This window comes from Fundulus heteroclitus, chromosome 16 (genome assembly GCF_011125445.2).
Source record: "Fundulus heteroclitus isolate FHET01 chromosome 16, MU-UCD_Fhet_4.1, whole genome shotgun sequence".
Classification (NCBI taxonomy): domain Eukaryota; kingdom Metazoa; phylum Chordata; class Actinopteri; order Cyprinodontiformes; family Fundulidae; genus Fundulus; species Fundulus heteroclitus.
In genome coordinates, this window is record NC_046376.1 from 14,899,665 (window position 1) to 14,971,753 (window position 72,089).

At 38.9% G+C, this 72,089-nt stretch overlaps 2 protein-coding genes across 3 annotated transcripts; one reads left to right on the top strand and one right to left on the bottom strand.

Annotated features, from left to right (window-relative positions):
- The first annotated feature begins 363 nt into the window (after positions 1-363).
- On the top strand, positions 364-15,452 carry LOC105922182 (UNC93-like protein MFSD11). The gene is made up of 13 exons (XM_021313808.2): positions 364-853; positions 1,251-1,306; positions 1,469-1,576; positions 1,659-1,738; positions 4,306-4,402; positions 7,746-7,804; positions 8,005-8,149; positions 9,005-9,054; positions 11,840-11,905; positions 11,988-12,113; positions 12,196-12,370; positions 12,481-12,616; positions 14,835-15,452. Exons 1-13 carry the CDS (start codon positions 764-766, stop codon positions 14,985-14,987), a joined length of 1,341 nt encoding a protein of 446 aa, XP_021169483.2. The 5' UTR covers positions 364-763; the 3' UTR covers positions 14,988-15,452.
- Positions 15,453-19,283: 3,831 nt separating this feature from the next.
- On the bottom strand, positions 19,284-29,787 carry kdm8 (lysine (K)-specific demethylase 8). Of its 2 annotated transcripts, none has more exons than XM_012858080.3 (8): positions 29,690-29,787; positions 26,232-26,716; positions 23,674-23,846; positions 22,900-23,032; positions 22,747-22,812; positions 19,760-19,909; positions 19,586-19,678; positions 19,284-19,483 (listed from the first exon to the last, which is right to left on the bottom strand). In XM_012858080.3, the coding sequence occupies exons 1-8, from the start codon at positions 29,694-29,696 to the stop codon at positions 19,319-19,321; spliced, it is 1,272 nt and encodes a 423-aa protein (XP_012713534.2). In that variant the 5' UTR covers positions 29,697-29,787; the 3' UTR covers positions 19,284-19,318. The 2 variants fall into 2 exon arrangements, with proteins under 2 accessions (XP_012713534.2, XP_021169491.2); XM_021313816.2 differs by having other exon boundaries at positions 22,900-23,027; positions 23,621-23,846.
- Positions 29,788-72,089: the final 42,302 nt, after the last annotated feature.

Sequence of the window (72,089 nt, forward strand, 5' to 3'; positions counted from 1 at the left end):
AGCAATGATTGTACTTGTTTTGCTTATTTGAAAATATATGACCTTGGAAATAAAAGCAGATATTTTTGCTAACCGTAATAAAATATTATAAATCAAATACCTATAACAAAAATAAGCCCTGCGTGGTAGATCATGATTGGGCAATTTAAGATCATATAACCCCACGTTTTATCGTTTGCAGACAACATATCTCAATTTCACGTCTTTGTACAATTTTTATTCAATTGGAACTCTTTGCCTGTTTTGTATTATTTAAGTTTCAATTCATATTTTGAAAATATACACATTAGACATTAGTTTTCATGAAGGAGCGTTCCTCTTGGCCACCTGCGGACGGCAGCAAAGACAAACGAGTGTGAATTGCCGCAAATTACGCGGACAGAAGAAGGAGCAGAACCCAGAAAGACTGATCACGACCGTCCTCATGACGATGAAGGGAAAAGTCTGAGTGAAAAAGGAAAAAACTGCTTCTAATTAAAGTCACAAGTTGTCATGTGTGCTCTGTGTAATAGGAGGGAAGTGTCCTTGTGTACAGTGCTCCACTGTTGCTTTCTGTTTGCGTCTCATCAGCGCTCCTCTGGCTTCTCTGTCTGCGCATTAGACTGTAACTAAACAAGTTAGTAAACTTTGTTTAAATGGAAGCATTCTTAGTCTTCCAGGAATTCTTATGAGTTGTAGGTGGATTTCATCGACAGAGGAGCCTTAAAATCCCCAATATATATATATATATTTGACATGTGTTAGGAGGATAAAGAAGACAAGCATGGCAGACAGAAGGACTTACAACGTTTTGATTTTGGGTGTTGGATTTCTTTTCATTTTCACCGCCTTCACCACCTGTGGGAACATTGAAGTAAGTTCAAAAACTATAATCTGGGGGCTTTTATGATTACAGCCTGGTTTCCTCAAATGCTCATGTTGAAGTGGACTTAATACCCAAACAACAATAATAACAAATGTTGACAGGTCGACGCCATCGGGGTTGCAACCCGTAGCAACCTGCCATTTATTTTGTTACTGTAGCTAGACTTTTTTTTTTTTTTTTGTAAATCAAGATACTAATCAGTCTGCTGATGTACCGTGAGCAGGAGGAAACGGGAGTCAGAAGAGTAGGTCAGGCGCATCTCGTGTTTCTGATTTTCTTACATGGTCAGTGAAACCATCAAGCAGGATGAATGACCCAAGGCTGCTCTGTACTCATTTGACAACCTTAATCCTATATTTCCTCATATATTTTCTTTTTATTTCAGCAAACTGTTGTGAAAAGTCTGAAAAACTCAACTTTCAGTGGGAGTGGTTACCACAGGTAAAAAAATAATATTTTTTTCTTTATTGTTTATTGAACGTAGTATAGTAAAAGAAAACACATTCATAAATAAAGACAAGACAAAAAAAATAAACGTTTTCAAATATTTTGAAAACCCTATATAATAAAAGGTGTTACCTGTGTTTCTTACTTCTTTTCCAGCCTCGGGATCATCTATGGAGTTTTTTCGTTCTCCAATCTGCTTGCACCGACTGTTGTTACAGTAATTGGAGCAAAACTGACCATGTTTTTGAGTGGCCTACTTTACAGGTAAACGGTGCTGCCTGCAGAATGAGCAGCGAGAAGGGCAACGATGCTTAAACATGTGGCTAATGGCTGTGCTTCTGTTTAGTGGCTACATTGCAGTGTTCATCATGCCTTCTACTTGGTCCTTTTACCTGACTTCTATTCTCATCGGTGTTGGAGCAGCCTGTAAGTTCTCATTCCACAAATTGTCACCTTATATTTCTTGACTTGATTTTTAATTGTATTTTTAGATATATTGTCATTAATAATTAAGCTGTTATCTTTTATACACGTTTATACTGCGTCAATGATTTTATAGGAAATCAGCCTCAGAAAAAAGCCAAATACATAGGATTTTTCTGTCAATCTTTATTACAAAATAAAAGTCTATAAGTCTATGTTTTGGATACACTCAAAATGGGCATGACTATCTTTTTAAATTACATAATTTAGTAACGCATTTGAACCATTCATTTTCAAAGGTGAAATGATTATGCAGCATATACATTCAAAGAAGTCTAAGACCATGAATTGGGCGCAAAAGTTGGAATTGTTTTATTTTCTCTAATCCACGTAAGCTCAAAATAACACAATAAACTGTACTTGAACATAAATCCGTCCACAGTCACTTGCCTGCTGCTGGATTTTTAATTCTAGTCAGTCCGATCCAAATTCCTTTATCCGTTTTTTCCCCCCTCCAGCAAAAGCCTTTTGAAATGATTATTTTGTAAATAAATACCCTAATTTTCTATTCGATGTGCTGCACTGTTTTCGCCTGTCTTTTTGTTGTTGCAGTCTGACACTTTCGTTTACATCGTGTGTAAGTGGCATTCACGCCTGCACGTCTAAGCTGCCCGGGGTGCGACTTTGATTGACACGTATCATGAATTAGTCTGATTGGGTAGAGATTGACACAAAAACCACAGAAAGTGCTGAGAGCTGGAGAATCATGTAGCAAACAAAGACAAGCATGAAGTCACGTTGAAGCCAAAAGGCTACAGAGAAACATACACACTCATTTGTGTATAATAATATACACAATAATAAATAATAATAATCTTTATTTGTCATTGCAACATACATTCCAATGAAATTTGTCCATTGCATTTAACCAATCCCTTAGGGAGCAGTGGGCTGCCACTGTGCAGCGTCCGGGGAGCAGTCTAAGGCTAAGGGTGTTGTTCACAATTTGGCCTACACACACACACACACACACACACACGCACACACACACACACACACACACACACACACACACACACACACACACACACACACACACACACACACAGAATACAACATCATAGACCATAGAAGTAACAATTCAGTGCAGTTTCACACCATTGAGGAACCTCATTCAGTATTGAGTACCTGTCAGTATTACTTATTGCTCCTTTAATTTCTATTGGTACAATTCTTTTTTTCTTTCCTGGACTGGTATATGACTGGGTTAGCTTTCCAGGACCAACCTACTTTATAAGCATTGTACATACATTTTCAGGTTAGGTTAGGGCCATTCCAGAAACCTAATATTAGCCTGCTTTATTAATTCTAAAACAAATGTTTATGTATATCATGGGATGAGTGCCCTATTAAAACATATGTACCAAAGTTTCAAATATCTATGTGGTTATGTGTTGGTTTTTGAGTTGCCGCTTCTTTCTTGACTGGCATTGTTTAAATCCACAGGGATAAAAAAACTCACTTCACCATGACAGGAACAGCAGTACAGTTTATAATAGCATATGATAGTCTTGGTTTCCCAGTTCTTGAATATCTTAACATATCTCCATTTTTGAGACGGACAGTTTTTGGGGACATTTTTGAAATTGGGATGCCTTTGCTGTGTGCCACACACAAACCTGGTTTTGAAATGGACAAATTGGGCTTTTGGAATGCCAAAATCCTGACCTAAAATCTGATGGAAAATTTGTAAACTGTGCTCCAAAGCAAGATCTGTCACAATAAACCGGAAAGTTCAGTAGAAATATAAAAATCATCCACAGAAGAGTAGTCGAATATCCAGCCAGAACCATGTCAGAAGCTTATTGGTCACAAAAAGTCAGTGGTCAAAATGTAACTCTTTTCATTAAAAACCTTACATTACTGCCAGGGATAAGTGTATGTAAACTTCTAACTAGCCCTGTATTTATCAGAAATAATAAAGAGCTGAGACAGCTGTAATTTTGTACTTTCTATTTAAGCCTTATTACACACACCGAAGGAGCATACAGTATATTAAGAATAGCCAAAGATATTGCAGCTTGTAAATAGTTCAGTGTGCTCGCCGCAGGCTTTTTGCGCCCCATGGAAGCTCTGTTTGTCTGGTTAAAAAAAAATAATAATATCCAGGTTGTGGTTAATCATGCGTACAGGGATTATTGCGCCTGGAATACGACAATGCTATTAACAGTATATCCTGAATTAGACCATAAATGGGTTAGGAACTGTCTCCAAGTAACACGGAGCATCTTTAGCTTGCTCATAAACATTAGTGAAAATAAGGAGAAAGCCCTCTACTGAGCATTTAAAGGGAAAACATTAAAAAAACTAAATATTCAGGGCGGTTTTTTGTTCTTTCTTTTAAAAATGGTGCCTGAAATCACTGCAGTGAGCTGCATTTTTATCACGTCTTTGGGCTATTGTATATTTAGATGGATTACTTACATACACAGCAACATAATTTTTCCCTTCCTTTCGGCAACTAACTGAGTGGTAAATATTTTTTCCCTCTCCCCCTCACCGTCCCACAGTGCTCTGGACGGCTCAGGGGCAGTTTCTGGTGGAAAACTCAGAAGCCTCCACCATCAACAGGAACACCGGCATGTTCTGGGCTCTGCTACAGTGCAGGTAGGAACGTTATTCTCCAGGCTCTGCCAAAGATGCATTCATGCACTGATCCTGGTGCATTTTCTTTTATGTTTGCTCAAAACACACATTATTTCAGTATTTGGATTACTCCACATGGATATTTGGATTACTCCACATGGAAAAATGTATTTAGTAGCGACTTTTTGGCAATTAAACATTGATGTAATATTAAATAATTTAAGTTTCCTTGTCTGCCTGCTTTATAATCAAGCCAAAAAGCATAATTTAAGTAGTAGTAGTACATATTGTATATCGTGTTTCCAGTATTAGAATAACCATAGGCTCTTTATTTTTCAATGTTTTTTAGCGTTTTTCTTAATAGATAATTCTAAATTCTGACCAGGATTTAACTTTAATTGTACTCAAGCTGCCAAATTCCTGTCCAGAGTGCATTACATTTAGACATGATATGTCTCTCTTTTTTTTCTTCATTTACCATAATCAGATTTTAATAAATCATATCTCCACCATTAGTCCCTCTCTGCTAAATCTAAATACATCAAAGCTCCTTTAAACCCCAACAAGCAAGTTTTGGCCCCCTCGTTTCTTGGATTTGGCCCATTTCTCAGGCACGCTGGCTTGGACAGCTAATTTGTGTTTGCTCCAATTTGCAAATTGAATTAGTATTATAATTACATTGGCTGTCACCTGTGCCAAAGCTCCCAGTGGGGCAATGCTAATCTGACTCTGCAGGGATGATCACGGCCGTAATAAACTTATGATTCAGTTGCTCACAGGCAGCAAACACAAACACAGAATGCCGCTGTTAGCATTAATGAATAACCTCTGCTTCCCCTCACTGGGACTGTTGGGTGGAGAGCATATTTATATGGATATTTAATTAAAGACAGAAATAGCTCTAGATTTTTATTGGAACATTTTATTTTACAGAACCTGACAGGTCTTTTCTCTGTAAAAATAAATAAAAAATCATCATGGGGAAAAATTAAGATTTTCTAGAAATAAAATGAATGCAGGCAACATCTTGTACCGCCCAAACATAATTTTTCAAATTGTTCGCTTATCCCCCTGCTCATATATATATATATATATATATATATATTTTTTTTTTTTTTTATGCTAATCCTCCAGTCCGCCAACACGTCAATTAAAGGTCACAGATTTTGAGCTCTAAAAAGCCTAACCAGACTCGACACGTGCAATTTCTGGAATCCACCAAAAAATTGCAGACGTGGATCATATTGAAAGGGTCAAATGTTCAAAACTTACACAAACCTGCTCTAATTATTCTGAAACGTTGTGAGATTTTTCTTATTCTCATTTTGCCCGCATAACTTTAAGCCATCAGCGAGAACAAGCAGTTGTACTTATTATTCAGTCATAGCCTGCAACCTGAATAGAAAAAAAAATGTAACTTTCCTCCAAGTAGATGAAAAAAATATGAAACTACTTATTTTTGTGGACAAATAACGGAATCACCCTGTAATTTCCCATTTCTACTGACACAAATCAAATTATCCAAGATGGTTTGCAGTGAAAAAGACCCCTGGCTGTTTGACAGGAAACATGACCCTAGCAAGAGAGCCATCCGCTGAAACAAAGGAAAACATTGTCAAATGGCTTTAAAATGACGTGGGTTTTTCCAGGTCTGGTATTTCTAATAAAATTGAGAAAATACAAACAAAATGGGAAGTTTGCAAAAGAGAAATAACTCAGCAGGCCAAGCAAGAGATCAAAACATCATGATAAGAAACTCAAAGCAATACACTTTAAAACAATTCAGAACTCCCTTTGATGAGTTTAAGTCACAGTAAGTTAATCAGTCTTAGGTTTAGCAAAACAGGCCAAAACCAGGATACTACCACTTAAATGTTTAAGAGATGGGACAAAGTTAGATCTGTGTATGCAGCGTCTCACTTCCTCACAACAAATCTTTTTTTTGTTTTAAACCAGAATGTTCAGTTCTCATGGCTTTAAATTGTAAAAAAAAATATATATATATATAACAGCACCTTCAGGCATAACCACATGATAGTAAGTAAACTTGAGACAAGGAAAAACCTTCTTTTCCAGAGAAGTAGTATTTTTCTTCTTGCAGCTCTTGAGTTGAACACTGTTGTTTAGTCCTTCCCTAACGACAAACCTTTGAACCTTAAAGCAAATAATCTGATGGGAAAGAGTCAAGTAATTGTTTAGAAAATGTTGTTGCCTTGGAGGGACTCTTGCCTCCAACCAATTCCGAGGAAGGTAACAGCGGTCTTAAATTCCCCCTATTTGTGCACAGCACCCTCTGATTGCTGATTGGGTGAGGTGCGAGATTAACCTGTTTTATTACGAAACATGCTTCTGCAAACGTGTTTTGCTACAATCCAGTTAGGTTTTGTGTATTTCACATTTTCAAAAGAGTGGTCAGCAGATGGGGTTTCATGCATAATCTTAATCTCAAGGTGGCCCGCACAAGATCGATGCTACAACAGAATCACAACAGCTTCCTGCTACTGCCGTATTGGTACAAAGCATTAAAAAATATGATATGGACAAGTAAAGGTATACATTTTGCAATTTGTTTCTAAAATCCACATTCCTAAAAAATTCCAATAATAATAAAACTGAATAGCACATGTAAGGGGTCAGGTTTAGTTGTGAGCAGTGTAGTGTGAATACAAAGGGTCTGCCACTGTCCAAGCCTACCCCACTCCCCTTAGGCAGTGCCCCTGGTGAATTTTCCGCTCACATCACCATGCAGGAATAATAGATTAATCTGTTGAAAATAAAATAAAGGACTGTAATCTTTTTTTTTTTTTTTAACCACGCTTATCTGAGTTTTCACCTTTCCGCTTTCAGAAAATGTTCGGTTCACACGTGAGCAGACGCAGGAAAACGCTGAAAGAAGAAAGCTCACAGCTGGACCTGTAATCATGCTCAGAATGACATAAACCTACTGCTGCACAGCAGTAGTTTTTGCATCATAGCATTTGATGTGTTACATTATGGGATTTCTAGGGGAGACAACATTTGTGTGGTTCTTTTATGTAATGACAGGCAGAGGCTACATTTTGCATTCCATTGTGGGGATTTCTGCGGGCACTACGCTCCATAAACTTCACACCCAGAACGCTGACACTGCGATAAGATGGCATACGTTGAATATATAGAGCACTATATAGTATATAAACTGCAACTCTGGGCAGTGTGTATTTGTGCAGCAGGTTAAGCTTGGTTAGATTTAAAAGCTCCCTAAAGGAAAAGGGGGCTGCATATTTATACTGGGTGAAAACAAATTGACCAGCCCTGCTAATGATCAGCAACACAACACAAAACAAGCTTTTTTTGTTCATTTATAAATCACTTTCATTTTCAGCATGCTGTTTGGGAATCTTTATATTTACCTGGACTGGAATGGAAAATCCGAAATATCAGGTAAGCTCAGACTTGGTAGGTAACCAGTTTGATTATAAAAGTAAAATGTTGCAGGATGATGCAAGTGAAATATCATCACACCGGATGATATTTCACTTGATATTTCACAGAATTAGTGGCTGCTAATTCTGAATCCGCCTTAGCTGGATGGTCTTTAAATCTCTGGCGCTTTTTAATAAAGCTGTTTGTTTTCATCGCAGACAGCAGCAGGAGGAACATTTTTCTGTTCCTGCTGGTCTCCTCCATCCTTGGCACTCTCAGCTTCCTGGTGTTGAGGACGAGCCATCATGAAGAGGAGATGCTGTCTGAAGAGGAAGGGCAGTCGCTGCTCTCGACGCGCACAATGTAAAGGACCCTCCTTTAGATAATTATACCTTTTTTTTCTCTGCGTTCTGACAAACTCCACCGACCTTATAGTGAAATCAACATTCAGGAATAGCATAACGAGTAAAAGAAGAAATAGTTGTGAATTAACTTTTTTTTTCACCTCTCTGATAAAAACACCTAGAAAAATTATCTTTTCTCCAAATTGCCCACGTTGGATTTTCCAAGTGTTTGTCAAGATGAACTTAATTCTATAGCTTTGCAGGAATTTTGTGCCAGTCTTGTCCTTCAACTTTTTTTTTTAGTCAAGATCATCGCAATTTTGCCAAAGTCAAGCCCAATCACAGCACTCAAGAATAGTAGGGTGCAATCAGGCAGATCCTGGGCAGCTATGATGGAGTGTGGCCAGAAAGGCCCTCAATATTACTTTAGACGAGTTTTAATTTTCATGAACGTGGAGGAGGTATGCATCGAAACTCGGAAAGAAAGACAAGTGAATGTCAGATAAGAAGTATTCAAACACAGAGGCTTAAATGGCACCTAAAGAAACTGAAATCTGTAAATCCCAAAGAAATCCTGCATTCAAGCTTGAATGAAACATCTGTTTCTGTCTTGAAGCAGCACATTATGTTAAAAAGCCTTTTGGGAGCTGCCAGAAACACGTATTCAATCCCTGCTAATTTGTTGATTTGGAGACTAAACACTAACTCTAACAGAATAACAAGGAATCCTGCAGGAAGAAATTCCCTCTCTCATTAAGTTGAAACTCACCAAATGTTTCCTCTCTTGCATGAATTTCTCTATGTCTGTGTGATTTCATTGTGCTGATGACTGAGTATTGTAGATGGTAACGTCAATGTCTGTTGTGCTGTTTAGGTACAAAAACAGGGCAAACAGTGCTTTGCAGGATACCAAGACAGAATTTCGTAAGTTTTTTTTTGGACCTTTTTAAATATCACACACTCAGACCATAAATACAGTTTAAGTACTCTGATACCACAGTTCAAATGAGAAAAGACATTACTTACGGTTTCCTCCTCATATACTTATATCCCAGTCAAAGATCTTTATAAAGCCTTAAAATCTATTTTCATTACACTAAAGAAAATTACTACATTTGTAATTTGTTGTCGCCAAATAAACATCGGTCTTCATCCAATCTTAATTATATCTGGAGGTTGATATGGGTAATTTTATGTAATTTCTGCTTTCTTTCCCATTTTGAGAACTAGCTAAAAGAAATTGACTTTTTAGGAAACCTTTGTGGTGTGTCATATCTATATCCCAGGGAAACAGGAGATCATAAATTACCTACTAATCTGATCAATAAAAAAAGATAACTAAAATAAACGTGCAAAAAAATGCCACGGTTACAGTTATTAAAGTTGGATTTCCAACTTTTGATTTGTGTTTAGGGTCACAATGCTTAGTATTGGCAAAAGAACCTAAACAGAGCAATAAGTGAAATTTCACCACTAGGTGCACTGTTGAGCATTGTCTGTAGACCAAAACAAGATGTGGCAAGCCACGCCTCGCTCTACGTCCAAAATCTAAGCACCAGACCAGTTATCTGTTTCATTTTTACATTTTTTGTCCAAAGAAAGAATGCCCTGAATGTACGTGAGGATCGCGGTGGAGTGCTCAGAAGCCCGCCGGGCTTCATTAAACAATGCTAACTGTGTTAGTTGTTCTACTGTTACTGTCCGCTTATTCTAAGAAACTTTGGGCTTCTTTTTTTCTAACGTCACTTTTAATTTCAGTCGTGGGTTGCAGTTTTTTGGGCTTGTTTCTGAAAGAGAAGTCGCTTATTTGGGCTTTAAATAAGCAACGATAAAGAGTTATAAAGAGACTCGTTTGCGCTGCCGGGCTACAAACATCCTGAGTATAAAGGAGCGTTCACATCTAACACGAATGGCGCCAGAATATCGGCACTTTTGCGTGCTGTCGCTCTCCTGACCTTATCACCAGCTGTTCACACAGCAGGTGACAGCAAGGGCACAACGTGCGACGAGCCAGGAATACAGCAGTACACTGGAGCTATCTAGTGACACTTTCACTTAACTGCCACTCCAGTCTCCTCACATGCTTTTCTCCAGGCTTGGTCCATTTTGGACTTGTCTCGTTAGTAATAATTGGTTGAGTCATACAACTCAGGCTGACCGCAGACACTGGTTAGCCGGCCACTATTACAGTAACGCCTGAGCCATCGCCGGTCAAACTCCAACAATTAACCCACATGCCACATTTGTAAGCTACAATGAATCGAATCAGCATCACAACCCAAGTCTAACAAGATTGTAAGACCGACAAAAACAAACATTTGACTTCAGGCTTTTACTCACCTGTCTGGAGGAGAAATGCAAGCTCTGAGTCAAACTGGAGCTGCTTCGGCTCTTGAAATGCTCTCCACCTTGGAAACAATGTTAATCCTCATTTTGTCTCTTTCCTTATCTGACAACTTTTATGCCGAAGAGCCCTTTTTTTTTTGTGGTAACGGGTCATTATTGTTTGCTGGTGATTGTGGCGCTGGCATTTTATGGGCAGGGAGGCTCTACGCGCGGCCGCCTCAGGCTTTGTAAACAAGAGACGGAAGAACGACGCAGACAGATGGTGCGTAACGTCATACCATAATCCATCTAAGAAGATAGCTTTAGTTCTTCACAAAACAATTTTTTAGTTCTTTCTATCTAAAATAATGAAATTTCGCTTATTGCTCCTTTGATAGAATGGACATAAGTTAATAAGGAATTAAAGAGTCAACTTAGATATAGATCGGAACAATCATTTATTTTCTTATTATAGCAAGTCTGTTCAACCACTAAATGCAGACTTTATGGAATAGAAATTGTACATTTACTTAACTGTGGTGATAATTATACTGTTTGTTTTTAGCTTTGTGTTGCTAATGAAGCCAAAATTACTTATGATGTTACAACGCTGTGCTTCTTTTTCGCCCGCTAGTTTTCCCAGTTCATATTAAACCATTAGAGGTCTCAGAACCCTCAAAAACCTGACATTTTTCTTCTATTTCCTGATGATTTGTATTTGTGTCACATCTGACTGCTTCCACTCTGCGACAAGCAGGCAGTTTTGTTTTTCTTCAAGTAAAAAAAAACTTGCTTTCATGTGGATAAAAATCTCCCTGCTTCGCGACAAAGTACACAGACAGTGCCTTAGTGCGACTTTATCTCAGATTATCTCTCTGTTTGTCAACTGGAAACTCTGCCGCACTTGCTCCCGCTTTCAGTGCTGCCCCGGGTTGTTTGGATCATCTGATTGCTCTTTGTCTCGTGTGTATCTGGTGCGCATGTAGACTTGTGTGCACCTGCCTCGAAAGATATCAGGTTTATCAAAGATGCATGCTGATTCATGTCAGAGAAGGGCATCAAGGCCTACATAAACAAACCTGCTGGGATTTCTGCCCTAAAATCTAAATTTCTCTAACCGCCTGAATGGAAGCCTCTCCTGGGTGCGTTCCTTTCTGCATTTAAATGTGGCTGTTCGGCTTGTTTTTTTTTTCTTTTTCTTTTACTCCCATCGTCTTCCAGCACTGAACCCTTAATTCTAAGAAGAAAATAGGGCTTTAATGTCTGCATTTTAATCCACGTTTAGTGCAGCAGCAAAAGAGGTGTATTTGTTCAAGAAATATGGCTTTTATTAGCAATTCAAATAAGTGTATGAGATTCTTCTTTTCTTTTCTTTTTTTTACAGAAACCATCCTGCAGCTACTCAAGACTAAAACTATAATGCTCCTGAGTCCCTGCATGGTATATAGCGGTAAGGGAAATGTAATAAACCTTTTTGCCTCTGGTTAAACGCTTGAAGTTGGAGGACAAAACACCCTGCCTCTGTTCTCCAGGCCTTGAGCTGTGCTTCTACAGCGGAGTGTATGGAACGTGCATTGGTGCAACTGCCCACTTCGGAGAAGCTGCCAAAGGCTTGATCGGGATCTCTGGGATCGTGGTGGGCATTGGAGAAATAGTAGGTGGGTTCACATACCGCTCGCAGAAGGTTTAAAAACAAATGAGGGGTTCTCGGCATTATGCGAGTGTCCTCTATCCCACCAGGTGGAGGTCTGTTCGGGTTGCTGTGCAAAAACAGTCGCTTCAGACGAACCTCGGTGGTCTTCCTGGGAATGGTTGTCCATTTCATCGCGTCCTACTTGATTTTCCTGAACATACCGGATGATGCGCCGGTCGTCGTCGACTCCACCACCCAGAAGAATCCGTTTCTAACTCCAACGTGGGTATTTTCTCTTGTCATTTTAACAGAACAGAAGGGAAGGCAAGCTTTAGGTAAGGGAGTTGTTATTCATGTCATGTTATTAATAAGCACTGCGTTTTCTCCCTCAGCGCCTCCATTGCCCTGTTGTGCTCCTTCCTGCTTGGACTTGGAGATAGTTGCTTCAACACACAGCTCTACAGCATACTGGGATATGTTTACGCCGAACAAAGCACGCCTGCGTTTGCCATCTTTAAATTCATACAGGTAATCCTCGATTGCCAATTCTCAGACATTGTTAGCAGAGCCAAGCAAAGCTCAGTCAAAACGTTGTCCTGTCAAGTGTGAAATAAATTCAGCCGAAGCCTCATTAATAGGGATGGAAGGTGTCAGAAAGGCAAATCTTCACCTCTCCCTCTTTTCTCTGCTGCAAAGTTGATCTCTAAAAAAATTACCCCTAGGTAATTGTGATATTTTCTAAGCTTGCTTTTGAAATAGTGGAGCAGGTTTTTTTTTTTAAAGGATTTAAATGAACCACACTTTTAACTCTAGGTTGGCTAGGAAAAAAAATGTCCCCGTTATTCTTTTTTTTTTTTTGGCAGTGTTCAAATGATGATTTAATTTCATAATGGAGAGAGCTATCCATACCAACCTTCCCCTCTCGTAAAAATTATTAATTAACTTTGATCAACCACATTTTATTTTAGGTTCAGTCCACTTGCTACACCCAAGCCTCATTACTGCCTAATCTTTTGATGAAAAAAAAAAATCTGACAGGAAGTAGGCTAAAATATCTTTAAAATCATCATGTCCTGACTAAAGACTTTCAAAAACAATTTAGGAAAAAAAAAAGTAATTCATGTTTATCAGTTTAGAAATGGTTTCTAAAGCTTTGGGACTCCCAACGAGCCACATAGAGCCATTGTCCACCATGGAAGAAAACATGAACAGGAGTGAACCCTCCAGAGTGGTCGGCCTACCAAAATTACTCCAAAAGTGTATCCAGGACTCTTCCAGGGAATCACAAAAGAGGCCAGGAAAACATCTAAAGCAATGCAGGCCTCACTTGCTGTACTTAGTGATTATTTATAATTCAACAATAAGAAGGATGGGAGACCTGAAGTGTGCAAAACCAATGTTGATCACAAATAACACAAAGGTATTTCCTACCTTTGCCAAAAAAAAACATCTTGCGGACACAACCGAGTGTTTGATTTAGGGAGCAATTACATTTTCATGTTGGGCTGGGTTGGTGTAAATAAATTTGAAAACCAGGTGTTGTATTTGCTCAGGTTAGCTAATAGTATTTTCTGGATGTTCTAAAACATTTAATTAAGATTAAAAAAAAAACATAATCTGAAGGAAAAAAATAATAAGACAGATCTCATCATGTTCAATGGTAGTTTAAACTAGGAGACAATTATAGTCATATTTGTAAATTTGAATATAATTGAAACATTGACATGTTTCAAGCCGCTATTTCTGTTAATCATGATGATTTTCCGGTTACAGCTATTGAAAACATGAAAATCAAAATTAGAATATTAGAACAGATCAATGAAAAAAACAGTATATTTATTACCAGCTTAAAGGGTAATAATTATTTTTTAAAAGGCACTTTTCATCAGACAATCAAGCATATTCTAATTTATTGAATATGACTGTACTTTCTATAGTCCAGTGGTTCCTAAAACATTTTTGTTAACAAATACAATTTGGTCAGATATTTTAAAGTTGTTGTATAAAGGTAAAAAAATAAAAAAATAAAATCTATTGGCACTGTAGCTATAGTAACGTAATAATAAATTATATTTTTACTTAATAGATGAAATTCTAAAGTTTCATGTTAAAAAAATACATTAAGGTCCTTAAATTGTGTAGTTCAAGTAGGAAAGGTGAAGGTTTCTTGAAACACTGACCTTAAAATTCAATATAGCTGACTTTCTCAGTGATTGCCACTGTAATAAAATCAAAACAAAAAAACTATTCATTTTCTCTCATTATTCAGATCTCAATACATCTTTCACACACACTACTCTGGAAACTGTTTTAGAGAATATTCTAAATTCAAGACATACATTTTTAATAGCTTACATTACTACTAACCTTTTTTTGATTATTTGATCGACTGGTAACTTCCACCGGATTTTGGACATGGAACTTCAACATCGTCACTTTGGGTTTCATGTATTTTCTTGATTGAAGGTCCAACTTCACAGACAATTGGAGAAGAATCAGCATACATCATCTCTAGCACCTAGTTCCTGGCTTGCTGTTGTCCATTTTCTTCATACTTAATTTGTACATATATTCTTTGCAAATAATTAATGCCAAAATTTCTTCTAGATGCCACTAGAGGTAGCTCAACTACCACTAGTGTAACATGTGTTACAGTTTGTGGCTATGCAAAGATGCTGCAAAAATGCTGCAAAGCTTGTGATGCTTTCTTCTCATGACCAACAATAACATTTGTGTTCTTGGTTAGTCTGTTAGTGCTGCAGTGGCGTTCTTCTACAGCGGCTACCTTCTGCTGACGTGGCAGCTCCTGCTTCTGGTCATCATGGGCTTCATTGGAACTCTCTGCTTCTTCGTAGTTGAGAGGATGCAGGACTTCTCTATGGATTTGCAGGAACAATGAAAAGAAGGTGTTTCTGGTCAGCAAAAGTAATCCTGAAACATAGTCCTGCATTGATGTATTCGACAATGTATTATTCTAATAGATGACTCTGTGAAGGATCACAGTGAGCTTAACATCCTATCCCGTGCCATAATGTGTTAGAATGTAATTATAGGCCATGCTTTGCAGTATTTTCCTATCAGTTGACTCTTCGGGTCATGTTTCACTACTCAGTTACCCCTCATGCAGTCTTCTGGTTAAATCTTAATAACCACTCATTTTATTTTATACTTTGCATTAATTCTAGCTCAGGTTTGTCTTAATGAAAATGCTAATATTTTAGGTATCTGAACTGTTTTTATGTAAGAAATGATACTAAGTAATGCCTGACAATCACTACTTTATGACCTGTTTGTACATTTTGCTTTATAATGTAAATGTTTCTTATTTTTGGTAAATTTTGGAGTAATAAAATTTTAATGCTCGCTGTGGTCCAGTGACTGAAGTGAATCAGGCATGATTACATGAAGGGGCTGCCATTGCTGAAAGCTAAACCATCAAATTCACATCTATGTTTTGTGACTTATAACAAAAGGCGTAAATTCATAATAATAAAAGTATATATTTAATACATTTCAAACGTAAAGGTAAAAACAAGATTTGCTTTTGAAAACCTGTATATATTCCAATTGTTAAATATGTTCCCTTAAAAATATATGGGTATTTTGAAATATATATATTTAATGTAATTTATGTTGCTTGTAATGCCCATGCCTTATTTTGCTGCTTGGACGCTGCAGTGTAGTCGGGGAAACGTATCTTGAGGAGAAACTTAGACCGATGTAACTCCAGTCCTGTGGCTGTGCAGAGACTGCATGTCTCTGGTGAATCCCTGAGAAGATATTCATGTTTAAAATTATTGTTAGCTGCAGGAAAAATGTGTTTTCCTTGTATTTGAAACTGACAAAAAAAATCTAAACTCTTCAATGCTAAAAATTAGCTAATGCAGTTTTCCCTAAGAACACAACAGGGGCTGGTATTACATGTGTCCAGCTAAATACATGCTGCCGTCGCAAACACTACACATAACGTAGGGTTTTTGTGTTTTGCAACAGATGATTAGAAATCTGCATAAGCTTAAAATCAACTTCTGAAATTTCAAATTACGGCTATGTTGTGGAAAAATCTCTAATTTTTCATTTATAATCAACAGATGCCTAAAACAGAACAAGGGTGTGATCAGTGACAACGGTTCCTTCTGATAACCCCCAAGGTCAAGAGACCCCACATTTCTCATTGCAGAGGCCCCACTCTCTCTTCAGACTTGAATAACAGGATATAAAAACATTCTTTCACCCGAGACACAGCTGGGCCTTCTTAGAAAACATGAATCACCAGGTTAATCTGTCAAACCTGGTGATTCAAATGGACACATTGACCTTAAAGGCATGCAAACGTAAAATTTATTTTACGGGCTAACATAGCTTTTTTAGATAGCTTGCTTAAATTTAGAACATTATGGGAGGAACCAAAGAAAGGAGTAAGAAGGGGTGACCAATGGCTGACCTACCAAGTGAGAGACATTCTTGAACAAACCGTATCATAAACCAAGTCACACTGTGTTTTTTTGTTTTTGTTTTTTTTTTTGCTATTTCAATTAAGCTCTTCCTTTGATACTTCACATAATGAGCCTGAGAACAAGCACAAGGGGAGGAGCACAACAGTAAAAGTACAGAATGTATTTTACTTGATACCACAAAATGAAATTATTTAATCTGTGTTGTTCACATTTCCTGTGATTGCCTGATATGCAGGGGTCTAATGGGAATAGTGGGCTACACTTAAATTGAGATGAGCACTGGTGAGTCTAAATTACTAATCTTGAGCCAAAACAAACCTCTGCAGCATCTGGATAATTCTTTTCTGATGAAAAAGGAGATTAAAACAATGTGTATATATATATATATATATATATATATATATATATATATACACACACACACACACACACACATTTAACACTTAACATTAATATTTAGTTTTCAACTTACACGTTTAACAGAATGTAACTTCTTTATTGTTTTTTTTATTAGAAGTTTTACAGAAAATTTTAAATTTTGTACATTATTATTAGGATTAGATCATTTAAATGTAAACTGTGATTTAATCAGTTTCTCCTGTGGACAGGAGCTGCTGGCTGAGCTTTTACAGCAACTAACTGTATGTGCTCGCTTTCATCATCTATATCTAAATTAAAACTGACTTAGAGTTGATTTGCTAAGCTGATTCTTTTTCTATAAAAAAGCCAAATATGGAGCTAGTCGTCATTACCCTTTTCTCCAACATAAAAAACATTCTTGGATCAGTGTTTCTGTGCTTTTTCTGCCTGCTCTGTCATCTCTACATCCATCTGATTGTGGCAGATGGCCGTTCACACTGAGCCTGGTTTCTTCCTGTTAAAGAGGAGTTTTCCTCTCCACGGTCGCTACGTGCATGCTTGTTATAAGGGATTGCTGCAAACTGTCTAATGTCGCTACATGCTCATCCAGGAAGAGTACATGCTTCAAGTCAATTTCATGATGCAATTTGCCGGGTTTCTTCAGATAGAAAACTTTTTAATCAATCTGCCTGTAGGATTTACCAAAATTTACTTCATAAGGCACCTTGGGATGCCATGTGATGTGAATTAGCCCTATATAAACAAATTGAATTGAATGAAGTAAACATGGTTACATTGTGACTTAAAAGGTGATTTTTGAGATTTTTGAGCGTGTAACTTTCCAAACAGCAGCCCATACGTTCAAGTACTGTATGCATTAAGTAATATTGTGCATCAAAGCTCAGATGATTTAATTGTCAGACATTGAAAACTGACATGAGATTTAATTGGTTTATCTTTGAATTTGACAAGCATACATTACTTATTTAATATTTTAAATACATATCTTGTAGTCAATGGATTTCAAGAATTCAACTACTACTCCTGTAATTTTTTTGAATAGTGATCTTTGGAGCTTCATGTTTTGGAGGATTTAAAACAAATTTCAGCTTGTAATCAATCTCACCAGTTGAATTTACTTCCAGTTAACTCACATTTGTCAGATTTGTTTAAAAATCGATAACGCTCCTAATCAAAACAGGAGCATGCACGGCTCAGTTTCAGTGAAAAGGTTAGAAGCCCACAGGTCCCCCATTGCTTTATAGGTAATTGAGTATTGATTAGATTATAATGAGAGTAAGCAGGTTTGTGAATTCTTCAGTCAATTGTGTCACTTACTGATATCAACAAGGCACTGAAGGGTTAATGAAAGCATACAGCATTTGGCCTCAGAATCACATTCCAGCATGATCCTTATTATTAGTTTAGCCAAGTAACTTTGTAAGGAGTGTAGCTCAGTTTGGATAAGTCTATTACCTGAATACTGGTAGGTTTCATGCATGGGGAGTTTTAAAAGCCCCAAGCATAGAATTCGGCGCATGTTCAATCTAGTTAGGGACAATATCGACAAATAAAATATGAATGTTGTGTGCCTTTATTGAACGCTTGTTTTAATTGAGTCTCCCCACAGCCCCTCGGCTCCACCTGACGAACACCAGCTTGATTTCCCAAAGCACCACTTCATCCAACCGCACCTTTGGCTGATAACGTGAACAATTGTGCACACCGGAGCCGATCTGCTCTCACTTTGCCACATCTTCACCACCGTAATAGGCAGATCTGATTGAAGCGGATGTGCGGCATGCACCACTGGGGCTTTGAAAAGCGCAGCATGCTCCCCGTGTCATCGGTTATTGTGTTTTTGGGTGTGAGAGAATGAGTTTTACTGTTAGGGCTTTTATCCGGAGAGGCTGTTTTAATTTCGGAGTCTGTGTATGCCCAAGAGATTGGTTCATTTATTTCAATCATTTTCTTCTGTGACCTGCTTGATTGCCTCAGACTGTCGCTTATATTCGGAGTTACAACTCTTCTGTACCTGTAGCTCGCTCGGTTATTAAATTTGAGGACTTGTCTCATTTTCCCAGAATTATGGAAATCACACGTTGTAGGATATTTGTATGAATGAGGTGGCGTAGACGATTAAATAAGCCAATTTCCAAAGAGAATAATATCCAATCAGATGACTAATATCTGTAGTGTTTTGGTTAGTTTATGCGGCATTTAGCTTAGCACACAATAAACGTTGTTCCAGTCATCAGCAGCTGAATTAGACTAATCATTCGGCGGTGTGTGTTCAGCTCTCAAAGGTTTGTGTGATATAACGTTCCAGGAAATTAACCTCCCATTGGGTAAAAAAAAAAAACTCCAAACAGCAGCAAAATGGAGAATGAATAGATTTTATTAGAAAATGAAGTCATGACCACCAGAAGCTGACAGAGAAGCTGACTTCTAAAGATCGGACATAGTGCCAGTGCTTGACGGGGATGAACAGCACGTCTCCGGGCTTTAAGACACATTCGAGATATGCCGCCTTGACAAACTCAGGGAAGCGTTCAGCGTCTGGATTCTCCACCTCCACCTGCGCAGAAGAGTTCAGAAACTTCAAACACTGGGAATTTTTTTTTTTTTAGTTTTCGTGGCAGGTGCGACACATGCTTTCTCTATAGACCGTCAATCGCACCTGACTGGTGTTGTGAAGAAGCTGAGATTCGTGGGGATAAAGCTTCTCCGTGTCCTCTGGGGAATACAGCCGTATGTATTTGCTTCCCACTACCTTTAGATATGCAAAGGAAGTCCCAAGTGGTTATGCTCTGATCAGGCGGCAGATGTTTTGAAAGAGAATAGCTGTAGTCACCTGAGCCAGGAAGTTCTGCTGAGGATCTTGGTGAAGAGGAGATACTGTACCCTTGGGTCCAAACCATGCATTTACAGTAATGTCATCTTCATCGCCTTCCCCGAGACAGCAATAATCTGGGATGCGGATGTCTTCTTTCAGCTCTGGAATCTGAGTGGGGAAATTAAACAAACTTTCTCTAAATACATTAGTTATGTGTTATAGGAGCATTTAACTCTTATTTTTCAGCTACGGAATACAAGCCTGCACAATACAGTGCTTTGTATATTAATGATTGGTGTATTACACTGCATTTTCCCAAAGATCCATGGTTTTAAAGGAGGCATTGTTGAATTTATCAGCTCACCAAGCTAACGACTGCAGCATGGACTGCTAATAAAGCTGCAAAATACAGTGCTTTGAAACTGATTTTTGTTTTGTTTTTGCCACCATTCAAACTTTGAGATCTGCTAATTACTATATCGGACAAAGTAGATAAAAAAAAGAGGTTTTCAGACACTAATGTCATTCAATAAAGGAAAATAAGCTATCCAAAGCAACTCTGTCCTATGTGACTAAATAATTGCTCACCAAACCTGATGCCCAGTTGTTGGCACCCTTGGCAGCAACAACTGTGATCAAATGTTTGCAACAGCTGGCAATGACCCTTTCCAAAATGACTGATGTCGATGGTTTAGTTTCTCATCCGTTCATGGATGTTTTTGGGTCAGGGCTTGATGTGTTGTATCCATGCCCGTGTACGGCTAATGAAATTAACTCACTACGTTTCTAAAAAGATGTGATTAATCACAGTTGATTCATCATGATTTAATGTGATTTAGGTCATTTTCCTTTAATAAATATAAACATTTAATTACGCAGAATTTTTTTTATTGAGATTTAAAGAAAAAAATCCAAGAGGGACCTAGCAATACAGTAGCACCATTGACAGGTATCAACCATCAGATTCATAATCTTAAAAGCCTAAAAATAAAATCAACTAACAAATTGAATCATTATTAAAAAAATGCAATTTGTATTTTGTCACGTGATATTTGTTCAATATTACAATTTGACAATCTAAAACATTCAGACGTGAAAAGATGAAATCTGTAAGACGACAAACACTTTTTCACAGCACTGAATATGGATTGGAGTTGCAATATCAATGTGTGCAATACCACAAATCGACTTCTAGGACTAAATATTTGATATGCTACAATATTTTTGGTGCTGTACAATAAAACTACCGAAATGTGTCTAGGAACATGGATGGACTTTTACTGTCTTGCACATCCACAGCTGCTTTAGATCTTGGTGACTAAAATCAGAGGCTCGAGGAAAGTGGATTGGACAACGCAAAGATTCAAAAGAAAGAGCGTAGTGAGGAAAATGTGGATCATTAAAATGCTTTCCAAATAAAATCCTGTCCGAATTAATTTCTAAATTTTAATACAGATTTTTATAGCCCTGAAAAAACGGATAAATTTGATGATTCATACTTTTGAGTACCGTGATGCCACATTATGGATTTTATATTAAAATATCCCAGACGGGTGAACACAGAGCCACAGACGTGATTGTAGACCTCATCATGTTACTTAATTTGACCTTTTTTTAGTGCTATTTAATCCAAGAGTACCACCATTTCTTTATGCAATATCTTGAAATGGTTTCCAGCAATTTCCCATTTTCCTGCAGCATGAAATGAAATGTTTTAAAAAATAAACCATCCCAGAATGTCTAACCTTTATGCACAACGATGTGTTTATTTTGAGTCTGTCTGGTTACTCAAACGTCCATCTGGGATTGTGTGAACTTCCCAATAGCTATAAAGCAATAGTTGATTGTGAAAGGAAAACATGCAGAGTTTTTGCTTTACAAACAAAAACGTCTCAAGCATGAAAATTATGCTTGGTCCCTTTTGTAAAGCGCAATCTACAGCGGATTACCTTATATCAAAGGTTAGAGCAAAAAAATGTGTTAGAGCATTCATACATTTTAATATTAGTACTTTGTTGTTGTTTTTGGACATTTTTAAACACAAAGAATGTCTTATAGAGTACTTTACTCCTGTGCCTCTTAAACTCTGGGGAAAAAAAATGAATTCTTGCTTTCTCACTTTAGGGTTCTTTTCAACTTTGATCAAACTGCGGATTTATGATAAATATTTCAGAACAGCTAGCTGTCCAATTCTTCTTTTAAGATGTGCCAAACAAACGAAAAGGTACAGCTTATCTAAATCAGTTCAACACGATGATGTGAAGAAAAAAAACAAACGCCTGGACAACAAATCAATCATTTCAAGGCTCCAATTAGTAGAGCTTTCCAAGGGAAACAAACTGACGCCCTGTCATTGATTGGCTTTGGCTTTATGCTGGAAAGTACCTACAGTATCATGTAAAAGTATTCAAAGCCCTTGAACATGGTCACATTACATCATGCTAGAACTTCTAACTTCAATCTCTTTAATTGGGAATATAGTGATCGTGCGCTGCGTGCAGCACAACATTAACAAGCACACCATCCCTACAGTAAAAGATGGCGGTAGCGGCATCGTGCTGCGGGGATGCTTTGCTGCAGCAGGGATGGGGAAACTGATCCGAGCTGAGGGGAAGATGGAGCAGCTTAATACAAAACAATCCTGGAGGAAAACCTGTTAAGGACTGCGAGAGATTCAAGACTGAGGCAGAGGTTAGTCTGCCAGCAGGAAGACATCCAGTCAGAGCTAGACCCAAATGAAGCCCACAGCAGCTCTCTACCCAACCTGAAACTACTTTACAAAGAACAAAAAGTAAAGCGTAAACCACCCTGTTGAGATTTTGATTAACAAAAACGTGCAAAAACCATGTATCCCATAAATCTAAGATCCTTTGTGACGCCGCATTGTAACAAAACATAGTCTGAGGGGGAGGGTTAGCTTTGTAAGGCACTGTATAAAAGAGAAAATACATGAAAGATAACAGAACAACTCTGCCATTAACATATAAGATCAAATGTACCTGTACCTGATCAAAAAGCTGGTGCTGAGCAAGATAACCCACAGCTTTGTGTCCATTCTCAGACACTTGACCCTGGGAAACAAAACACACGGCATGATAACTCATCTTACCCACCACAGGAATTATCATGCGGACTAAAAATAAAAAGGAGGCACTCACTTTATTCAAAATGTATTTGTCGATGAACTCGTTGACTGTAAGCAGCGTTTGTGACCAGTCCTCGTCTGTGTAGCGGGACCCCACCTCAACAGGAACGGTCCGGCAGCCGGCCACAGACCTCAGGTACTCTATGCTTCGCAGAAGGGAGATAATTACTATCCATGAGATGAAAGGCAAAAAAAAAAAATGCACGGCCTTTGTGGTTCGAGGAGTGCACAACAACATGGTAAAACAGCCCTTTTGGATGTGAATCAGACAATCAGGGCTTTGTGTTAAAAGTCGGAGTGGCGGAGGCAGAAAACACAGAGAGGGGGACGCTAATTCCTATAGATACACTGAAATAACTAAAATATGTTGATAAACGAACCGTTCTGTGCTCCATTTCCCACTTATTTCAATAAAATCAAGCTAAAACTTACATTTTAATACCATTCGGACTGTTTAAGTTTGTGTGTTATGTGTCAGTTGTCCTTCTATATGAGAGTCCTCCAGCTTCCCGGGCCGCTCGGCCCAACAAGGGCTCTCAGCTCTTGTTACAAGTGTGGATCAGTCTGATTACTTTGCTGGACTGAACATACCTGGAGGACAGTGTTAATAACAGAAGCTTATTCTAATGGACTAAATGTAAATTCTTCACATTAAAGAACATTTTTTATTTATTTTTTTTTTTACATCAAATCATCTGAAAATAAACCTGCACAGCAACGGTAATGTGGCCTACCATCAAGAAACACAATGTTCATCTGAATCCGCGTAGATCGGGAGAAAACAAACCTCCAGGGACGTTTGTTGAGGGCGGGCCAGTGGTCAATTATCCCCTCTAAAATCACTGGCTTGAGGGGAAGGAGGTGGTTTGCGTTGAAGCTTTCCAGTGAAGGACACTTAATTCTGGGAACTGCCAACTCTTCTCTGATTAGACCGACATGTGAGCTCGCAATCTTCCTTTTCTGTTAATGATGGCAGAGCAAAAAAACAAAAAAAGTAAAACAAGGCAAGTTTTAACGTCAGAGCACGCTAACCCAAAGAATATTCAAGAAGTTTCACTAAACAACTGGCAATCATTTAAGTTAGCTTTGGGTTGCTGGGTTTTCAGTTATCTGGGTGTTTCATTTCTTTTACTATTGTGAAAGCAAAATATAACGTCCCTGACAGCTGAAAGAAGAAATAAAACATTTTTTAGTTTGGATAATATATGGAACCCTCCACATTTATTGTCAATAAAATAAATATATACATTATCTTTCACCGCTAAAGTCTAAGCTGACACTTTTTGAAAGACTTCATGCCATTATAAAAAAAAATCCAACCATTAATTTGGGCACATTTATTCAGATGGAAAAAGAAAAACACAGGATAGGAAGTAATTGTTTATAGAAAAATGATAGGGGCCAAGATTATTGGCACCCCTGCTGTTAATTTATACAACCACCAGTTGTTCCGAAGAAAATGCTGAATCTCAAAATCACCTGACCTGACAAAAAACCCAAATTCAGTAGCTCAGAAAATTAGATTACTTAAGACCAAAACAAATAAAGGATTTGAAGAAATGTTGGTCACCTGAAAAGTATGAAGATGTGACACTGGCGTATCACATCTTCCTCTTCACAATACTCCATTTTTTCCTGGCCAATTAAGAACAAGGACACCATGGTCCTTAAACCAGGTACTGGTAGCTTTGGCTCTGTGTGCAGGTGCCAAGTCCTGTTGGAAAAATTAGATCTGCATCTCCATAAAGTTGGTCAGCAGCAGGGAGCATGAAGCGCTCTAAAACTTCCTGGTAGACGGCTGCGTTGAAAACACAGTGGACCAACACCAGCAGATGCCATGGCACCCCAAACCATCACTGGCTGTGAAAGCTTTACACTGGACCTCAAGCAACAAGGATTCTGTGACTCTTCCTCTCTTCCTCCAGACTCTTGGACCTTCTGTCGCCTACAGAACTAGACTGTAAGACAATTTAAAGGCCTTTGCAGTTGTTTTGAGTTAATTAACTGATTAGCGTGTGGCACCAGGTGTCTACAATATTGGACCTTTTCACAATTTTAGTATTTTCTGAATACTGAATTTGGGGTTTTCATTAGCTGTCTGGTATAAATCAGCAAAATTAAAAGAAATAAACACTTAAAATATATTAGTCTGTGTGTAATGAATTAATATAATATACAAGTTTCACTTTTTTAAATAGATTTACAAAAAAAAAAAAAAAGTACTTTTTCTTGATATTCTAATTATATGACCAGCACCTGTATCGCTGTGATGGCAGTACAGAACAGGCTCTTTGCTGGCATGGATACACAACCAGTTGGCATGAAGATCAAATATTATGGTTGTTACAGAGACTTGATTGATTCCAAGGCTTCACTCGTTGCTGCAGTTCTAACTGTGCGCGTCGGAGACGTTGTTTTACCTCGCATAGACTCGCCCATCCTCTGTGTGGCTGACGGATAAACATGGGTCCCCTGTTCACCTGGTTGTCCCGGTTCCAGTTATTTAAACTTTGAAACAGATATAAGTACGCTTGGAGGAGAAGCACTTTTTTGCCACCATTTCTTGGCTTCCCAGGATCAACATGTACCCGGCATGTTCTCTAGTCTTTCTCCTTTATATAAATAAGCTTATGTATCGCGCCATTTTTATTACTGTTTAACAACAGGATGTACTATAAGAAAAACAGACAGTTTTATCACTAATTAAAAGTTTCCACACCCTAATCAAATATAAATTTAACCTATGCTTCAGTTGCATTTAAAAATGGTTGATACCAAGAAATGTTAAAGTGTTACAAAAAACGACATTCTTTCTTCATGTGGGACTTTCTTCCTCCGCTAAATCATTGGACCTGCATTTAAATAATGAGTTTTATGAGTTTTTACAGCACAAGTATGAAAGTGCAATAAAAAGGTGAATTTAGCTAAAAAGTTTCTTACATATCTTTGTCAGGTTGTGTGACAAAGATATGTAGTGTGGATTATACACAGAAGACAGATACTCCAATAAATACATGTGACACTGTTTTTTCACACCTCTTAAATACAAGAAAACGAGGAGAAGTGTTTCAGTCTTACTCTGTTGGTGGTTTTGAATGTTTTTCAAGTCAAATGTAAAAAAAATAAAAAATAAATCAAGAAAGTAAACATCAGCCCGGCCTGGTCCCAACACCTTGATCTGGACTTTTGAGTGTGTTTTGAATTTCCTTGTGTTCTCAACCAAGAGGAAATTCAAATATACAGAAAAAGTTTCATAAATGAGCAAAAATATCTTGCCTGCAGCACAAAAAAACTGCTCCTTCATGCAGGGACACAAGGAACGTGTCTAAAAGAAAGACGACATACCTTAGCCTCCACGTGATCCTGATCATCTTCTTCTTTTGCCAATTTCCTTATTTCGCTTTGCAGAATACAAACTATGACCTGAAGTATATTCCCCATGATGGCTGCACCCATCAGCAGACCCATGTCGCACGTCCTGATGGCCTGCACGATCCCCTCCTCTGACGGGGCTTCTCGACAGAGCGCGGCCGCTTTGAACAGGCAGCCGTACGAGTAAACTCGCCTCCACTCTTTGTCCACGTGGCGCCAGGTTCCCGTGTTCAGCCTCTCCCATGAGTAGTCCAGAATGACCTGAGCGTTAAGAACCCGGCCGGCGCCCGTCGTGCCGCCGCCGTACAGCTCCTGCCGGGCCCGTTTCAGCATCTCCACCACGCTCAACGGCACCTTATCACTGAACTGCAGCGGAAACTGCCCTTCATCGGGAGGCAGAGAGGCGGAGATTTTTGACCACAGAGACGCCGCGGGTGAGCCGAAGGCCGTCCTGCGCTCTGCAAAGGTGGAGAACAGAATTTGGTAAAAGTGAGAGTCCGCAGGAAATCCTAATCTGAAGCGTGCACAGGCTAACTTGGAACACGCTGATGCAATGTTTTTTTTTTTTTTTTTTTCGAGACAAAGGCTGGAACGTAATCGCCGGTGTGCCTGGCAGGTTGTGAGCCCATCAGTGTAACAATCTGCAAAAACCTGCCTGCTCTCGTTGCACACATACAGCCTCCCTGCTGCAGGGAAACAGACGTGTGCACCTAATTTTCTAACTGGCAAACACAAAACACAGGTGAGGACACCCCCCGAGCCAGGACTGCACAACGACGACAGTTTGCAGCACGGAAAAGCCAAAAACTGGCCCCGTGTTACTCCATCCATGCTTGGATGGTCTGTGTTGCGGGAGATGCTGCCAATACACCAGCACCTGATTTATTTCTATACGGGAACACAGCCTCATGAACCCAAAAGTGGGCTAAACTCGTCAAAATGAACGGCTGTCTTTATTAAACCACATGTCTAAGGAAACCCAGTGAACTCAGATTGTGATATAGTCACATAAAAAGAGGCACTTCTGCCAAAGAAGAAACAGGCTAAATTATATATATATATATATATATATATATATATATATATATATATATATATATATATATATATATATACACACACAATAGGAAACAAAAAAAAAAAAAAAAAAAAGCGGGGAAGAGCCCTGAAACATTTGACCCACCTCTGGCAGAATGAGAAAGCAAGCTGGGAGAATTATTGCCCACAGTTCTCATCCTCTTTCACGTCATTAAATCTGCTAAACAGCAGGCAGTTTACTCTAAACTGGCTATAATAACAATAATAATAATAATAATAATAATAATAATAATTATTATTATTATTATTATAGCCAGTTTACTCTAAACTGGCTATACGTATTATTATTATTATTAATAATAATAATAATAATAATTATTATTATTATTATTATTATTATTATTTGTATTATTAATTATAAATATAACAAGTATAATTATAATTATAATAATAATTATTATTATTACTAAATGCGATCACACATTCTCCGTTCACCAAAATGACAAGCCCATTGTAACAAAATGAGCTGGTTTTATTAAATCTTTTTTATTATTATTATTATTATTATTTTCGTTGATTTTTAGCCAGCTTGTTTTTTATTACAGCTTTATTGTGTTTTTGGTTATTGTTTGATGTTGTAAAACCGTTCTTGTATTTGGATAAGCCAAACGCAACTTTTCACTCTGCAGGAGAAAAAGATTTATCCTATCCTGTTCTATTAAACAATCATAGTCAAACAACATCAAAAGTTACAGTTCTCAAGCATTTCCTCAGTGAATACACGTGAACCCCGGGAATAGACGTATCAAGGATCAAAATAGGTTAGGTTTCCCTTCACTGGGGATCAAATTAAACGTGGGTTTAAAAAAAAAAAGGCTTTGATAAATTATGGTTTCAAAACAACTAAAATTGCCTGTCACACTTTTCCTAGGGTTTATGGGAAGGAGCACAATTTTGTCTGTTTGCAGGCAGTTTATAGCGATCATACCTGTCGCTTTGCTGGATGAAAGTAGGCTGCAACACCTTTCCCTTGCTTAACAAAAGACAAATATGGCTGCTGGAAACAACTCTAATCAGAAATAAAATGTAGTCTTGCAACGAAAATTAAGGGAGATCTGCTCATTATGGAGCTGTTTTGCAACTGTGTTATTAAAACTGCAACAATCCCTATATTAGTTTATTTTGGAGCAACAAGAACACTGATATACATTTTGATTTGAAATGTTTGAGTTCAAACCGAGATATCTTAAAACCATGGCATTTATACTCAAGGTTAACGAGTTATGAGAATCATATACTGACCTGCTGTATGCCTACATTGTCTAGATCAAAAACTGACAACTCTTATTTTTATCAGTCTGTAAATGCATTCACCCTGTTTTGAGTTTGTGTTTAAAGTTATGGACATGTACCTTGATGCATGATCAGAATCACAATCAGAATAAGTATGGTCAAAACTTATATCACCATATTTTTCTTAATTTCCGTCAATACCATATAATTACAATATAGACATAAACAAAATAAAAGCCTCAGAAAAACTGCAAAGAATGCCCACAACAGATGGCTATACAAACTTTTAGAATTGTTTCTTTAAAAAATAAAACACATAAAATTACAGAATTGAAATATTGGAAATGTCATATCACCTTTATTGAACACATTTATATTGATATATACATATTAATATTTAATTATTGTCCACCCCTATAGCCAAGTAATATTTGTCAAAAATGCTCATTCTGATTCCGTTTTAATCTCTTAATGTTCTTGTTAGGTTCATAAATACTAAATTTATCAGATGTCCTGCTGCATTTTTTTGTCCCGTAGATGGTTAACGTTTGTTACACTTAGTTGTTGCATTAAAACAAAGATAACAAAAAACAAAATATTAATCTTAAAAGTCTGGTGAACCTCTTAAATCTACGCCCTGAATAACGTTTTGCTTCGGTATTTTGTACATAATGCTTCAGACAACTTGAAACACTTGAATAATAAATTAATTCATGGAAAAATAAGTTAGATTTTAACACAGAAAAGCATAGTATATACAAAAAAATAACAATATAGTAACCGAGAACGTTTTCAAAACACATGGTGTAAAGATTTAACTGTTTGGCTTAAAATAAAATAAAATAAAAAAACGAAAAAATGAAATAACATTTAATTGTTGCGTAATCAAGCAACATTACCTTATATGACATAAATAATAATAATAAATTGAGCCTGTTTAATATAAGCTAGCGCTTGAAAAAGTTTAAACGTTTAGCTTGAATTAATAATAGTCACGACCAAAAGCGATAAAGCACGTGCAAGAACGCATCATAAAACAAGGCTCTGTTTAAATAACTAATATTTAAATTCAACATAACTAACAAAAAGGCTGTATTTACCTGTCATTATCCCTTTCGAACCTTAAAACCCATCATAAACATGACTACGAAGATAGCTCCACAGCTATGCTGCTAATGACGCAGCAAAAACACTCCGACCTGGAACTTGAACGGCAGGAAACAATAGTTCCGCTTCGCGATTAAGGATGTAAAAACTGTGGGGAACGGCAACATTAGAGGTTGTTAAGCACAAATAAACTGTTATTCATACCATTTAGATGGATTTATGATATTTTATACTGAGGCATTCTCTGTTATTGATAGAGATGGAACTTAATTCGATTCCATTGTCTGGTCTTGATCTACAGGCTTTAAAGTGAGAAGTAACACATACAAAAGTGTGTGAAGTCAGACTGGCCCCGGATAAGATTTCATTTTGTAACGGGATGGGGAGACTGCAGGAAATCTTCCCTCCGTCAGGAAAAACCACAAACTGAATTCACGCTCACACTTGTTTGGCATGTGTGGGCAGTTTCCTACTATCTATACACTCACCCACATCACACTCCCACACAGTTGCATTTGTCCACGTCTTGGCCTTCGTGTAGCAGCTCGGGAGATCTGTTCATCTCTCTCTCTCTCTCTCTCTCTCTCTCTCTCTCTTCTGAGTTCTGTCTTCTCCTCCTTCTCCAGGACCGAGTGGAACCGAGCACAGCCAGCTGAAACTAGCCACAGCTCCGGCGACAGCTCATTAACATACATGTTGACACTGATGCATCTGTCTCAACAGGTGGACAAGCTTGTCTCATAACTGTGCTGCATTGAGATAACTCCCATCATGATAAATGATGGCAAAACTGTTAGACAAACATTTGCTTTCCTCTTCCTTCCAAACTAAACCCCAGCTGCTCATGATGATTTGTGCAAATATAGATATTCCTTGAAGGCTTACAGATTTGTGTCTACTCACGTAAAGCTGAAACAATAATCAGATTTGTCCTTTTGATGTCACACAGGTATCATATTTTTAGGTTTTCATATTCCTCTGCCTTTTTTTCAACCCCACAGAGATGGGGCATGAACAAACACGATAGGAAGTCTTCATTGGGGGGAACTCCAGAATCTATAAACCCTCAGCACTATTATCAAATGTCAAACACTCTGTGAAATTCAAATAATCTCGGTGGAAATCGCTGAGCTGCTCTTGTATGTAAGGCAGGCAGAAACAAGAGAGAGACACGCTGCCTTTCCAGGGATCTCTGGGGATTTTAAGACACCTCAAGCATTTCTATTCACTCTCGCTGTGTAAACATTCAGAATCCTTTTGCCTCGATCTACTGTTCACTTGCTTTCACAGAGGTTAGACATTACTGCGATGAGCACAACGGCAGCCTGTTCGCTGAATTATACTATGCTTTTGCTACTATTTTGGGAAAAAGTCAAAAACAGAAAGAAAAAAAAAAAGTCTGTTCTACATGCAATTTAAGAGAATAGAAAAAAAAATGATTTTACATTTTTGAAACTAAATCAAGGCCATGCTATTGGAGGTTCTCAGTCATGCAGGACATAACGAGCCAAAACGCTTAAGCAGAAGGCAGCAAAGGCATCTTCGGTTCTCAGAACTGGATTAGGAAAAGTAGGATTACATTTACTTTAGATCCTGGAACATAAAGAGAGGTAAAACTGTTCCTGCCTGCAGTGCAGCTAAAAAAAAAGGCTACTGCAACATATATGCATGTGCACTTACACCATATACTATGAGACGCCTGACCCGTGCTGGTCATAAACATGCAGTCTTTATTACGCCGTGTGTGGAAAAACCTTGCACTATGATGTGAATGTTGTGTAGGTGCGTCTCTGCTTGTGTGAGTGGCTGAGGGGGACCCAGCAGGAGAACTGATGCATTATTCACACACGTTATACTCTGTGGTTGTAAGACAGTGTGGGGCTGAGCTGAAGGTCACAAGTCTGGCAACTTTGTTCCTCGCTGTGCTGTCAGGACCGACTTCATGCACAGAGGTCAGCAACCTCTCTCCTGTTTCCCTGGAAGCAAGGGGGAGATCATTGTTCCTCCCGATGCCTTGTTAGCTGGAGCCTTTCAGAGAATGGTTTAGGATTTAATTTTAGGTTATTGTGAGCTATAATATCTTTTACGACAACGCAGAATATATAAAGCCTTCAGAAGATTTACTGGAAGGTTTTGAGGCTGAAACAACTAAAACGGCAGTATCCAAACTCCACAAACGGGATATTCTTACCTTCTGCTTGAGCCAAAAGCAAATTAAAAGATAATTTAGTTTTGGTGAGCAGATGCATCATAATCTTAATGTTCTATAACACTGTTTTTTATTCCGTCAGTTTGTCCAGCATATTTCACTTATCTGAGCTATGGTCCGTTACGTTCAATAAACCCAAGGAAGCTTCTGGGGATCCAGAGGGGTTTCCAGACCAGATATAGTCCCTACAAATGACCGCCGCTTCTTCCCTGGGTTCTCTTTTCAAAACGATGCAAAGAAAACCTACAATTGGCGCCCAGGAGGCATCCTCATAAGGTACCCAAACCACTGCATCTAACTGCTTTCAATCTGGATGAGCAGCAGTCATTTTAGCCTTTTCATCCATAAATTATGACACCCTCAAAGAAGATTTTATTATTTCTATAGGCATGGAAGATACATTTTCGAAATCGCTTTTTAAACATGCCCTTTTCAATAGTGGAAAGTGCATCTGGAAAAAAAAAAATGCATTTCGAAGATAATATGTAGGCTGACTTGAAAATATGGATGAGATAAACAAATTAATAATACACACTGAGTGAAACCAATAAAATAAAACTAACATATTAATGCACTAAAGTGATGCAGCAATAAAAGACAAACCCTTATCCTGACTCTTTGTTTTCTACTCTTTAGAACCTCTCTGTTAAACTGTGTTTTCAAACACAGCGGTATGAAAGATATTGTTCATAGCACTGAACAAAAGAGGAAATGGGGTGTATTCACACACTCTCCCTTTTTCACATTTTGTTTTTACAAACCTATTCTAAAACCAGCCTTGGTATAGTTTTCCCATCTTTACAAAATAGATCCATAATGACAAACTGAAAGCAAGTTTTCTGACATTTTTTCATTTATTTTCTGAAATATGTAATCATTTAAACATTTGGGGATCATAATTATTCACACACCCTTTACTTGGACTGTAAACACTAAGGTCAGGTGCAGTTTATTTCCACTACAAATCCTTAAGATTGTTTTTGTAGCTTGACTGCCGAGGTTGGATGTGGTTTGGAATGAAAATCACGTTTCTTTATAAGGTCTCACAGTTGAAAGTGCATATCAGAGCAGAAGCTAAGCAATGAACTCAAAGGAGTTGTCTGCAGATGTCTAAAACTGAATTGTGTCAAAGCATAATTCTAGGAAACAAAGTAGAAAAATTGCAGCTTTGGAAATCAAGACAAGCACTGTACTTTCTATGATTAAAAAAAAAAAGGAAGACAACGGGAATCACCATGATCCTTCCAAGATCTGGCCACCAAACCAGACTAGCTAAACAGAGAAGAAGGGATGACTGAGAATCTTCACCAGCAGAGAGGAAGGGCCCTCAGAGAAGTGACCGAGTGTCCAATAGTCACTGAGGCGGAGATACGAGAACAATTTTAAAAGTTCAGCACCGCACACTCCAAAAACCCTGCCTTTTAGAGCACATTGGCCAGAAATAAGCCACTCCTCTCTAAATGCCACATAGCAGCCCACTTGAATGTTGCCAAAGAGGAGATATTATCTGCCTAAAAGAATACATTTTTTTGCCCTGATGGATCCGGAACTGGCCCACAGGCACAAGCAAACAAAACTGCTTGCATGGGGCTTGAAAATCAGGAGGGGACTCCCATAGATGCCTGAGATAAATTAAAAGTTAATGTTTTAGTTTTTAAATGTTCTTTAATATGTGATATACACCAATTAACCCCGATTCCACCCAGATTCCACCAAAGATGAACCCAAAATTGGGTTTTCTGGTTTAAATTAGAAGCGTCTTGTCCAGACTTCAGAAAAAAAAAAAACACAGAACCAACACATTCCCTAATGTCTTGGCAGTATGATGATGTTTTTCTGTGGAATGAACTGGGAGAGTAATGTACATAGAGGGTAAGGAAACAACAGGGAAACAATGAAAAAATCTTTAAGAAAACCTGTCTCAGATTGTTCTGGTCCGCAGACTATAGGCAGTGATTATTCTTCCAGTGCAACAATTAACCATTGCTCAGGGGCCAAAATAACAAAGGAGCGGCTTCAGGAGACCTACAAATGTCCATCCACCAATGCTGCCCATCCAGCCTGACTGAGCAAGAGATGATCTGTAGAGAAAACACCCAAAAGGAAGGTGTGACAAGATTGCAATAACACGCTCAAGAAGATTTCAGCCTAATGAAAAGGTGGATTAACAAGCTTTTGGCAATAAAATAAATGTCACAGCTTCGTTATTATGGAGTGCTATTTTAAGATCCTTGCAAAAAAAAAAAGGAAACACTCAAATTGATTTTAGAGAAATTTGGTGTCAACAAAATGTAGAAAAAGTGAAGGGATGTCAGTGATCTGTGGTGGCATTGTAAAAACCTAATTACAACAACATTTATGCGTTTTATGTGTTTTATGTTTTCCTATTCCAACCTGAAAACCCATGTGATCCTCTCCAAACTGGTGATTAAATGGGAGTGCCACGTGGTTCAGTGGCTGAGCAAACATTCCCCCCATTGCAGCTGTTCCAGGGTTTGATTCCCACCCTTGGGCCAATAGGGGGTTTTCACTGACGTCACTGGCCAACTTCCGGTCCGCCATATTGGGTGGTACACTTCCTTATCTCTAGTTGTCGTACACATATTATCGTATCGCGAATGGATAAGTACGCCAGCACGCTAGAGCCACCAGATAAGGACGTATATCTGAGGAAATGTTCCGTGATCGACCATATGGACCCGTATGCCCTCCACGGTGCCTTGTTTAGCCGTAATCCTGATGATTGGCCAAATGTAGAGCACGGCGACATAGTGCATTACCTGGTGTTCGGTGAAAACCCTCTGCACACTCTTGAGGAAATGAGAGCTTACAAGGGTCTAGAGGCTCACAACCAGTTCACATCTGGTTATGTACATCAAGGAAATCGCCATCATACGTGGACGGGTGAGTTTTAATAAGATGGTAAAAATGTAAACAATCCGACGCAAATGCGTCGCATGCTTCTGCGGTGGCTGACGGCCGGCGGTGCACGAAGGCGCTTGGCTGCAGGGCCGATCGACGCCGCTCGCGGCTTTAATTATTTAAGCAGAACAATGACCAGTGCAAAATTAAGTTGTATTTACCGTATTGGCGCCGGTAAGCGCCGGTAGGAGCTGCAGCTCATAAAGCCAGCAAACAGTGGGAACACAGCAACTCGTTCAAAGGTAAGCTGTGCTCAGACGGGCTCTGGCACATGCTAACCGTCAGTGCTAACAACCACTCACGCATGTAATGTACTTTTAACTAGCTGCTATGTGTTTCAAACGTTTAGAACACACTCTCATTGACATCGGGATACTGTGGAAAGTTATGTTCGGTCGACCTACAGCCGTGATCCAAGCGAGCCGACGACTCTTTGTTATCTTATCTCTTGTTCTCCGTGGTTGCGCCTCCAGGCAGGAAAGCGGTGGAAAATTAATCTGTTTCTATGTTTTTCCCATGGCGATCATGTGTTGCGCTGTTACAGCCCACAATACAGCAACGGTTTACCATGGTTGAAATCAAGTTAAGGTGAAATTAATCAAATTAAAACACGGCTGAGAGAGGGAGTACAGTATGCGGTAGTCATAGGCAGTAGAGGCGGCAGAGGCAGTCAACATGGCAGCCGCGGAAAGTAAGTCATAACGCCCAAGCCCTATTATTAATATATTCTTCTTACATGTTTTAAATACTTAACAGTTAATTACCTGTGACAAAGTGAGCACCGCAGACTCTGGCGTATTCCAGCTTAACACCGTCCAAATCGGACCTGGATATCCGTGTCAGCCATAGGTGACGGCGTTGTTCAGACAGCTGTTTTTTTTTTTCACACTGATTCACTATTATGGCTGGTAGGCGATAGAAAGAGCGTTGATCTCCACCTCCACGGGCCGTGCAACCAACCATTAAACACGTTTTCCCCATTGTTCACTTCCAATACTGCCTAAGGCGTCATACAATGCAGGTCAACGGTGCGAAACGACTGCCACCCAATATGGCGGACGCGCTGAGTAGTCACGTGAGCGTGACGTCAGCTGAAAACCCCCTATTACTGGATGTTGTCTCCCTCTCTCTCTGGCCTTCTTCCTGTATGGTAGAGCTACTAACGTATAAAGGCCAATTGCGGCTCAAAGCATTAGAAAAAAAATCTGTGTGGATCAGTGAGAGAAGGTCATGGTTTAAAACCAGTTTGTGTAGTCTGTATGGATAAAAAAAATCATAATTGCAAAGTATTTTCCATTTAAATTGCCTGAAACGGTCAGTGGTTCCCTGTTTTTTTGTGTCTTTGTGTTGGTCCTCTGAAAGAAATCTGCCTTCCTCTGGATGTACCTCTGCTATCATCTGATGACCCCACCCTGAACAGGCTTCATCTAATAAAAACAAACCAAACACAAAAAGAAAAAAAAAATATATAAAAAATGCTCTCACTTTTTAATCTCAACAATCAGAAGTAAACAGTTTTCTGTAATTAGTTTGTTTTCCAGTCATTTTTTAACATCGAAAGCGCAGCACCCGGCAATTAATTGATATCTGATGCATTGCTGCCCTTTTTGTGTGATTACCGATTTTGAAATCATTCGTTTTCACAAATAACTCTCTGTAAATCAGTTTCTGTAATTCAATTTCGACTCGAGGTAAACCGCTTTCACGCGTGGCTCCTGCTCTTTGCCTCACACTCGGGAATCTCAGCCAGTCGGACTTTGTGCAGCGAGCAATTCATCTGGCGTTTGTCACATAATTCCTTCAGAACCCGGGTTTGTCTCAGCAGTGCTGTAACTAAACCCCTCAGCAGCAGAAGCTCGGGGTTTGCCAGCAGTTAAACAGGGCTGCACGCACCATGACTTTCAGCAGCCTCCTCCCAGGGGCCGTGAGGGTACAACCACTGGGACGCCACAGGAGGGATGTAATCACTACCATTACGCTCCAGGTGCAGCTGAAATAAAAGATGGAAACAAGCCTCTGGTGGCGTTGCCATGGATCGGAATCCAATTAAACACTGTTTAGCTTGACACAAACCGCCAGTCGTAGCCTGTTGACTCATGAAATTAATGTATTGTCATGGCACAATGAAACTGTTGCCACAGAGAGTGCGGCGTGACCTGAACCGGCAACCATCTGAACCACCGGCGCAGGTGCTTTACGCTCGGATCATATTAGGCTACATTTCATTTTGCAACTTGAGCATCGCACACAGAGAGCAGCGTTGCACCCGTAAACACACAACGACCGCTTTAATTGTAAAGTTAAAGAGGTCATCTGTTTGTTTAGAGCTGCCCGTTAACAACCGTCGCGTTGCCACGTCCCGAGTTCAGAGCCACGTTTATCCCCCTAGGTAATTTATGCGTGCATAAAAAGCAAGCAGCAGTTAAGGCCTTCCTACATTCCTTAGGAACGAGGTAATGGATATTTGGAAATGCCCGGGAGAGGTAACAAATGAGAGGTGTAAAGTTAAATGTCCTGTGAAATCATCAGGAGATCTGAAACAAGCTGCTTTTACAGCCTGTGGGAGGTTTCCACAGACAATTATCTCCAGCGCGCCTGAGCCCTCGGCTCAGTGTGACTACAGGTCAGCGTCGCACCTCCGCTCGCTTACAGATGTCGGAGGCGGGGAGGACGGAGACGTCCCCCCCCCCCCCGGGGGTCGCAGCAGAGACACGGGGCTCCCCGAGCCCCGGCTTCCCTCGGGAGTGACGGCGGCGGAGCCCTCCTCCTTCACTCCGGCCAGGTGTTCGCTTCTCTCGGCTTAATGCGGGACGCGAGGCTGGAAGCTGACTTGCGTCAAAACCACTTTGGATCAAATTAACGCAACCAGGTGTGAACGTGCGGTCGGGGCTCAGGTGACACCTGCTCCTTCCCTTTAATTAGAGCTCAAACAGCTGTTTTGGAGTCAGAGGCTCCGTGGGAGCGCTTGATACTGGTCACATCTGATTATTTGCTCTAACCTTTGGGTAATACTGATACGCGAATCAATGGCTGGCACCGGGGGTAAATGAATGGTTCCACCTCGTGTGGGAAGTAAAACAGCATTAATGTTGATGAGCGTGTTTGCCAGCTCGAATCGTCCCGTGCCTCCACGTCTCCCTCAGCGCGTTTATAAGGGGAGTGTGGCACTTCTGGTGAAAACGATTTTCTTCTGACAAATATGACTCACTTGCTAAGTAAGGTGAGGATAAAAGTGGAGGCAGTCTTCACCTCGTTATTCTAGCACTGTGAAGAATCTTCAGTGGGCTGCGAGCTCTGAGGGTAGTTTAGGTGGCTTTGATCTTTCTTGGATGCAGTAATAAGCATGGCACAGATGAAGAGAGAGAGAGAGAGAGAAAGAGAGAGAGTGAGCATCATCCTGAAATATGATTTCCCTTTGGTTCTTTAACCGGGCTAAAAAGAGGTGGGTGGTCAGCTCCAAGGGCTCTGCGGGAAGCGCGCACAGATCCCGACAAGGTACACGTGTACGCCTCGCACACGCGACCATGGGGGCTGAGCAGAGTGGTATTACTCCAAATGTCCTTCGACCCTGTGGCTGTTCAAACTGCGCCTGCAAATCTGTAAATCTGAGTCACATTAAGGAGGGTCCGTTTCAGAAAAACGATGAGAAAACATAACCTTCGACATATACAAATTGAGTGATACTGGTTTGGGGATAAACCCCTGTGCCAAATTTTCTCTCCATGTTGGTCCTGCATCAGCATCTACCCACTGGTCAGTGGTATATATATATATAAAAAAGGTTCTTTTCCAGCAGAGAGCAGTATTGAGGCAGCAAAAAAGTGCGTTCCTATCGCTTCCCTTGCAATTCATTGTGCAAAGACCAAACGGAGATAGTTGTCGTGCTTTCTTTGTTGAAAGACTCCAAAGGCTTTTCATCAGGTCGGATTTGTAAATGACATCCTCGACATTACAGAGCCTGGCTGTAAAGGGGAGATTAAGACTTCAAAACCCAGTCAAAAGCACCAAAAACCTCCAAAAGTTGTTTTTTTTTCTTGCTTTTTAATGTTAAAAAAAAATAAATGAAGGGGGTTAAAAGTTAAATTTAAGTCAGAGTAGAAGTGTTTCACTTTTCTGTCACATTTATGACCAAAACCTTCAATTAATCTAATAGCAATGGTGACTGACTAACACAGGGCAGCGCTTCATGGTGAAGTGGAAGAAAAATTAGACACAAATCTTACATTTTCTCCACAAATAGACATCTGAAAAGCGTGGCGTGCATATGCATTCAGCCCCTTTTATTCATTTACTGCTCAACAAAATCCACCTGCCTTCAAAAGTAATCCCAATTATTAACTGGAATCTGGCTGTCTGTACTTTTAAGTCAGAGCCAATACAGCTGATTTGTGAAGGCCTCAGAGGTTTGTTAGAGAACATTAGCGAACAAACAGCATCAGGAGCACCAAAGAACACACAGCAGACAGGTCAGGGATGAAGTTGAGGATAAGTTAAAAGCAGAGTTAGAGCTGTAAAACAACACACCACGCTTTGAACATCACACAGAGTTATGTTTAATTTATTATCTGAAAACGCTGAAAACGACCCCGCTGCTTTAACAACAGATGCAGCGACGTGTCCCAAGATAACTCTGAAGGAGCTGCAGAGTGTTATGTTTGTGGAGGTTGGGCTCGAAATGCAAACAAGAGCTAGGGGAGTCGCATGTTGAAGATAATGGTAGTTTTATTGTTAAATACAGGCTTACAGAATGGCAGGATGACAGGAACCAGGAACACGACAGGGAAGCGATCAGAACAGGGTAAGGACATCGGTAGAAGACGGAGGACCTGACAATGTGTCTGACAGAGAGGGCTGAACTTAAAGAGGAAGAAATGGGGGGAAACAATAAGTGGATAATAGGGCACAGGTGAACAGAATGATACAATTAAGCTGCAGGAAATGAGGGGCAATGAACTGTCAGGTGCAGGAAAGAAGAAGAAGAACCTAACAGGGAACAAGATAATGGGCCAGACATGTGGAAGAATCTAACTAAACTAAAAGGGAACTAGAGAAATAAAGGATCATAAGCTAACTAAATCTAACGGTATACTAAAATAATAAGAACATATGCTAACAGAAACCGGATCTAACAGATATCAAAATATAATTGACCTAAAGCCCGAACAGAAAACCAAACAGGTGACACAAAACACAAGAACAGACTGCAAGATCCCCGGGGAGCTAACATAAGTATTCCCACCCCGGCTGATCCTGACACAGAGATGGATTTCTCAGCCAATCTGTTGACAGAACAATTATTATTTGTGCACTACACAAATCTGGCTTCTATGGAAGAGGAGCAAGATTGTTGGATTGCTGAAAAATTTCCCTCTGCAAACCTTGTAGGATACGCGCAGGTTATATGTCAAAGAAGGTGCTTCAGATTCGGGTAGAGTTAGCAGTAGAGTCCACTGAGCTATATAATACACTGGAGTGCTGATTTTGCCGAAAAACTGAAGTCACTGGCCGCCATCTTGCTCCTCCCTACTCTCACAGAATCCCATAGGATTTGGTTGCAACAACAAGCAGTTTTCTGGCTCAGTGAAAACGTTTCACAGGTAATTCTACAGTCAGTGGATGTACTAACACTATCAACCACTAGGATATTAGGTGCTGAAATATTTTACATGTTATTCATATTAGATATATATATGTATATATAAGTATGTGTATATGTGTATATGTATATATATGTATACACATATGTAAATATATGTTTTTGTATATTGTTATTTATATATTTATAAATGTTAAACATATATATTTAAATGAATAAAATGCAAAATATTTCAGCACATGACTTTCTCAGTACTTGATATTTTTAGAACATAACATAAAACTATATGGCATTTGACATTTTAAAAGTTTTAAGCTCCCCGTGAACATGAGAAAATCCTCGTTATTCGATGCTGTAGCGCACATATTCCTTAGTTACTGGGGGGAAATAGGGAGTACCAATATGGCGGCTGGTGGCTTCAAAGTGACTCGTTCAAACAGACGGTGATTAGCACTCCAGTGTATTATATAGCTCAGTGGTAGAGTCACGCTTTGAAAGTCTTGGCATTCAAGCAAAACACTGTGTACTGGAAAACTTACACCCTGATCACATCAACTCCATCGTGAAAAATGGCGGTGGCAGCATCATGATGTGGGAATGCTTCTCTACAGCAGTTAAGGGAAGCTCATCAGATGCTCATCAGATGTGATGAGCTAAACGTTTCCTGTTTAGCTCGTGAAATTCAGGAGCTTGAGCCAGTAAACGCTGCGCCGTCCGGTCAAACTTCTTTCTTGCGGAATTTTTCGCAGCGCCGCACGACCTCGGTAACCGGACCCATAACCACAACCGCATGCAACTGATGTGAATTGACAAATTGATTTTTAATTATCTGGGTCATTGCGGCACCGCAACCATAACTGCACCACATTCAATGTGAGCCCGGGGTTGACGCTGCGTTCCATTTACCTTGGGAGTTGAAACTAGGAGCTGGGAACGGGTAACATCCCAGTTAAAATCGTTCCCGTTAACATAGTTGGAGCATTCAAAACAAACAAACAAACAAAAAAACTGGTCAGGATTCCAATATGGCAATGGCCAGGAAAGCTGCTGTTTTGCTCGTTGTACCTCTTTCGAACCTCATCTGAAGCTGTACTTTCCACATGCAAACACAACTTTTAATTTGTTCGGTTTAGAGTCGCAGTCACTACATGCAACATTGATTTTAGATGTACTCTTACAACTCTGTCTGGTAAAATAAACATGTTTTCATCACAGCTTACTGCTGTTGATGCGAAGAGCTGCCATATTCTGTCTGACAGCTGGCCTTAAAAAATTACCAGACTTTAGCGGTCATTACAGTTGAGTCTTCCAAGTCAGAATTTCCATGTTCCGACTAAAACTGGAGCGCAGCATAAGAGCTGAAGTTGACACGCTCCATCAAGTCTAACCAAGCTGGAGGTATTCTGCAAAGCGAAACAGGCAAATGTACGCGACCCGACCCCGGATAAGCGGAAGACGACGGACGGACGGACGGACGGACGGACGAAACAGGCAAATATTTCAATTTCTGTGTGTGTGAAGCAGGTAGATACATAATCTGCCGGCTATAAATGCAGAGAGAGATGGCTCTAAGAAAAATAAATCAGGGGGCATGCAAATCTTTTCAGATTGTTATTTCTAAAAGGTTTTGAGAACCCTGTGCTAGTTTCTTTCTAGTTTACTGTGTTCTTTTGTATGTTGGTCTTTCCTAATAAAATATGGTGAGTTTTTTTTTGGTGTTAAAATGTTAAAAAGTTCTAAGACTCTGAATGTTTTCACATGTCACTGTTTTGTCCAGAGCTGGACTATATAGAAAAAAAAAAACACACCGATGATATAGAAATCACAATGATGGATATTGACAATTATAAAAAAAATAAATCTAAAACATATATTTTAAGTGCAGCCCTGGTCATTTTATGCTGTTGCTTAATGACCTATGTTTAAATAAAGGACACTGAATTCAAACACAATCCTTTACTCAACCAACTGTTTCCCAAAACTGTAAGTCTTAACAAAAAAAAAACAAAGAAAACACAAGAACACGTGCTCTCTGAACTCTCTGAAGCTTGATGAGGGCGTGTTATTGGGTCTCTGTTTGTGATTGGTTGGGAGGATGTAATGACTGTGGTATTAACCTACACGATAGGTTAGAATGAAAAAAGGAAGGAAAAATGTCATATTAAACTTTTTATTGACCCCTTTTTTGTTATTGAACCACACGTCTATAGATCGATATTTTTATTGAATTGTCCAGCCCTAGTTTTGTTGTCTGTATCTGATTTTTCTTCAAGCCTTTTAAAGAAGAATCAGAATCCGTTAAGTGTGGTACAAGTAGACTTTTAGATCTCTGTTGCAGCTATGGAAAACACCCTTTGCTCTTTCTTGAAGTGAAAACTCGCACACCAAAAACCACATACCAGAGCATCCACATGCCTTCTGGTTGTTTGTGAACAAATAAAAGCTGTGGGTGTGTGACCTTGGCACACATTACCAACTTCAAACTGGGTCAGCAGTCACCTCTACCTGTGAAGAGGAGTCTGTTCTTCATTTGTGCACACGTCGAAAGCATCCACAGATAGGGGGGAGCGTAAATGTTCATACTTGTTTGCAGCGGAGGGAAGAAGATGGTTCATTTTCGTGGCACCTGTGACCCGCTGCCGTTTTATTTATTTTTTATTTTTATTTTTTTTTTTGTTAAAAAACAACTGCCTCTGTAAATAAGTAGGAGGAGAGGAGCACGCCTTGTGGCAGATTCAGTGGCAGTGTTTTTTTTTTTTGTTTGTTTTGTTTTTGTCTGTGGTGGTGGTGTGAAGAGAGCTGCCAAAATGCCAAATGGTATTGATTTAGGAAACATGGGGTGTTGATTGATGATTATCTTTCTGGGATTCCTGCTCGCTCGAGCTTTGGTGTTATGTGGCTCTTGTCATTGTTTTAAATAGTCATCTTCATGCATTCTCCTCCTCCTCCTCCTCACAAAGCGCAAATACACATTGTGCCATGCTGTAGCTGTTGGAAAAAAACAAAAAAAAACCCTCTCAGACAAAGAAGAGCAAAGCGATTCAGTTCTGCAGCCACCTGCCTCTCTGATGAACAAATACGCAGACGGACACATCGCAGAACATGCCCAGGGGCTTTTATCACATCCAGCTGTCAAACGGGTGCTGATCCATCATCCAGGTTCTGTGTTCACATTTTGACACTTTGACCTCTCTGAATAAATCTTTGATTTATCTGTTGGAGTCAGATGTCCAGAGCTTTGGTGCTGATTTTCAATTTTGGGTCCCCATCTGAAGTGCACATTCCCGTTTTTCTGTCAGAGCGGGCAGATGCCACCCTCATGTTTATTGTCTCACCGAGAAATGATGCAGCATCTACAGACACAATGTACCCAATATTTTCTGTTTCCTTTTTTTTTTCCCCCCTCCACCAGCCTCAGTGAGCCAACATATTTCCTATTACAAAATTGTCCTCTCCTTTTTTACTCTTCATCAAAAATAAATGATGATCTATTCCCAATTTCCTGCTACCTAAAAGACAACAATGCTGCGTTGCCGGTAACCTTGGAAACTGCAGCCTCGTTTAAAATGACTATAGCACAATCCTTTTAACTGTTGACAACTTTCATGTTTTATGTTTGGCGAGAGGAAATGTGGTCAATCAACTTTGCAAGGACTGGAAAATGCATGGTGAATATTTAATATATTGTTGAAAAGAGGCTACTGCAGAGTTGCATTCAGTTAATTTTCTCAGTGAAAGGAAATCAATGAAATGTCTGAAACAACAGCAAGGACATACTATTGAATTGGCAAAAGGACTGCTGTCTTCTATAAGCTTCTTTTTTATATTTTCTTCAGTTATTCTTAAACTTCTTACATTAATTCCAAGAAGTGCCTTAGGGGAGATTTTCCTAGCTTTCCCTTTATAGAGCAAAAATGTTTGTTTACTGTCGTCTGATTGAATTTTTCCCATCAACCTTTAGTAAGTTAACTAATTCAATGTCATCTTGACTTTCTAAAAATGCTTTTGTGCTAGCTTATTGGTAATCATTTCTTCATTAAAAGCGTTTTGTTTTATTAACATAACCGCAGCTAAGTAAAGATGGTTTAGTCGCTGTACACAGATCAATAGTGCACTCCGTGCACTAATCCATAAAAGAAGTTGAAATATGAGTGGGAAGATCCTTTGATTCTCTGTCTGGCCACAGAAAACATATCCTGTTTCCATATTTTGTGCCATTGAAAGACTGAGATGAATCACTTGCTTGTAGGATGTGAGAGATTTGGCAGTTCTCTGACTGCGGGCAAACTTGGCAAGCTTTATGTTTGAGACGGGATAGACTGGAAGCTCAAACTCCAGCCTCTCCCTTGATATTGCCCCCTCTAATCTTGATGGTAATGCTAAGTAAAACATGGCAATATTGGGATTCAGAATGGTGATTTGCAGCAGAGAGTGGGCCTGTTTGAAATTATGGAAATTATTTGAGCTCATCACTTCATATCATTCTGTGGAACAGAAGGGGACCTTTCCTTCCAAAATACACAGAAATAATGAAACCTTGTCACATACTAAACACTGATGTGATTAAAACCATCAAAATATTTATATTTTTGTAACATAAATCTCACTGAATGATTAACACACGCACGCACGCACACACGCACACACACACACACACACACACACACACACACACACACACACACACACACACACACACACCTAATTTTAGATAATCATTAAAAAAATCGACAGGTTTTATTTAGCACATCGTTACTAATGGAAAACTTGACAAGATCTAATACGCTTGATTTTTCCTTTTCTTAACTTTAACTTTGCTTTTACTTTTACAGGCCCGCTATACCTGTCTGTTTTGAACTAGAATTATCATAAAATAAAATAAAATAAATAGGAGGCAATACAATCTAGATAAATGCCTCTGTTTGAGGACTAAAAGTAATCACCAGGGGAGTTTCAGGTATCTCACCTTGATGCCTCCCTTTGGAGATATCCAGACACCCCCCACTTGGAGAAAACCCCGGGGTAGACTCAAAACTTTCTGGAGCGAGTATACATCCCTTCTGGTCTGAGTTTGCCTTGATGTCCTTGAGAAAGAGCAGGAAAATTGTACAGGTAAAAGGTATATCTTTGCCTCCATTCTAGACCCGTTCCCTTCTTGACTTGATCTCAGATTAAAGGAAGGCAATGAGTAAAATGGATATCTCTTTGAATAATGAAATTGGTAAGTCTAAGCATTGAGTTTTTCACCATTTTAATAACAAATGATATTTCTAAATCTTCTAATGAATAAACCTTCTGTCCTGGGTTGCACTTAAGCAACTACCACTACAAGATAAATTAGAGCAAACAACACTGAGAGAAACTTGTTATGTTTATTAATTTTCATCAGCAAAAACTGTAGTTTTTATTATCATTTTATAGAATTGATGCACAGAGAGCGGCACTACACAGCTGCTGTAACTGTGTTTAGCACAGCGAACATCACCTACTCAGCACATTCATCACTCAGCTTGGCTGTTCCAGCTGTGGGCAATGATTTAGAGCTTACAGCGTTGCTGTTTTCTGCTTGACTCAAGGTTTCACTGCCTTTATTAGACATCCATACTCACATCCTCTTCCTCTTGCACTAGACATGTTACCAGTTACTGATATCACAGCATATACTAAGGTTTTAAAAGATTATGGTTTCAAAAACTGTTAAAATTATGATTTAAAGTCCTTAAAGATGCCAGAGAACATGTACTCTAAATCCCCTGCTCAGGCCACCTCCATCGCGTTCGGTGTGAATGCACCATTAGAGCTTCAGCAATACAACCCACACCCACCTGTTGCTAAGTACTGTTGGTCAGCTGCTTGAAAACGGGCTACTGCACTTTTCCTTAGCATACAACGACAAATGAGAAATATGGACACGCGGTGTGATGAAACTAAAGGAGCGCCCCCCCTTGGCTTTTATGAACGTAAGCCTGTTTGAGCACAGTTGACAAGCTATCTGCTATTGTGTCTGCAATGCTGCTGGCTACCTGAACAGATGTATTGGGTGTAATACAGCTGTATTACACCCATTACATCTGTTCAGATGTGTACAGATGTATATAATAAATGTATACATCTGCATACAGTTATTGACAGTCATATTCAGTAAATTAGAATATGGGTTCCGAATGAGGCTCATTTGATTAAATAAATGCACCTTTTGCTTTACACCCTTTAGGTATTAAACACACATGTGTTTTTATTAACTGTATTTGCAAAATCATTATATTTAACAGAAATAAATATTTAAAAAGATCCTTCTTTGTGTAATTAATCTCTGTGATGCGTAAGTGAAGTGAGTTACTGAAACAATTGATCTTTTTCAATGTATAATGTGCAAATTTATAGAATATGCCTATAATTACTCTAATCAATTTACATAGAAATCATGATGTTTACTTTTAATATCATCACTGCCTATTTGTTTAGGCGTAGGCACAAAGGAAGTTGTTATGAGGTTGCTGTTGCACATTGTTAGTCACTTGGTGGAAAGCTTCCCTTTCTAGGTTGCCAGGTAGATCAGACCACCAGAGATTTCACATCTAGGCTGCCTACTCTCATGACTGCTGGAGGTCGCCTATTTTTACAGTGTTCCTACAGGTCGCATTATCAGCTTCAACAGGCAGCTTATGGTGCTGGTGTCCTAAAGGGAGGTTTGTCAAGGTCTGTTTGAATTGTTATAAATAAAAGTTGAAAGGTAAAGCAGTGTTTTTTTTTCTCAATATGTGAGGGAGCTAATTAACTCAATGGGATCGTACTGTGGACACGACTCACAGGCTGTCTTCAAGCTGATGTTAAAGTAAAATTATTTATTGTGTAAGCGCCTTATGCATTTTAAAAGCTCACTAAACATCATGCTTTACTCTTTAAGGTCATCAAGGTAATCAAACTGGATATAAGCCAGATAAGAATCCCTATGGAGAGTCATAAAGTCTTAGCAAAGAAGAGGACATTCCTGACTATGAGGGTAACTGCATTGGGCTCCTTCAAGTTTACAAAGTAGTATCTCAACTTTAGAGGGCATATTCGCTGGAGTGCAACATCACTCACTGGGTATTTACCATCTCATATCAATGGAATTAGGTATTTTACACGCAAACAAACTAGACATTAAATTTTGTTTTATAAGATATTCTGTACGTGCTTCAAACAACTTCTGGCAAGTGATATAAATTTGGTTTTAAATGTATCTCATCTTGTGCTCTTTAAGCACTTTTGCAGCATAACCATGTTTCCTTGCAATCAATATAAACATTTTCACCCACTCATATATTGAATGCGGTGTCACTCAATTAAAATTATTCCTGCAGGAGTTTACATGGATAACTTCTGTCAGGAAATAAAGTTTTTGATAACATAATGTTGAATTATATGTTTGCCACTAAAGTTTTTTCTTTCAACATCCTGAAATATATTTACCGTTTTATTAATATGAAACTTCCAGAAGTTTACATGAAGTCATTACGGGCAATTTGATTGGACAACTCATCTCTGCAGAACTGGTAGAAAGATCTGGTTATGGGTATAGCCGTTTAGCACAGAATTCAAACTTTCTATAGAGTAGAGGTCAGGGTTAGGAGATAATGCACACCTGCTTTACCCATTCAAAACCAGATAGAATTTTTTATTCATCCAGAACATCTTGACCATGTGATTCCAGCTGTCATAGTTGTCAGGTGAATGGAAATTGATGAAGATGTTTCGAACCAACCAATAAGTCCCCAATGCTAAAGTCTTTCATGAACTGAAACAACCAGTGTGGCTATCCACAGAAACATGAGTATTAAATTTCCGTTGACTAAGCAGGTGTAGACCAAGGAAGAAACCACTGCTGAAACTTTTGCGCCTGCCCACAAGGACAAGCCTCATGGCGTCTGGATAAAGGTTTCACTGTCAGTCAAACAAGAAGAAGATCAAATTGTGTTGCCACAATTTGTTTGAATCGGCCAATGTGAGAAATTGAAACTGGCAAGCATGGTGGCAGCATCGTGCTGAAGATTTGTTTAGCTGACAAAGGTTCTGGTGGGCTGGGGATAAGGGTCTGAAATCATAAAGAAGGAGTACATATTAATTCTCTATGGTAGAAACTGAGATGTAGTTATCCATCTAAAATAATGACATAAGCTTGCAGATGGTTACAACATTGGCTGTGGTTTTAGGGAAATCTATCCAAATACTAGTGTGAGATTATAAAACTAACCTGCCATGAGGTATACATGTTCAATTTAAATCCCTTTGGCAGCTAGACAGTGAAACGTTCAAATGCAGCATCAACATTTGAAAGAAATTGGGTTTAGATGATTTTGAACTTTGTATGATTGTCTTGCCAGATGGGTATGTCTAAATATTTCAGAAGCTGCTGATCTGCTGGGAGTTCAATGCACAACCACCTCTTGGGTTTAAAAAAGAACGACGCAGAACGACAGGAAATATCCACTGAATGTCAATTGTATGGATAAAGGATGCCTTATTGATGTCAGATGACAATGGGTAGCCTGATTTGAGATGACAGAAAGGCACCAGTAGCTCAAATAACCACTCATTACAACCCAGGCATGTCTGAATGCACAACTCATTGAACTCTGAAGCAAACGGGTCACGGGAGAAGAGAACCACACCGAATGTCACTCGTGTCAGCTAAGAACAGGAAACTGAGGCTACAGTTCATACAGGTTTAAAAAACTGGACAATAAAGGACGGGAAATGTTGCATGAGACTCGATTTCTACTGCAACAATTATAATGTCAGAATGTGGCTTAAAAATGTGAAAGCATGAAGAATCAAGAATCTTTATTGTCACCACGTGTTGCCATGGTGAAATTCTTTTGAGACAAACACTAGCTCAGGATGTACACAGATAACTTATAACATGTTCACACAACAGACAGAATATTTTCACACTTTTTTTTTTAATAGAAAATGAAGTCAGACCAAACACGCTTCCTGAAAAGCTTAGAGAGTATAAATAGTCTTTAGGGTCTGCTAAGACTCAAACCAAATCCAAAAAGTCTCATATCAGTCCCTTTTTTTTGAACAATAGGAATTACTGTGTAGTTGCATGAATTAATCCCTCATGAATGAATTCTATCTTGGCAAGTATAAACGGTCAATGGTTCCTCCAGTGGACCACAATGTCCCGTCTTCTTCATAGCCTTTGGGTCCATAGTAGCAACTGAGTTTAAAGGCCACACCCTACCTGAGAATTGTCGCCGATCATCTCCATCCATTTGTGACCTCAGTCTACCCATGTTCTCATGCCATTTTCCAGCAGGAAAATGCATCATGTCACACAACTTAGCTCATCTAAAACACTTTCTCGAGCGTTCAATGTGCTCCAAAGGCCTCCACTGCCACCAGCCCTCTATGCAATAAAGTTCAATTGGGATGTGCTGGAACAGGAGATTCATATAATGATGCTGTCATGGCAGTATGGACCCGAATGTCTTCTGACGTCTCGTGAAATTAATGTCACAAAGAAATAAAGTTGTTCTGAAGGCCAAGGTTCTGTGTCTAATAAAGTGTCTGGTGAGTGTAGTATTTAAGCCTGCATGCGTAATTTAGACCACGCGTAAATTGAGGAAAATCCAGGGTAAACTCAGATTTGTGCATCCAATGTGTGCCGCCTTTAAATTCTTGGCCGGAGTTGTATATTTAATATTCATTCCACCCTGAAAAGAAAAAAAAACACAATTATTTGGATAAATTAGAAGCCTGAAATAAACCTGGGAATAATGATGAGAGGATGTAAAGTTCTGACCAGACATTTCTGTACTCCTCACCTTCATGCTTCTACCAAATAAACAGCCTACATCGTTTAAAGCATGACCAGGCCACAGTCTCCATCAGAGGTTATTCTTTAATTCATAAGCCCTGTACTGTTGCCCCACAATTCATTTTTTTTAACAGAATACAATACACAGGGGCATTATTACCCCTCTTCCTGTATGATGGAGACATTTCTTTTGCGACTTAAGACCCCTTCATGCTTTTATTACAACACAACCATACATCTTCCCTGTGTCTTGGTGGTGCTAAGGGAGCGCAGCAGCCATCTGGGGAGGCATACAGACATATGACACTGTATCATGTGTGGCAACCTATCAGCACTAGCCTCACCTTTTTAATTCAGATTTAGGGGGGAGAAACAAGGTGGTGGTGCTCATCATGCAGCTTCCCCCCCCCCCCCTTACGCTGGGCCTGCTGAACAAAAGAGACCATGGAGAGTCTCCTCCAAAAGACACATGAATCTTCACTGACAAGGCTCCTCCCTCAACGGTGTTTCAACCTTTGTAAAGGCCTTGATCAATTTCTCAAAGCAGCCCTCAATTAAAGAGGTGATTCCCACCGATGCTGCTTCCTAACATCTTCTGCATTACTATACACCGCAAAATTCAAGCACAATCTCAGAGCTGATGCGGGTATACGATGTGCAGGGGGATTTATCTACAACCACTCTGAGGCTGTGAAGCTGAAAATAAGGGGGTAGAAAGCCTCTCGCTCAGACTGATGTGCTCAGGGATGCTGTTAAAGAATTGATTTTGTTATAAATTTAGAAAGAGGGTGCCAATCACCTGTGCTGGCAGCCAAAAACAACCAGTTTGAACAGAAGCTGAAACGAAAGCAGGGCTAAAAGGAGATGTCTGCGGGTTCAGACAGAATACAGATTGGCAGTGGGACGTGTGGGGCCCCCGAGCTCCAGAACAGCATGCCACTGCCTAAAGTCCACTCCAACAGACCGTCGCATGTATCATGGGGACTCTAGTGCGTGAGGCTTGCTGTAATTGGAGCAATCTGTTCTATTGGCCTGGAGTTGCTGAGGCTGTTTCATGTTTGAAGTCATAACCTGGCAAGATGTCCTCTATTTCCCACCACTGGTGAGCTGGTGTGCTGCTTGTTTGAGAAGCTCCAGCCTCTCCATGGTCTTCGCTGCACCTAAAAGCCCTTTGCTCTCCTGAGTTGTCAAACGACTGCGTCATGTTTGAATGCTCGGCCTGTTCCAGTTCCCCTTTCTGTCTGTGAATTAGAGAGATAATTTTAGGAAAGCACAGTAGAAACAACAGAGCACGAGTGGATTTTAGTTTGAGTATTTCTTTTTATTGTTTGAGCAAAGATCTTAAGACTATCTGCCATGAATATATTACTACTAAAAACCCCTATTTAGAGGAATACACTTAGAGGCAGCATCATTAAATTTGATTAGAGGATTAAAAAGGGTTTTGTGTTTGGACTGTAAATGCTAGGCCTTAGTTAGTTGTGTTATTTTACTGGCCTGTTTAACAAGTACAGTGTGTTAATGAGCAGTAGTAAAATAAAAAGCTTTAGCTGTGAGACCGGTAATTTATATTCCCAGTCTTGAGGCAGGTATCAAATATGTTTACTATAATGCACACTATACTGTATTTTTACTAAGTTGGAGAAATACAAATATTTCAAAACAGAAGTGAATACTTGTTCAGCTTTGCTCAAAAGTGATGTGTTTCAACATCTGAACACCGTAATCCCCACTTCCTCGACTTTGTTGCACACATTTTAGAGGAAAACGTATGAAGACCACTTAAAATTTTCACATTTTGTCACACCATATAAAAAAGTTATGCGTAATTGCACAGCAGAACAAAATGTTTTTCAAAAATCTCACAAATGAATTTCAACAGTGGGGTACACTTATGCATTCATTTCACAGAATAGATAGTTTGTAAATCCATAGAAAATATAGCATCCAGTCTTATTGGGGTTTAACTGGGATGAATTGTGTGGTAGGAACTGGACCACAATGTAGACAGAACCGTGGAAGCATCATGGTAAGTAGAAAATGGTTTAATAAAAACAACAACAACAAAAAACTTCCAGGCACTCACAGGGAGATCAGAGCGTGGTGTATGGAAAGAGATGGATCTAGTGAAGAGCAATAAGAACCAAAGAGTCTAAACACTGTGCAAAATGTGGAGAAAGGCATATAGTGCAGGTGGATAATGAGGAACAGCTGAGACACGAGGAAGGCAGAGGAGCTGATGGAGGGAGACTAATTAATACAGAGGAGCTGAATAGAGAAGAAAAGAAAACCCAGGGGATAAATCTATTAGATATATCCCTGTATCAAGCTCTATCCCTTTTTGCATCCACACTGGCCAGCTTCCTAGTCATGCTGATAAAAAAAACATCCCCACAGCATGGTGCTGACATACGTTAGGATTTGACAAAAATTGTTGAAAGAATAAATTTACCATCCACAGCTGTGTGTAAAATCAAGAAAAGTGTCTTGAAGACACTGTTCATGCTGTTTTTGTGGGAGTGACAGCATTCAAGAGTTCTTCACACGGTCAAGACTGGGTGCATTTCTTACAATTTTTCTGGGTTTTCAAGTATTACAGACAAAGTGTTGAATCAAACAAAAATAATTTAACCTAAATAACCATGATCATAATCACACAGATAAGGGCAGGCTGCAAATTCTGCTGTAGTGGTGGCTTCAGATCAATTCATCCCTTGTTAAATTGGTACCCCAATTTTTGATCGTTCCAAAAAGTTTGTCCCAAACCTGTTACATATTTACTCATAAAAAGTCACTTTTAACCTTAGCTAATCTTTTTTTCCTTCCATACATCTAACTGTGGTTCTAATCCTTGTTTGGGCCAGTAACCCCCAAAAAGAGCAAAACTACAAAAATGCAAAATAGCAAAATAACCAATGTTTTTCCTTAGTCTTTGGCAAGATGTTGAATCCTACAAGCTCATTAACTACAAGAACAAATAAAGGTCATTATATATTTTATAGAAAATGTATTAAATATAAAATTATTTGTTAGGGATTTCTGTTTTGTGTATTAAAGGATTGTAAGGGGTGTTTTTTTGTAATCTGAGCTAGGGTCACCAATTTATTATGTAAATTTTTCGGTTGAAATATTATGCAAATTTAAAATTGCCTCGGACTGTGTGCATACATGACCACATTGGAATAAATCTTTTATATCGACAGAGTTTTCAAACACAACAGGTTTTAAATATAGAATATATATAGAGAGTTAAGGGTTGCAATGCTCTTTGAAATAATATTAACAATAATAACAATAATATTAACAACAATAATAATAATAATAATAATAATAATAATAATAATAATAATAATAATAATAATAAAATCACAACTTCTGGAGTGAAAATTTTTCAGTTTTCCCTTTCTCTCTTTTTACTGATTTTACAGATACTTTGTGAAACTTAGCCCTTTATACACAATGGGAAATTAAATCTTTCATAACCTGACCTGCAGAACAGACCATAGTAATGATGTCCCAAATGTTGCCGGGGAGTAGATTTCCAAACGATTACACTATATAAAGAGTTCAATACTTTGACTGTAAAGGCATTGCAATATGCAACAGCACAAACTGAGCATTTAATTGTAGCCATGGATATTCCCTGCTCACTTTCAAGCCACTGCCACTTCACACTTAGGTATATTTGATTACTGCCAGTATTTTTCCCCTGGCATTTCAGTGCGATCATATATGCTTTTCGAGTTTTCACATTTTTTGTAGACCTGGCAAACACTACAACCAAAGCTGTTAGTGTCGAGGATGAAGCAACTAAGAGGTATAGAACAGAGGCAATAACCTGTGCTCTAAAGAAGCAAACGCTAAACTGCAATATTTCACACAACCCAATTAACATTGAGCACATTTTCATGAGCTTAAAGAAGGACGTAGTTTATATGCCTGAATGAGATCATTACGGGCTCTTTATGTAAACATAAAACCAACAAATAAACCGTGAACGCTGTCTTTTCTTTCCCAAACACAAATTGTACAAAAGCTGAAATCCAAAACCCAACTCTGACGGAATAAGGAAAAACTATTTTGTTTTACATGAAAATGAGCTTCACCTGCTTCATGCTGTTGTTCGATTTTGAACCAGAAAACCATCCCCATATTTTTTTTTTGGTAAAATCAACCTGGCTGCTGTTACCATGTCTACAAATCAGTCTCCCATTCACTGGCCATGAAAGAGCTCTTATAATTTGCCTCTTGATGACACGATGAAAGCTCCTAAGTGAATCAAATAACAAATTTCCATTCCCAGTTTCATTTTAAGGGTGTTAGTTGTTTGACTTCACTCAGCTCAGCAGTGACAATATGAGGGAGAATATGGAGGGGGAAAAAATGTCCAGCAGGTCTCAAGTGATCTACATAGCAGTGCTAACCCATGTAATAGAACAACTGTGTTCTTTCTCATCTGGACAGCATGACACATGGATGGCCGCGCAAATCCGTGCATTCATATTAGAGTTGATACACTCCCATCAAAGCTGCTGGGCCAGATGCATTACATTTCCTGGCTCATTGAAATTGCTTTTTCTCTCCTCCATTCTTTTTCGAATTAGACATGCTTTGTTGGAAAAGTGTCTTTCCTTGGATGAGGGCTGTAGCTCTTTTCTATAAATGACTGCTAAAACAATTCTGCCTATATTGTGATACATATGCCTTTCTATTAAGTGCTTGTGTGTCTTTGAAAAGACCTGAAAGTAATTTGAGCTAATGGCCAGCTATGGCAACCCAGTCTGCCACTGTGAATAAAAAAGGAGGACGAATCCCATCCCAAAACATTTGTCTCCTATGTGTCTCAAGCCGAACCCTTTCTCAGTTGAAGCGTTTCAGCCGGTGGTTGAACAATGCAGTTTAATTATTAATTGGAAAATAAATGTCTGGCTATTAAACCCTCACTTTGTTCAACTTATAACAATGTTCCCACCTTCTCCAACTGTTTTATATCTTAAGTAAATGACTTCCGTGTGAGTCCACTTCAATCATTTTGCATGAGTATCACCCTGTGGCCTGAGCTTTACCTGACAGACAGCATGATTGCAGGGCTGCTGAGGGCTCTGACATGCTAGGAGAAAAGACAGCCTAGAAATGTACTTGCACTTTTTTTTATTATTTAAGAGTAGAATAAAATGCATATATACATTCCATGTATTGTTAATAAAATTTTTTTTTTTTTACAAAATAGTTCAGAGGACATCAGAAAATGCTTAGCATAAAAATCTGCTGTTACTCTATGCATGCCTTAAATATTCATAGATTAGCTCTGGTAGAAAGATGATTAAATATGTTAAAAGAGCCTTTAAAACATCAACTTTTTTTATTTTGTGCTCAAGACTAAATCATTCATTATAAACAGTTATATATAACAAGCATTTAGGTTTGGGTTTATCTAAGATAGTGTGTGGATCTGTCCATGAGTGTTTTAAATAGTTGGACACTACAAATCAGGCTCCCAGATTTATTGACTTATAGGTTCATGTTCTGTCAAAGGTAACAGGGGTGACAGTGTAGAGGTGAGTGCAGAAAGAGTGCAGTAGAGGGAAGTACAGAGTTGTTGCAAGGGTCGGAGATGCTCTCTGAAGAGCTGGATCTTCAGCAGTTTCTGCGAGATAGACAGGGACGCCCCTGTAGGGGCATTAACAAGTTAGGGTTTTATGGACATTTTTGTTTATTATTAAGTTCTATAACAAAAAAATCTTTAATTTTAATTTAGCTACTTTTTAATATTGTATACCCGTTGCTTTAAATACATCTTTAAAAATCAGAAGCACTGAAAAACACAAAGACTAAACTTGAAACGACTCTTCAATCAGTGAGCAATCAGTCCAGGTACACAGAAAGACGGGCAAACTAAAAGAAAAGGAGTTGTTTCTGGAGTTGTGCTTTTGAAGTAAATGATTGGCAGTTTTGCTAAATATCTTTTTTTCATTTTTGTTAATAAGCACACACTTACAGACTTTTTGAAACTCGTGCTAGAATATTACTACTAGTTGTGCTGTTTGGAGCTGTAGCTATAATCACCCTGGTCCACAGACAGTTTATCAGATAACCTCCCAAACGCTGAATTCAAGCTACAGTAGACTTAAAAACTGTTGCTCAGGCTTTATGCTACTGGGGGGTTTCTCTTGCTATGGTGTCAGACCTGTTTATCTCATACCGGGGATCACGGATCAGTTTGAACACATGAAAATACTTAAAAAGATTATTTTCCTCTATACTGAAGAGAAAATGTATTCCGGTGGGGTGTTTCAACCAGAAAATCACCCCAAACATGCCAGTAGCAAGCAGCATGTTGTTTCCAGAACAACAAGATTAATGTTTGAAAGTGACCAGCCCGATCCCTGAACCTTAATTAAATAGAACACCTTTGGAGGGACATCAAACATGCTGTTTATTAGGCAAAAGCCGAGAAAAGCAGAGAAGAATGAAGCCTCTCCACTCCACATGAGACAGATGTGGGTTAGATCTGAGAAACAGTGGTTAGACAGAAACATTTTCCTACTATTTTCCAGTTGTTTGAATTTGTGCATTAAAATGCAGAAACAGATTTTTAAAAAACAACCTTACGGTCATTTCTCCCTGTTTGTACCTTGATAAAACATTTGACAAATTAATTTTATGATTTGAAATACAGTGTTACCAATGTGTTTCAAAATGTAGCCGAAGTAGAGCTTTACTCACTTTAAAAGAAGAAGGTCAGGAAGAGAGTGACGTGAGCAATCTAAACCACAAATAGCTGAAGATTTCTGAAAAAAAAAGGATAATAAAAGACAATTTATTCCCTTTCTTTGGTGGTATCTGTGGTGCTTGCACTACTTTGCCAATAAGCCTTCTCAATGAAGATTTAAATAAAGATTTTAGTTACAGTTCTGTAAAATCACACTGGAGTCCATTGAAAGAAAGCCTCTAATCCTCCCCTATTGTTTGCTTTCCCCACTGGAATTTGCATGTTAAACTTGAGTTGACTTTTTAAATACATTTTAATTACACCAACCCTAACCTGAAAGTGTTGTCTTGTGAAAAGTCAAATAAATATGTCGGTGTTGAAATGTTTTCAGACAAAACTGCATGTCTCCTCCAAACCTTTGTTCTTTTTCCTCCTTTCTCCCCCATCTGTCAGAGGAAGGGGAATTGTTTCATTGAAGCTGTCTCTCGAGGTTTCTTCTCCTTTCTTGTAACAGCTTCTTTTTACCGGCCTTTTCCTCATCTTCTGAGAGAGATCGAGCTGGGTCAGGAACTAGTGCTGTTGTGAGCCCGCGATGCCCATAGAGATATCTTATGTGATATCGGGCCGCACAAATAAACTTGACTTGACATCACAAGGCTTTTTCTCCTGGGTGCAGCAGTTTTCTGCTGCAGTCCAAAGACACGCAGGTCAGGTTGACTTTTCTCAGATGTGTGAATGCGGCTGTGAAATTGTGTTAGTCTGTGATAGACTGCTGACCTGTTCGGGTGTTTCCTTCTGTTCTGATCTAGTTCAACAGAGAGCTGCAGGTACAGACAATGAACAGACGAATCGGGGGCACGACACTAAGCGATAATGTCCCTCCTCTGTTGAAGAGATAGAAATCAGTCATGTTGTTTGGAACAGATGGTCAGGCATATTAAACAGAGAATCTGTGAGCTGGAAAGCAAACAGATTAATTTGGTTTAAAATGACTGAGCAAATTCAACTCATGAACTCACTGGTTTGGTTCAGCACACAGGCCACAACACGCGTCATGGTTTAAACAAAGACAATTCGTTTCTATTTTTCTCGCCACATGTCTGCCAGACATCTGATCAGGTATACAGGCGCGGCTCAATAAATTCAGTATCACTGAAATCTTATTTTTATTGCAACCAAAGTGAAAGGAAAAATAAACGTTACAATCATTTGTAGCAACTTTATTGCAGTGATGTTTTTTTATGGTTGTATTTTAGATTTGCAGAAAAATCTTTACATGTTTTTAATATCAGTGGCGGCTGGTGATAAAAAAATTGGGATGGGGGCACTAGAGGTTGGGGATTATAGCACAACACGAAATTCTACTGGAATATAAATCTGTCCACAGTTACTTGGTTGCAGGTGGATTTTAAGTCTTATTTTATTCAAGTAATTCCGTTCCAAAAGGAAAAGTTGTATAATATAAATTCAACGAACACAGAGTGATTCATCTCCAGCATTTATTTTGGGTTAATTTTTAGGATAGTGGCTCACAACCATTGTTTAACAACCACACATACATTTAGCTTATCAGAAAATTACAGTATTACATTAAATGGTTAAACCTAGAAAAATCCCTGCTAAAGCCCCCTGACCTGGGAGGTGATCCCCATCAGCAAACTAGCGGAGAGCAGACATCCCAAGCCACAAGCTGGGACATGCACTGTCCTGACCCGGGCAAACCCGGTCCATACCCTAGCCCCAACCACCGCCCCGATCAATCCCGAAACCATCCATCCAGAGACAGGGCACACACCATTCGAATGGACCAGCCAATCAGAGCCCATTCCATGAACCCGGAGGTGCCTAAACCAGCCGGTCATGATACCCCCACAATACACTCCCCCACATGGCACACCCCTGCCACAAAGGCTGCATCGAGCCACCCCTAATGAGGTTGCATGCCACCCAACCCACTCCTCCATGCTAAAACCCAACACCCCACTAGCCAAAGGCTTCTAAAAATGCAACCGGGCCTGATTTAATCCGCAGAATCCCAGGGTCATTGCTTCCATTACATGCACTTTGAATCGTCTTGTTACTGAAAAGTGCTTTATAAATAAACTTGCCTTGCCTTACTAGCTATATTGATGCAGTAATCTAGCAAAGCTGACCTTGGTGTTGTTTTTGACCATGAGATGTCATTTAAATCCCATATCAAACAGGTTTCTTGGGTTTTCTTTGCTCACATCCGGAATATTGCCAATATTAGAAATATTCTGTCCGGGAAGGACACTGAAAAACTAGTCCATGCATTGTTACTTCAAGTCTGGACTAATGTTATTCTTTACTATCAGGAAGTCCACAAAATGCAGGTCCAAACCTTCACCTGATCCAAAAAGCTGCAGCAAGAGTTCTGAAGAAATTTAGAAAGATAGATCATATTTCTCCTATTTTAGCTTCCTTTCATTGCTTCCTGTTAAATCAATAATATAATTTAAAATTCTCCTTCTCACGCATAAAGCCCTTAATAATCCAGCTCCATCATACATCAGAGCTCTGATTACCCCGTATGTTCCTAACAGAGCACTTCGCTCTCAGACTGCAGGTCTGCTGGTGGTTCCTAGAGTCTCTAAAAGTAGAATGGGATGCAGATCATTTAGCTATCAGGCTCCTCTCCTGTGGAACCAACTCCCAGTTTTGGTCCGTGAGGCAGACACCCTGTCTACTTTTAAGACTAATCTTAAAACTTTCCTTTTTGGCAAAGCTTATAGTTAGAGTGTTTTATGTTATCCTGAACTATCTCTGTAGTTATGCTGCTACATGTTTAGGCTGTTGGAGGACAGGATCTATTTCTCTCACTCTGCTGTTCTCCAATTTTATCTGTTGTTATCTGCTGTCTGCTTTTACTTTTATGTTTTCTCTGTCTTTTTTCTCTCTTCATAGTATGCGCACCTGGTCTGGTGTTCTGTTAGCATCCTTTCCCAGTGGATAATGGGCTATGTCACTGGCTGCCCACAGTATGTAAAGACACAGGACTATCTCTCTGGCAGCCTGTTCTGCATTACAGGGGCTCTGCAGGGAGCTGTGCTGGCACCATTTCTGTTCACCCTCTGCAGACATCTCCATCAATTCCCCAGGCTGCAATCTCTAAAAGTTCTCTGATAACTCTGCAATATTCAGACGCATCACAGGGGAGGGCGACTCAGTACAGAGGGTGAACACAGCACTTTGTAGACTGCAGCTAGTGGAACCATATCCTGATCAACGTGGGGAAAACCTGCTGGTGGTGGGTTTCCACAGGCGAAGACCAAGCACAGTGACGCTGGTGAAAATCCGGTCTGGTGGAATGACATTTAGATAGCAGACTCTTGTAAATAGCTGAGTGTTGAACAATAAACTGGACTGGAGTCACAACACGCTTTAAAGGAAGGGTGAGGCAGACTACCTGCTGAGGAGACTGAGGTCTTTTGGAATGCAGGTGGTGCTCCCGGAGACTTTTATTTTTAATCTGTGGTGGGGAAGACTAGTGGTGTCCTAGGATGCTCCCTCAACCCAGTGCAGGTGGTTGGAGACAGAAGGATGCTGGACAAAATTACATCACTGTTGGACAATGTCTCCTATGTGGAGGACCAGCTGCAGCAGAGCAGTATTGTTTAGCTGCAGACCAACACTGCAATTGGTAAGTAAATTAAATAATTTAACGGTTAATGATTTAAATGTAGTACAAGTTGCAGAACTGTAGAGCTCCTTCAGTGACCGACTGCTGCATCCAAAGCGCACGAAGGAGTGTTATTGGTGATTCTTCCACCCAGCAGCCGTTAGACTTCATAGTTGTCACTGCTCCCAACAAACTCAATACAACCCTGCTGTTTTCGGTCAATTTCTTCATTTCTAGTAAATAGTCTGTTGTTGTTTTATGCACAAATATAGTACCTGCACATGTACATTCTAATCTGAGTAGGCTGTTTTTAATAACTGTATATTATTTTTTATGTTGTAAATTTGCCCTTTCTGTACAGTCTCATGTTCATTTCATTTTGTATCAATATTCTTTACCTTTGTGTGTATGTGTATGCCTCCATAGGAATTTCACTTTGCTGCTGGTACACCGGAATTTCTTCCATTTGAAAATGTGAGCCGAATTTGCAGCTCTCATCATTTGTATGCTCCAACCACCAAAGTAAAAATAAATACTTAAATATCTTACTCTATGTGAAATGAACCTGTATAATAAATTATAAACTTCACCTTTTGAATTCCTGAATGACATTAACTTTTCATGAGATTCAAATTTAGTGGTTGCCATCTGAATATCTTAAATATTCCAGTTACTGATTTCAATGAACAGGAGCATGAATTTACTGATCTTAACCACATGTTTTTGATCCAAGCACTCAGAAAGGTGAATGATTCAGGGAGAACATTTTGATAGCAATGAAACTGTTTGGATTTGCTAAAAAAGTAATTCATAGGGGATGAGATGGTATGCTTTTAAGATAAACCAGCCTTACATGTCACAGGGATTTCATTAATCAGAACCCTCAGAGTTGGATCATCTGCTCGACCGCCTGTCTAAATGTCCTTGGGCGAGATGCTGAACTCACTTTAACATGAATGTGCTTTTCAGTATGTAAGGAGGGAAAAAAAAAGTTATATCTGGCTGATTGAGAAAAACCATGGTTAAAGCACTTTGAAGATCCAGGATGAGGTCAAAATTGATGCTCTGTAAGTGTTGAGCATTTTCTATTCAAATGTGTGTTAACTGACTGGAATAACTATTCCAAGGCTTTCACCCAGCAAAATTTCCAGTCGATTACATTTTCAGAGAAAAACTGTGATTTTATATAATACCGCAATGTTGCACTACCTTGAAAAAGACTCAGCTGACAGCGAAGTGCCTCTGAAACCAGTGTAAACGGTCCAGTATCAGGTCTTCCTTCACAGAAGTGGAAACTACATGTGTTGCTTACTTGTAATACTACACTCGCCACCATTATAATTTCAATACTGATGTGGGTTTCTAAATGCTCTTCTCAGACTGGTTGGGTGCAAACAGTAAACATCGTGTCCAATAAAAAAAGAAATCGGACCGCAGGGCAGTTTTCTGCGTTTCTTCAGCACATTTTAAATAGGCGTGCTTGGCAAGAACTGTACTTAAACAGTTGAAATATTTGCAGCCACAGTTGGTGGGGAACCCTCCTCCATCTTCTCCTTTGAAAGTCTGTCTGGGATGCTGTTTTGGAAAAAAAACAAAATGATAACCTGTTGCCAACCGAAACTGGTATCAAATCCATAATAAACATGCAGCCACTTTAGTATTTAGTCTTAACTTCAGAAATTTTAATGTATGTGCAAATGGTGCATTTCTTATTTATTTAGTTTTTATGTATTAGCTTACAGCACAATCCTTAACTATACTTGAGCATAAATCTGTCCCCGGTTATTTGCTTACAGCTGGATTTTCAAGTTTGGTTGTCCAAGTCTAATTCTTTTTTATCCGCTCGTTTCCTCCAGCAAAAGCCTCATAAAATGATGAAATGATGAAAAATACTGCTGCTATTATTGCTGGTGTTCGCTGACTCTTCTGTTTGCATTCTTTTGTCTGAATAACATTCATGGCCATGCGGAGTGACTTTGATCAACAGGTATCATGAATTAATCTGTTTGGATGAAGAATGATTGACCGCAGGCACAGAGAGCTGCACCTGAAGCAAAATCTTTGTCTATGTATGCTTTGAAATTTTGGTTTTCCAGGTGACTTTATGCTGGTCTTTAATTGGTTAGTAACTCTTCTGTCCACAGTTCTGCACCATTTGAAAATGTGATTTACACAAAAAAGAACCTCAAACAAACCCAAAATGGAATGGGAATCCTGAAAAATCAAAAGTCATAACAATTTTATGACAGAACCGATGTGATTACTTATTATTTTGTAGTTTATATTTACTGTGACTACACTGTTTGCCTGTAATGTTTATGGGGCGGCACCAGAGCGCCCTCTATTGAGAAGCCACCACTGCTTAATATGTTTCATGGTCATGGTTAGTTCATTCCTCTAATTCAGTTTATCTTATTATCAAGTTTATTATTTTTTTCAAGCGCTTGTAAAAAGTGGTTTTGGACTTTGACCTAAACAGTTGAAACACAATATTTTCTCAGAGAGTACATTATTGCAGAATTGTTTGACTCAAATTATCTTTTTGAGCCTCTGTTACTATCATATCCTCTCTCTAAAGCGGGTGCTGTCAAAATGTGGAAGAGCAAACAGACAACTGTAAAGCCCCCCCCCCAAAAAAAAAACAACAACATTATTCCTATTACTTTTGTTACATTTTTTGTTGTTGCTGTACTTATTTGTCCGATGTAAAAAAAAAAAGATGGTTATTGAACAGTTTTATTTCTTCTTGTACACATTGTGAACATCTGTGCTTATTTGACCACATTTAACATGTTTTCACTTCACATCACCACAACCTGCCACCTTAGAGGAATAGTCACCTATAACGTTTTCTACATAAACCCACTTAGGATGACTTTTCTTTTTACTTTGTTGATAGTTAGTCTGCCAAACAACAACTGGTTTTCACGGCGTGCACAGATAAGAAACATGTTAATATTATAAATGGAATTAAAAGTATTGCCGTCTGTCATATTTTCATCCATTCTCTCCATTGATATGCAGCTGTACTGAGACAACTGCACATGAGTACTGTACAGGTGCGCTTACGCGACAGGGTATGCGCATCTTGGCAGGTATCTTTTCGGTATAACACTAGTGTTGTGTCTGTTTGCGTTTCCCTTTCAATAAGTGTTTATCCTACTGATTTTTACTTGGAAAAACTGCATTCACACAAGTATGTGGATGTGAACGGGATGAATAGGCCTACTTGTAGTGCTTTTTTGAAGTGGTGGGGGGACTTCACAGCAGCCACAACCACAGGATAGCTTAAGTTGGCTAAATGACCTAGTTACATTCTTTGGTTTATTTTTTTCCATACGTCACACCCCCCACTAAAAAAAGCTCTGGTGTCCACTAGGGGCGTCATGGCCCACACTTTGAAAAACCTTGCTCTAAATAATCGGTTTGTTGCCACTGGTCAGTGGGTTAAACACGAAAAGAGTGCAATCTCACTGTTTATTCTTCCTTTTTTTCTTAATTTCTAATCTTCACTTCATCCTGTTCTGTTTCCAAATCTTCATGCTCCCTAACAAAGAGCGGAGCAGATGAGGCGAGAACAGTCACGAGGAAAGATCAGGTGAGATAACGGGCATTTATCACGTTTTAAAGTAATTTTTAAAAGAGAGTCTATTAATTAGATGTGTGACACAACTGCATCATCTTACCTCTGTTCAGTTCTAGCATGCAGTTAGATTATATCATTGCAGTTCTAAACGGAAAATGTATTAATTTCTAATTCAGTTTAGCATGTGCTGGTAAAGTGCTGCCTTCTGTTCAGACCTTGCACTATTTTTTCACATAAAGCCCCTCCAGCACATCTTATTTTTTCATATACCTCTTCAATCCTACTGAGGATCGTATCTGCCTTTGGACTTTTAGCTTTGTAACTCCAGCAGACGTTTTACATCCACAGGAAGCTTTATGGTATAAAGAATTAAAAGAAAAATCAACTAGACACAAGATGACTTTCTGAACTACTCTAAAAACCCATTACTTGCTATAGCCTGGATGTAAAGCAATTGTTAATTGAAGAGGCATTTTATTTAAGAGAATACAAAGAGACAACAATGAAAGTTGATTATTTTTACTGGTTATGTTCAGTAATTCACAGTTATTATATTTTTCACATTCAAGGTATCCATGAAAAAACAAAAAACTGACAAATTGTGTAAATTGATATAGGTAGCCAGTGAAATGCAGTTATAACTGGCGTTAAGTATCACAGAGGAAATGGGCCTTGTAGGAAATATTGTACATTTAAGGAGACTGAAAGTGGATTTATATCTTCAAATATTATCCTTTGCATAAATGTATCTCATGAAAGGATGAGTCATTATGCGGGCAGAGGAGGAGCGCCCTGAGCACAGGATCAGTTAGGATCAGCGCCACCTCTTTCTGATTCTGGAGGTGTAATGCTGTTCTAATAGCTGCCTTACCTTCACCTGAATGCTAAAGAGCCTCTTTTATTCACCCAAATTACAGTTCAGTGACACTCAGCAGCTTGAATGCGCTGCCAGTAATAAACTGAACATAACAGATTTTTTAAGAAATCCATTTAACAGTCAAGGCAAGATCCAAGGTGGTAAGGGATAGCATGACCAACAAGACCCCTCAGGAAATGAGGGCAGACTCTCTGGCTTTTTCTATTTCATAGAAATCCCCATATGGAGTCTTGATATATTTAAATTTTACAGACTTTTTCACATTTCGATCAAAAATAGTAAAAATAATAATAAAAAAGAGTTTTTATTGTGTTTGGGTCTACTGTTTTATTTTGCACATTTCCCCCTGCTCATTACACACAGCTGATTCAGTACATTATTTGTGCAATAATTTTTGGTATTTCTGTATATTTGTATATTGCTGCCATGCCATCTGATCTTTGTATTATTACTCCTCCTCTCTATTGGAATTTAAAGTGTACATGAAAGGAACAATTTAATTACACAGGGAAACATGTTTATTGACCCTGCAAATAAACATGAAACTGAAACTTTATTCCTCACAGGCTTCTCTTTTAGGATTTTATTTTATTTCAGTACTTTGTAGAGCCATATTTTTGACAGTTACAGCTGCAAGTGGCTTTGGACGAGTCTCTATGAGCTCGCCATATTTTGCCACTGGGATTTTTGCCCATTCCTCAAGGCTAAACTGGCCCAACACCTTCATGTTGGATGGTTTTCTCTTGCGAACAGCAATGTTCACGTCTAACCACAAATTCTCAATTGGACTGAGGCCTAGCCTGAGTGTTGCTATAGCAGTGTGCTTCGGGTTATTGTCCAGCCGGAAGGTAAACCTCCGTCCCAGTTCCAAATCACAGGCACACTGACAGCGATTTTGCTCGAGAATATCCCTGTATTCAGCAACATCCATCTTTCCCTTGACTCAGACCCATTTCTCAATCCCTACTGAACACACATTCCCACAGCATGATGGAGCCACCGCGTTTTGCTGTGGGGACAGTGTTTTTTGGTTACAGGATGTGTTGGATTTGCACAAGACACAGCGTCTGATAAGTTATATTTTAGTCACATCTGACAAGCGCATCATTCTCCACACATTTTGGAAGTCACCCACCTGCCTTTTGGCAAACTCAAATCTTGCCTTCTTACTTTGAACTCCAAGCAATGCCTATTTTCTTGCCACTAACGCAAAGTCCATCTCTGAGGTGTGAACAGATTGTTGTGGTCCTATGGACACATGTTCTAGTCTCTGTTGTGGGGCTCTGCAACTCCTTTAGGGTTACCTTTGATTTCTTTGTGGCCTCTCTGAAAAAAGTCTCTGTCCATGTTTTGAAATCTGATAGCAGACCACTTTGGACCAGCAGAAGTCATAGAGTTACTTGGAAAGACAAGACCACATTCACCCCTTCCAGATTAAATCCTACATCAGGTAACCAAAGATATGTCTGATCAGGTTTCATATTGGTTTGGTTTTGTTGTTACAAAACCAAACCAATATGACACTTGCTTAATCACCTGATCGTGATCAGAAATACATGACACCTAATCGTAACCTAGAAAGGGTCATAAGAACTAAAGCAGCGATTTAAGTTACATTGCCCATTCAGGGACAGATCCGACCCTCTCAAGTTATTTAAGCAAGTTTTTGACATTAAATTCATCCTTGGGTCAAAACTTACATGGTGCTGCTTTAATAAATGAACCCATCATTTGATACCTGGTTTTTGTATTGACTCAAATGATCTCTGTTTAATGATTTGAAATACTTCAGTAAGACAAAAAAAGCATGAAAAAAAAAGAAATGCTCTTTGCAGCACAGCAATATATGACCACAAGCATGCAAACTTAAAGGATAAAGTTAGGTTTTATGTAGAAACAAGTTTACTGAATTTAAAGAATGTCGACTTCACTTCTGTTTTTTTTAGCCTTTGGCAAATTCCTATAAGAAGGTTGACATAAATCAGAACATTGTTTTGTCCTATAGACATTAATAATACTTTTGCCACTGTCGACAGATTAACAAACCCTCCTGTGTTTGTAGCATCTGAATGCCACTGCACCAGGGCCTGTAATTAATTTGCAAAGTTCTTTATTGAGAAAATAGAAAAGATTAGAAGGTAGACCACTTGATTGGTTTAAATCTGGTAAGTTTCAATAGGTAACTTTCCATAAAAAAATAACATGGAGTTCATTCAGCTTGGGCCCCCTTCTATTCAATATCTATTTTTAGCTTTACTAATGCCCTGTATAGAATAACAGTGTGTAAAAGATGTAAACGTTTTTAAGAAGAATCCAAGATGGACATTGTCAGATTATGTTTTGGTCCAGTCAGAAATCCCTGCACAATAAGCTGCTCTCTTAAACATTTTTTTACTTAGTTTCTTGTCACAAAAGTTTAAGATCAGAGCTGCCTCAACCACATTTATAATACAGTTTCGTCCACATGCTGTAAAGCTGATGTTCACCTGCTGGTTTATTGCAGCTTTTGGTACTTTCTCAATGGGTGCATCAAGGGATGGAAAACACAGTGTGAGATAGCATCATGAGGAGGGTCACTGAGCAAATCTAACATTCATTACTAGCTAATGTGAAACTTTGGAGATTCCCAGATGGTGTTGTTAGTTATCATTCACACTCGCTGTTCAAGCTTCATGACCTGTAAATAATACTTGCCCTAACTTCATTGTTTTCAGAGCTGAAAGTACATATGGGAGCCTAACTTCTTGAAATTTCCAAGTGTCATCCTCAGTGGCTTATTTAAATGCACGGTCACACTGCTGTTTATGCTGCCGCTGCTGCCATGCAAATTGTGTTTACTATTTCACAGTTTCATTAACAGTATTTTAAAGCCAGTGACAGTGAAGAGAATGACATTAATTATTTCATGTAGGACTGTGGTGGAAAATGTGCAGCCACAAAATAACTGTACGCAAACACTACAGTATTTATCCATACATTAACTCATATGAACCAGCATGTGGCAAAAAGAAAATACTGTATTAAATAAGCTTATATTAACACAAGTTAAACAATAACTATTTCCACAGAAGAAATGTAAGTTTTATAATTTCTGGTCACATTAATACCTAATATCTAGGCAAGGCAAGTTTATTTGTATAGCACAATTCGGTAACAGGACAATTCACAGTGCTTTGCATGAATAGAAAATAAGATTTTTTTTAATAGAACATAAGAAATTTGTTTTTATTATGCAGTGTCATAATTAAAGCAGGTAAGGAAACATTGGACTATAACTTTGAACCAATGTTTCAGTTAATAGTTTAAATAGAGCAGTCAAAGGCAACTCTAAACAAATTGTGTTTTAACCTTGATTTAAAAGAACTTCGGGTTTCAGCACGTTTACAATCTTCTGGGAGTTTGATCCGGATAAGTGGAACATAAGAACTAAATGATGCTCCTCTATTTTTGGTTGTGGTTCTGGGTATGCAGAGTAGGCTTGAAACAGAAGACCTGAGTTGTCTGGAAGGTTGATACACTGACAGCTAATGCGTAATATTTTTAGGTGTTAAGCCATTCAGTGATTTATGAACTAATTATTTTAGAGTCTGTTGACACAGGGAGGCAGTATAAGGACTTTAGAACGGGGGGAACACTTTTTACTTTCTCAGTCTTAATGAGGACAAGAGCAGCAGCTCTCCTGGACTTATTGCTAACGCTTGGTCTCTCCTCCTTTGGTCCAAAAATTATTGCTCGAGTTTTGTTTTTATTTAGCTGAAGAAATTTATGGCACAACTGCTATTTGATTTCTTCTATGGATTTCCTTAGTGCTTGAATGGGTTAATTGTCACCTGGTGACATTGTTATGCAAAGCTATACGTTGTTGCATATGGTTATAGTAACTTATTTAGTTGGTTTTAATCTGAGTTAGGGTACATATTGAATAGGAGGGGACCCAGGATGGACCCTTGGGGAACCCCACATGTGATTTTTGTTGTCTCTGATGTAAAGTTACCTATTGAAGCAAAAAATTACCCGTCTTTAAGGTAGGATTTAAATCAGTGAAGTAGTACCGGAAAGGCTGACCCAGTTTTTCTTGGTACTCTAACAGAATGGAGTGATCAACAGTATGAAATGCTGCATTCAAGTCCAATAATACCACCACTGTGGTTCTTCCACTGTCTGCATATGGATGTCACCTTGAAAAGGGCAGTCTCTGTATGGTGAGCATGGAAACCAGACTGGAAAACGTCAAAGCGTTTCTTACTCTGCGAAAAGGCAGCGCCTTGTGGCAGCAGCCTCAGTCACCTGTCCACCCATATTTATCTTTCTTGATTGGCTGTACTGAAATGCAATTCCCCCCCTGGGGGACGAGTAAATCGATTCAGTTCAATTCAACAGTTGAAACACAGCTTTTTCAGTAATCTTACTGATAAATGGGAAGCTAGAGATGGGCCTGTAGTTCTGCAGTTTGTCCAAATAGTTTTTTTTGCAACAGTGGTACGATAATTGCTGATTTTAGGGCCCTGGGCCCTAAAAACAGCATAACGAAGAAACACAATATTACTTTCAAAATTACTTTGATTATAATGAAATATCACAGATAACCTCCTAGGAGTAAGCTTTGAGAAACACACATGCCCATTATTACTTTCAAAATTACTTTGGTTATAATGAAATATCACAGATAACCTCGAAGGAGTGTGGACAATTTATGATGTAAACGCTAAATGAATCTCCTAAGCATGGAGGAAATAGAGGGTCTCCTTTCTACTTTGTTTGTTTGCCCTCAGCTGGCAAGGCTAGTGCTAACAGCCTGCTAAAGCTCCATATAAAACAGCACAACAAGCTTTGACAGAAACTTACCAGTCTGAAAATGCCGTGAACACACACTTTTAAGGGGATGCGGCGTTGAAAGTGAAGTGTGGTTGCCTCACGGCTGCTATCCGGGGTCCATTTGTTGTCTCTTTGTTAGATTAGAAATTGGAGCTCCTTGGCTTTGATGCCACTTAGAGAAACAAAAAATCTCAATCCATTGTACTTTTCCCCAAAGCGATCGTGTGAATGATTGTGACAGTTAATGACACAACATGTTTGCCCCATGTTTTTAACTTGTTCAAATGAAAAGAACAGAAACAAAGACATTGTTGTGGATGAAGGAGGCGTACACAAACAGGAGCCTGTTTCCAGATACCCAGGTATCCCACAATGCTGTGCAGTTGTTATGTCACCCTTTCAAGCCATATATAATTAAATTCAGTATATGCAGTGAGAAGGCTATGCATATTCACCAAAATACAGTGGTGGGTACAGCTTACCAAAAAGTTAGCTTTTTGAAGATAAATAAGGAAATCTGATTACGCTATTCCTAACCGCTAGCATTCCATCCATTTATTGTTTTCCACTTATCTGAGAACTGTAGCCATACTCACATAAATGATAAATGATTTGATGATTAAAATTGAAAAGAAAACATCTGCAGTTCTGTCAAAAAACAACTTACACCTGTACAAAAAATAAAACGTTTAAAAAAATGAAATAACTGCAATGAAATGGTACAAAGCAATGCAAAATGGACCAAACAAGCAGGGATGTGTGGGAACACAGCACAAATAAGCAATAACTATTATTGCAAGACAGACACAGAGATTTTGTTTGCTCTTGTTACAACTTATGTTCCCACACTGGCTTTGATAATGTGTTGATTCATCTAAATGTTGTGACAGGCAGGGAGAAATGCTGTTCATAAAAATACAGCTAAACATAATTTATCCCACAGTATCTCCAAACTCTTTTCTTTGAACTTGTTTGCCGTCATGACTCTTAACAGAAGCCTCTTGTGCTGCAGCAGATGTGTGAAAATTGTCTCCATGTTGTATGAGGCGAGTAGAAAAAAAACAACAAACCGCTATCTTTCTAATATGTCGCATTTGCTTTTTTTCTCCTTGTGTTGAGTGCTCTGCAACAACTCTGAAAAATGTATTATTTATGAATGTGTGTTTTTTCTCTCTCTCTTTCTCAATGAAGAAAGATGACTTTTTATACTTAAGGGGTAGCCTCAGTGCTTCTTCCTCGTTGGAACTGGTCAAAATGCTGTAGATACAGGGTAATATAGTTAAAAAATGAAAAGGCAAAAACATTTCTAAATAGGCAATAATGAAGATTTAATATTTACAATCACTAATGTATGCAAAACATAATCCACGAAATTATTCTTGCTTTGCATCTAGACCTGCATCAGATCAATCTAAATGAACAGTAAACCATTAGATATCTCAAGACCAAGCAGTGATTAAATCAAGATTTAGGCTACAAACCTTTCGGGTTACAGATTAGGAGTCTCACTCAAAAGATGACATATTTGCAAAAATAAAATTAATCAATTAGAAAAAGTCTGAAAATGACTGTTAGTATCAGCAATATGCATGGCCTTTCACACTTCTTGAAAGCACTGGTAAAGACACAATTATCTTTGTCATAATAGCATTATCTCAAAGTAATACTATTAAACAAAATAACTAAAAATGATTTCCCCTTGTCATGGCAAGCAGAACGGTACTCTGGCTGTAGAAATATATTTATTTTACCAAGGGAGGCTTTACACCGATACAGTAAATCCTCCCTTGTCGACCAACCTTTGATGATTTATTTTATTGCTAATAAAGTATTATATACAAACAGATGCCAAAAATGCCAGAGGAAGAAGGGAAAGATGAATAACAAGGGCAAAGTAAGAGAAAGAGAGAGGACGGAGACACAAATTAAACATATCAACAAAAATTTCAAGTGGCTATAAAAAAAACATACTATGGTTACCTCAGGGAAACTAGAGGAAGATAACCAAGAACGCCTGCAAAGAGACAAAATTAACAAAAAACAAAAACAAATAAACAGAAAAACAGCAAACAAACACCACCAGCAGCAGAAGGAATATGGAACTAAACTTGTTGACACTAATGGAGAGACCAGCTACTGTCCCATGAATATATAACTGTGTGTGTAGGAACATGCAAAATTTGTTAAATGACCATACTTAATTTGAATGAATTTATAAAAAAGAAAAA

Coding starts and splice junctions, on each gene's coding strand:
- kdm8 (XM_021313816.2), bottom strand. Junction 23,847..26,231: donor AGGATCACGTGGAGGCTAAG/GTATGTCGTCTT, acceptor CATCATTAACAG/AAAAGGAAGATTGCGAGCTC. Junction 19,679..19,759: donor AGCAGAACTTCCTGGCTCAG/GTGACTACAGCT, acceptor GCATATCTAAAG/GTAGTGGGAAGCAAATACAT.
- LOC105922182 (XM_021313808.2), top strand. CDS start 764: ATGGCAGACAGAAGGACTTACAACGTTTTGATTTTGGGTGTTGGATTT. Junction 1,577..1,658: donor TTGAGTGGCCTACTTTACAG/GTAAACGGTGCT, acceptor GCTTCTGTTTAG/TGGCTACATTGCAGTGTTCA. Junction 11,906..11,987: donor TCCCTGCATGGTATATAGCG/GTAAGGGAAATG, acceptor TCTGTTCTCCAG/GCCTTGAGCTGTGCTTCTAC.